General features: G+C 42.3%; 1 long non-coding RNA gene across 2 annotated transcripts; it reads right to left on the reverse strand.

Moving 5' to 3' along the window:
- Positions 1-1,943: 1,943 nt before the first annotated feature.
- On the reverse strand, positions 1,944-38,568 carry LOC129035121 (uncharacterized). Of its 2 annotated transcripts, XR_010126200.1 has the most exons (8): positions 38,466-38,513; positions 32,917-32,998; positions 30,284-30,479; positions 28,141-28,304; positions 26,965-27,080; positions 17,210-17,293; positions 5,079-5,263; positions 1,944-4,820 (listed from the first exon to the last, which is right to left on the reverse strand). It is a non-coding gene; the product is annotated as an uncharacterized LOC129035121 (long non-coding RNA). The 2 variants fall into 2 exon arrangements; XR_010126201.1 differs by lacking the exons at positions 1,944-4,820; positions 5,079-5,263 and adding an exon at positions 15,286-15,849 and having other exon boundaries at positions 38,466-38,568.
- Positions 38,569-65,877: the final 27,309 nt, after the last annotated feature.

Below are 65,877 nucleotides of genomic sequence, written 5' to 3' on the forward strand. Positions count from 1 at the left end.
CTCTGTTGCCCAGGCTGGAGTGCAGTGTCACGATCTCAGCTCACTGTAATCTCTGCCTATTGGGTTCAAGTGACCCTCCTGCCTCAGCCTCCCAAGCAGCTGGGATTATAGGCATGCACTACCGCACCCGTCTAATTTTTTGTATTTTTAGTAGAGACAGCCACCATGTTGGCCAGGCTGGTCTCGAGCTCCTGACCTCAAGTGATCCATCCGCCTCAGCCTCCCAAAGTGCTGAGGTTACAGGTGTGAGTCACTGTGCCTAGCAGCATATGCCAATTTCTAAAAGCAGGACTGAGAGGCCAAGTGGCTGAGCAGGAAGCTGGTTAAAAAGTGTCTCACAGAGCTAAGGCCAATTTTGGGGCCCAGCATCACCAAGCCTGGATAGCTCTGGTGAATCTCTTTGCATTTGGATGGGCCACTGAAGGACAGTACCCTAAAAACAATGATAAACCAAAAGAAGGTTCTAGAAACTCAATTTCACAGTACCTGGAATTGAATTAACATGATCCCATAATGCTAAGGCCCCAAGTACCTAGCAGAAGTAAATATAAATTCACTTTGGAGAATGACAACATCATTATAGAATTCTAATTATGTCTAAAAATAATGTTTTAAGTACAAATATCTGAATACAATAAAAGAAAAAAAAACAGAGAAACAGGATCACACAAATGAAAACCAAGAAATCACAGACATAGATCACAAAGGCTCAGAAATTAGAGTTTTTCAACTTAAAAAAAAAAGTGTATTGACCTTAAATAATACTATATTTAATTTGCTCAGAGACACAAAAGTCAACCTTGAGACTTTTGGCGGAGAACTGAAAACTATTTTTTTAAAAGAGCCAGTGAAAATGCTAGAATTAAAAAAAAACAATTAAAACACAATAGTTTTCACATTTAATTACAAATAGATGAAGAGAGAATTTGTAGTATGGAAGAAAATATCCATACTACAAAGCTAAAAGACAAAGCTAAAAAAAAAAAATTATAAGAAGGTTAAGGAAGCTAGTAAAGCACTTTCCAAACTTAAAAAAAATCCAAAATGTCATAAAATGATACTTTTGTAAAATGTAATTTAAATGAATTATTAGAACAATGAAATAATAAAAAGACACTGAATACATGCCCAAATTTTTATTGGATTTAAAGGACATAAAATTACTCTGCCAGTTGGTTTCAGAATATTTAATCTCAATTTTGTACTTCTCTTTTTCCAAATCATGACACTGATGTAAAAGATCCATGAAAAGTTCTGATATATATTTAACTGAACTACTAAATGAAGAGAGATAATGGAACAGAAACATCATTTACTAGTAATTAGCTGAACCATTTCTAAAACTAATTAAATACATCAATTGATGGATTCAGGAAATCAAAAACTAGTTAAATAAGGGAAAACCTACGTGCACTTTATAGTAAAACTGCTAAAAACAAAAAAATGAACAAAGAAAATATCTTCAACACAACCACAGAAAAAGATTGCCATCAATGGAACAATAATCAGACAAACAGCTTATTCCTCAACAGCAACATTCTGAGCCAAAAGACAATGGAACAATAGCCCCAAAGTGCTGAAAAAAAATTACTGCCAACCCTGAATTCTGCTCTCAAGATATAAATATATGTCAAGAATGAAAGTAAAAAGAGACATGTTCAGACAAACCAAAACTGGGAGAGTTTATCCCCAATAGACTTGAATGAATTTATTTATCTACATATATATAAATCTGTCTTCAGGCAAAAGGAAAAGGTTTCAGGTAGAAAGTCAGAAATGCAGAAAGGCATGATAACTACAAATGAATATTGACTATATAAAACCAAAAGTAAAATCTTGTGGAGAATTATATAGAAAATTATAATACACTGAAAAAGCATTAAATCAGTCAGGAGAGACAGAGTGATAGTGTTTTACAGTACATACATTCCCCAAAAGAGAAAAAATAACTAAATGATATTTTATTTTTATGTCAGATATACATATTGCAATATTTGGTGTAATCACCACAAGAATTTACAGGATTCAAATAACTTTTAAAAATTTTCAATCAATGCAAATGAAGGCAAGAAATGAAAAAAATGGAACATAGAACAAGCAGTACAAATTGAAAAGCTGAGCAAAATGGTTGATTTAAACCCCAAAATATCAGAAATTACATAACATATAAATATTTAAATTCAGTGATTAAAAGACAAAGGTTGTTATCTTGAATAACACTGAATTTGATATGTTACTTACAAAACACAAGACTAAAATATCAGAATTCTCAAAGATTTAACAATAATGTCAAACTAGGCACTAAGGTTAAAAGCATTCCTAAAGACAAAGAAAGTGACCTCATGATGATGAAAATTAGATTTGTCAAGAAGATATAACAATTCTAAATTTACATGTAACTAATAGCATAGATTCAAATTTTATTACTCTCTCTGAGATCTAATAGAATAATAAGACAAAAATCAGTTTACATTTATAGGAGTATACATTTGTAAACTTGACTTAATCGGTCTTTGTAGAATACTGCACCCAACATCTGCAGAATACACACTTAGTTCATACACCAAAATTACAAAATGCTGGGCCATTAAGCAAGTCTCAACAAATTTCAAGAACTGAAATCACAGAGTATGTTACCTTACCACAGGGGAATTGAGCTAGAAATCAATAACAAAACTATATTCACAAAGTAGCCACATGTTTGGAAGTTTCAAAACATACTTCTAACTAAACCTATAGATTCAGAGAGGAAATCACAATGGGAAGTTAGAAAACATTTTGAACAGAATAATCGACCATCTCTAATCTGAGAGACAATGTCTTCAAAAAACCTATGGAAAATATTATACTTATTATACTTATTTAAGTAGGTGCTCATTCTCATTAATAATCAGGTAAATGTAATTAATGCCTCAATGATATTTTATTACAAACTCACTAGAATGGCTAAAATTCAAAAGACTGACAATACCAAATGTTGAAGAGGATAATTACTGCCTATGCTGCTGGTGGAAATGTAAACTGGTGCAATCACTTTGGAAAATTGTTTGGTGATATCTACTAAGCAGAAATATACGTGTGTGTGTATATATATATATGTCTGTGTGTGCGCACACACGTACTTTTTCTATCAAAGGTCCTGCCCCTCATGTACCTCTAGGCTCACGAGGCAGAGATGTAAGTGCCTTGTGAGTCTCTAGGTGCACAGGGGGGACAGGACATTTGATAGAAAAAGTGAAGGGATTATAATACTACAAGGCAGTCTTTGTAGTGCTTTCTCTTTTCTCCCTGGAGACTTTGAATAGAAAAATGTTGTGACTGAGTGTTTTAGAGGTGATCATCTGAGAGCCTTTAAGGTTTCGGAAAATGTCTTAGTCCCTTCAGGTTACTATTAACAAAATATCTTAGACTCCGTCACTTGTAAACAACAGAAATTTATTTATTTCTGACAGTTCTAGAGGCTGAGAAGTCCAAGCTCAAGGTGCCAGCAGTGTCTGGTGAGGGCCACTTCCTCATAGACAGGGCTGTCTCACTGTGCCCTCACATGGCGAAAAGGAGCTAGCTAGCTCTCTGCAGTCTCTCCTATTTGACAGGGCACTAATCCCAATCATGGGGGCTGCACACTCATGACCCAATCGCATCTGAAAAGGTCCCACCTCCTAATAGTATCAACTTCGGGATTAGGATTTCAACACATGAATCTGGAGGGAACACATTCAGACCATAGCAGTCGGTGCTTTGAATACTGGGTCTAAAATCAGGTACTCTGAATATTGGGTCTCCATTCAATGTCCTGCTTTTTTCTTTTCTAGTTGTGTGAATTTGGACAAATTGCTTAACTTCCCTGGGGCTCATTTACAAAACGAAACAATGTGAGGCTGAAATTAGACCATCAAGGGGCCTAATTAGTGCATATATTAAGACATTTTCCCCTTCTCTCAAAGCAGGTATAAAGAAAAGGAGGTAGGATTTGCCTAAAAGAGGTTTAGGCAAGAGAGATTCAAGGGATCTTTGAGGGTGCAAGAGGTATAAAAATAGAAAAGATGTCTAGGGTACAAGAGGAGATGAGTCACAAAAGCAGAGTAAGAAACTAGGTATATGTGCTGAGGACAGAAGGGAAGGTTGACTGAGCAGTCGTCACAGCTGCCAAACAAAGATTCTTTACATTATCCCTGACCAGCCATTATGGTCAAGTGGCTCTAGAAATGAGCAATGGAAATGTGCGAGGACAGGAAACCAGACACGGCATTGCGTAACTCCTCCTGTGTGTGCACACACACCAGTAAGAGTGGGTTTTTCACTTCATCTGGCCTCCCATGGCCTCCCGTATATTCCTCTATTTCAGCACCTGTCAGTGTCAGGTAATCAATAGTCAATGGCATTTCTGTCCGCCTCCCACTACACTATGAATTTCTGAAAAACAAGGAAACAGCGTTTTATTCATCTTTGAGCCCTACCGCCTAGCACAGTGAGTAGCATAAGAGACTCTCAATAAATGTTGACTTAACAAATAGATGAATAAAAGAATGAATGACATCATTCTGCTTACAGAAATCAGAGCCCTGGACTGCACAGGCACTATGAAAAACCTGCCAAATGGAGCACCCTGAACCTCCCTCCCACAGTTCTCACCCACCTGACCCATAATGTCTCTTCCATTTGACTTGCTCCCACTTTGCCTTCTCCAAATTTCTTCCCTACCTTGCAGGGAGAAGCCCAGAGCCTGAGGGTACATGCCTTGGCTTCTCTTACTTCATCTAAAATATTCCATCAGTTGACTGATGTTAATTTGAATGTTGCTTCTGTTTTCTTCTTCAGATCTAGGTGGAACAAGATTTTTTTTTCTCAGACAGGGTCTTGCTGTGTCACCCAGGCTGGAGTGCAGTGGCGTGATCACAGCTCACTGCAGCCTTGACCTCCCAGGCCCAAGCAATCGTCCCATCTCAGCCTCCCGAGTAGCTGAGACCACAGACATGCACCAACACACTCTGCTAATTTTTGCATTTTTTTGTAGAAACGGGCTTTCACCACGTTGCCCAGGCTGCTCTTGAGCTCCTGGGCTCCAGTGATCCACCCACCTCGGTTCCCAAAGTGCAGGGATTACAGGCGTGAGCCACAGCGCCCAGCCTGCAACTACATTCTTGATGGTGACTGTGACGAAATGATGATGCCCTCCTCAAGCTCTGCCCCGGCCTTCATTCGTTGCTTCCAGACCAATAACTGGGGTTAGCTCTCAGGGTAGTCCAGGTAGAGAAATACAGACCTGGATGCAGAAGAAAACACCTTATGTTCAGAAAGAGTTGCAGGGCTTGGCTTGGTATCAGCATGAACTAGGGGGACACAGTGGGGACTGTTTGGAAGGATGATAAACAGGAGAGCGAGGGAACTACTGACTCAGGAACTGTCTTGGAGGTAGCATTGTTTCTGAATGGTTCCTTGAGGCTTGGACATGATAATGCCTTACAGTAAGTTACAGGAAGAGGCTGCAGTGCCTTGGCAGAAAATTGAGGAAGGGGTCAGAATGCTCAGGGAGATAGGATTGTTGGAACAAACTTATTATGTGACACCTGGACTTCCTGGGAGGGTTCAGGGACATTCCCTTCAAATATATCAGTGAGGGGCAAGAACATCTATCGGTGTAGGGCTGACAACAAATTTGGGAAGCTTAGTAATGATTGTCCACCGTAGGCCAGGGTAAGAATAGGTGATTCTGCCATTTAACTGGGCTCCCTAGTGTCAATGAAGATGCTAGGATTTCAAAATAACAAAGACCAGGTGTCTGCTCTTAACCATCAGAGTCAAGATGAATATAAACCATAACAGCCAGCAAGGCCAGAGTGCTTCAATCCACAGAGTTTTTGATGATGGCTAACAGAGCATGGTGTTCCTATGAGTGAGATAGACAAGCAGCCAATGAGGGTACTGCATGACTTGTATAACAATTTAAAAAATCAAGAGCTGTCAAGAAGGTTGATGGACCCACAGTTTCCAGATCCGAGCCAGTTCTCAGACCCCACAGGCTGCACCCTCTTGTGAAAGGATCCTGCAATGTCTCCCATACTAGTGAAGTGTTTAGGGGTTCAATGGTCTAAGGCATGTTGGGACATGCCCTGTAAGATAAAGAACAAGTTATTAGCCAGGCGCAGTGGCTCACGCCTGTAATCCCAGCACTTTGGGAGGCCGAGGCAGGCGGATCATGAGGTTAGGAGTTCGAGACCAGCCTGGCCAGCATGGTGAAACCCCATGTCTACTAAAAATACAAAAAAAAAAAAAAAAAAATTAGCCAGGCATGTTGGCGCGTGCCTATAGTCCCAGCTACTCAGGAGCCTGAGGCAGAAGAATCACTTGAACCCGGGAGGCAGAGGTTGCAGTGAGCTGAGATCGCACCACTGCACTCCAGCCTGGGCAACAGAGTGAGATTCCATCTCAAAATAAATAAATAAATAAAAATAAAACAAGTTATTACACCCTGTACTTACTAGGGCTGAGAAAGAGATACAGTACTTAGTGAGCCTCTTTGGATTTTGGAGAACTATAAGCTGTATTGGGGAATACTTCTTCTACCATTGTGTTGAGTGACTTAAGAGGCTGTCAGTTTTGTGTGGAGCCCAGAACAGAGAGCTCTGGAGCAGATCCAAGCTGCCACACAAGATGCCCTTAGCTCATACGATCTGCTGATCCAATGGCGCTAGAGGGATTTGTGACAGATAGGGATGCCGTGTAGACTGTTTGGCAAGCCCCATCATAGAGTCACAGGCAAGGCTCCTAGAGTTCTTCTTAGCTACCTGCTTCAAAATAGAACAACCCACTGTTTGAAAACCAGCTCCTGGCATTGCTATTGAGCCATTTTAGAGACTGGGCACTTCTTCTGCCAGCAAATGCCTCCATTTATTTCTTCCCTTTATATAAAATTCCTTAAAAGAATTTCCATATTCACTATCTCCACCTATTCTTTTTCCATTCTGTTTTGAAACTACTTCATCTTTCATCCTCACAATTCCACTAATACCGGTATTACAAACTCACCAATGTCTTCCATGTTGTAAATGCAGTGACCAATTTTAAGTCTTCTTCCTACTTGATCTGTCAGCAGCATCTGACCTAATTGGACACTCCCTCATTGCAACAGCTTCTTCCCATGTTCCCCAAAACATCATTCTCTCTCAGTCCTCTTCCTGTCTCACTGGTTATCCTCATCCCCTTGGCTGGTTTCCTCTAATACCACAAACCACTAAATGTTAGAGGACCCAAGGCCAGTCACTGATTTCTTTTTTGCTTTTTCTTTCTACCTGTACTCTCTTCTGAGGTGACCTTGTCCCATCCATAGCTTTAATTTTTCATGGACTGCCCGCTTCCAAGTTTATATCTATGGCCCCATCTTCCCTCCTGAACTCTAGATTCCTGTATCCAACAGCCCATTAGACATCTCCACTCTGTGAGGCATCTCAGGCTTAACAATTCCAAAACCAAATTTTGAATCCCCTACCTCCCAACCTGTTCCTCCACCAGCTTTCTCCATCTTAGTAAAGGACAGCTTCATCCCTCCGGCTGCTCAGATTGAAGATGTTGACTCATCTTTACTTCTTTCCTTCCAATTCCATCCATCAGAAAATCTTGCCAGCTCTTCCTTCAAAATATTTAGAATCTGGTAAACCCTTAGTCTAAGGCACCATCATCTCTTGCTTAGATTATTGTATCCTGTTTCCATACTTCCACCCTTGCCCTCTTCAATTTGTTTAAAACAGCAGCCAGAATAATCCTGTCTTGCTTCTGAAAACCCTCCACAGGCTTCCCATCTCATAAAGAGAAAAATTCAAGTCCTCAGAGTGACCCATGAGGCCTACAAGGTCTACACGGCCTCTGCCTCTGATTCCCCTCTGACCTCACCTTCTGCCACTTTCCCTCCACCCTTTCCGGAACATCCCCTCTGCTTTGGACAGCTTCCTTCAGCTGGCAGCAGGCTCGCTCCCTCACTTCGGCTCCAATTGCCCTTCCCCAGAGATACCACCCCTATCTCTTGTATCCTCTTCATTTTTATTTTATTTTTCTGGTAGCACGTCTTGCCATCTGACATATCATATGTTAATTTCATTGTTTGCCTCCCCATAGCCCAGTAGATTAAGTTCTGGAGACAGCAAGAGCTGATTTGTTCTGTACGTGTCTATGGCCCCAGGACTTAACACAGTGGCTGGAAGAAGATAAATACCCAGTCAATTTTTGCTGAGTGCATGCATGAATGTCAAATCCTTTGCTAAGCCGAAGGTAGGGGAGAGGAAATGCAGATCAAAAATGATCAAGACCTAGCCCCAACCTTTAGGACCTCCCAGCTTAGTATCCTTCCCCAGAGCACAGAGTGTGGTCTTCCATAGGCCACAACACACAGTTACAACCAGAAAAGTGTGATTAAGCATACCAAGTAACTGACTGATTTGCTTTTGCCCTCTCTCAACTTAGGATATTACTTTACTTCAGAGACTTGCCAGAGATCCGCTTGCTACAGCAAATTCAGATGTTAACACCCAAAACCACATATATTTTCTGCCCTCCTGTCAATGTAAGGATTTCATGTGGCTGACCTGGTCTTAAAGATAGACCAGGTCAAGAGTTTCCTAGGTGTCTAAGTGACACCACCCATGCCTCTCCCACCAACCCCCTCAAAAGTCTCCTGACCCTGCATAGGCAGATCCTGAAATTACACAATTTACAATTCATTGACCTCTGAAAGAGCAAGTCACGCTCCAAAGAGGGCTGCAGACAAAAGCGTTCCAAGCCAGATTCCTTGTTGACACTGGTCTCTGGTTACACCCTAGGCATAAAAAGGGAGGAAATTCTTCAAAGCCAGTGAGTGCTTCCCTACCTTTGTCTGTCCCCAGCAGAACCTCTTCCCCCACTCCACCCTCCACGGAGGGACTCACTGTTAAGTTCAACAGCGCAAGTGCTGCAAGGGGAGGCATTTTCAGGTTACACACTATATATAGCTAAAGTAACTTACAGGTCTTGTCTCACGTTATTCGCCTTGGCGAGGGTTGAAAGCCTTAATTCCTCCCAAGCATGCCCTGTTGTAAGTCCCCTTTCCTTTCCAAAACCCTTCCTTGGCCCAGACCCTGGGAGTCACCTTTCTTATTCCGGCCACTCCCCACTCATCCTCTTTCAGCCTCATCACAAAGCAGGGACTTTCCCATGAGTCTAGGTCTGCCCTGGAGTTGCAGGATCACACCACGGCCAAGCAAGGCCTCTGCTCGGACCCTTGGCAGTTTCCTGAACTGTAAGTGTCCTGTTTTTTTGAGGCTGGGGTCAGAGGGAACAAATGTAAGACCCGAATGAAGCATCTCCCCCACCACATGCCAACAGCCAGTTCCGCCCCTCCGCCCGGACACCTGCCCTGTTAGCCTTGCCATTCTTCTCAACACAACTTTCTGAAACAGGAAAAGTTCCCTTGTCCTCCTCAAAGGGTGTGCGATGGGGGTGTGGCTCACTTCTTCCGTGCCTGCTGCTCAGACCCCTAGTGGGAGCAGGCAGATGGGCAGGTCATGGGGAGCATGGGTTCCAACCCCACAGCAGCATCTAGGGTTGAGTCTTTACAGCTCCTGAAGCCCCAGTGGGCGTGTGTTACAGTGCACTCTTTCAGCTTTGCCATCTGCCGGCAGTTTGTGTTCATCACCTCAGTTAGACCCTCTGCCTTATCACAAGGACAGAGGGCTTTCTGTATCCCGGGTTCTTGCCCTAGTGCACCAGAAAAATCGAATCATGTGTGGGCTTAGACAATGAGTGCAAGGTTTTATTGAATGGTGGAGGTGGCTCTCAGCAGATAGATGGGGAGTCAGAAGGGGGATGGAGTGGGAAGGTGGTCTTCCCCTGGAGTCAGGCCGCTCAGCAGCCAGGCTCTCCTCTGACCACCCTCCGCGTCATTCTGCTGTTGATGGTCTGTCAGCGTCTATGTGTTCTTCTGCCAGTGTGTTCATGTTGATGTCCAACCACTTGTGTGTGCTTCTGCCGGTGTGTTCCTCTTGATGTCCAGCAGTTAGTGTATGTGCCCGCTAAGGTCTTGGGGTTTTTATAGGCACAGGATTGGGGGCATGACGGGCCAGGGTGGTCTTGGAAAATGCAACATTTGGGCGAGGAAACAGGAGTGCCTGTCCTCACCTAGGTCCATGGGCTCAGGCCCAAGGGTGGAGCCCTTGTCAGGGACGCTGCCTCTCTCTACCCATCCCTGTACCCCTCCCATATCACTTCCACACAGCCCTGGACCTGGGCTAAGATATAGCAGTATTTGCCATTCCTAATTGGTGCTGTGGGGTTCATCTAGGCCAACTTTATCATTTTCACAGAGGAGAAGACCAAAGCCCAGAAAGTGGAAGCCATGTGTTCAAGGTCAAAGAACCTGTTCAGGTCAGAGCTGGGGCAGGAATCCCTGACTTAGAGACCCCGGCCAGGGCTCCTCTGCAGCACCTACCTCTTCACTCATGTTCCTTGGAGTTTTTCCGTTCCTGGTTCTTGCTCTTCTTGTCCCACTTTTGAATCTTTCTTGGAGTTATTGCTTCCAGGATTTCCATCCAGGCCCAACCTACAGGAGCAGCTCAGTAGCTTCCCCCGTTAGGATTCAGCCCCCAACCCTGTTCCCTCCCGGCATTCTCAGCCCATGTGCTGGGTTCAGCCTCCTCCACTGCTCCCTGCTTGCTTTCCTATGCATCCTATTGTGAAGAACTTTTCGTCCTTACAGCACGTCTATGTATAGTACCTCACTGATGACTACAAAAAATCTCATGAAGTCATCCATGGAGGTGGATTATTTTCTTCATTTTTACAGATGCAGAGATTGAGATGCCAGGTGAGAGCGAATAAGTGGTTGGACCTGGGCTGGGATCTTCATGCCTATCATGATTTTCAAAGGTCTTCTACTCCCAGTGTCCTCTCCTTCCGTGGAGTGGTCCCCAGGACACCTGCATCACCTGACTTCTTCCTCTACACATTCATTTCCTAAAGTCCATTATCATATGTCAATTTTCAAGTTTCCAGTTGTATATAATACTTTTTCCCAGGCATCTCCATGCTCTCTTGGCACCTCAGGCATCTTAAGACCTCTCTGGGTATGCCTGCCTCCCTCACTAGGGCATGCGGTCAGAGTTTAAGGGTTAAGATTCTGAAATAAGGCCAGGCTCAGTGGCTCACACCTGTAATCCTAGCTATGTAGGGAGTCTGAGGCGGGTGGATCACTTGAGGTCAGGAGTTTGAGACTGGCCCAGCCAACATGGTAAGACTCCATCTCTACTAAAAATACAAAAATTGGCCAGGTGTGGTGGCTCGCATCTGTAATCCTAGCTACTCGGGAGGCTGCAGCAGGAGAATCTCTTGAACCTAGGAGGCAGAGGTTGCAGTGAGTCAAGATCGCACCACTACACTCCAGCCTGGGCAACAGAGCAAGACTGCATCTCAAAAAAAAAAAAAAAAAAAAAAAAAGATTCTGAAATCATACAGACCCATAACCTGGCTCTGCCTCTTACCAGCAGTGTGACCTTGGACAAGCTATTTCACCTCTGAGAACCTTAGTCTCTTCATTTGAAAGTTGAGAGTATGATTATCCATCTCTTCAGGCCATTGAGAGGATTAAATAAGAACAGAGTAGCACATAAGTTCCACTGTACATAAGTGCTTAATTATTCACTGTCATCATCAACATCATCAATATCTCTTGCCTTCTAACTTCTAACTGTGCCCCCGCCCCCAAGCATGCCCTCCCACACACACAACTAATTTCCCAGGCCACCTACAAGTTACCTTTCACATATACACATATGCCTAGAAGAAAAATTCAGGAAATTTTAGGAAAAATTTTACTCCCATACAGAGATAAGCAAAACAATTTTTTAAATCACTAAAGTTTCACTTACACCCTCCCATCCCTCATTGGCCACCCACTCCAAAAACCCCAGTTGCAAAATTCTGATCAGGCTTGTGATTAGGAAATATATCACTTCCCAGGTAAAAATCCAACAATCTCCCACCTAGGAAGCAGGCTAGGCTCTAAGTTTACCAAGCTCCTTAATAGGGCCCAAACAGAGCAGATCCTTTCTGTAAAAACAGGTTAAGAGACTGGACTCTGAGATTCAAATCCTGGTTCTACCACTTACTAGCTGTGCAACTGAGGGTAAGTAGCATAGCCTTGCTCTGCCTTGATTTTCTCTGGATTAAAATGGAGATGAAATTGGACCCAAAGTTTTTTTGTTGTGAGAATTTAATGAGATCATCCATGTAAAATAGTTAGCAGAGCAGCTGCCTGTAATAAACTCTCAAGAAGTGCTAGGCACTCTTATTATTATTAGTTTTCATATGCTTTTTCCCTTTGCCAAAACTAGTTCCACAGGATCTGGTCACCACCACTTCCTCCTCACTTCCTGTTTATCTAGTTATTTGCAAAACACCTCCTCAATGAAGCCTTTTTGGATTGGCTGCCCTGAGTGTGGCAGGTACACACCCCTTCTACAGCCCTTTCCACTCCGGGCTATCTGCATTTGTTTGTTTGGAGTCCGCCTTTACTCTCACACAAGCATCACGAAGAAGACATATCTCAAACCATTGCAAAGGAGAAGAGGGATCGAAAAGAAATTCTGATGCCCGTGCTGAAAACTCCCTAGACCTTAACTCAAGCCTCAGTGTGATCAAGAAGCATCAGATTGACCCATCCATCCTCAGTACTATCTTTCTAATAATTATTTTAGAATATTTAAGAACCCCTACTGACGTATTATATCTGCCTCCAGCTCCATCCCTCAATCAACAATCTGTTTAAGGGTGGGTGCTGTTTTGGCCACATGTTTTTCTGACATTCTCTTTTGAAATGGTTTTTTAAAGAAATTAAATTGCGGCTGGGTGCAGTGGCTCATGCCTGTAATCCCAGAACTTTGGGAAGCTGAGGCCAGAGGATCACTTGAACTCAGGAGTTTGAGACCAGCCTGGGCAACATAGGGAGATGCAGATTCTACAAAAAATTTTAAAACTTAGCTAGGTGTGGTGATGCGCACCTGTAGTCCCAACTACTCGGGGGGCTGAGTGTGGGGTCCTGAGGTGTAAGGATTGCTTGAGCCCAGAGGTCAAGGCTGCACTGAGCCGTGCTCGTGCCACTGTACTCCCACCTCCGCAACAGAACAAGGCCCCATCTCAAAAAAAAATAAAAATTAAAAAAATAAATTATTGACTCCTATGAATTTGTTTATCTGCTCTATTCTGCTTTAGCCTGGTCTCTCAATGAGCCACAGTTGCCTTGGAAGAGCATACTGTACAGGCGGAAGAACCACAAAAGCTAAGGCTAATGACAGCCGTAAAAGCATAAGCCTGCATCTAACAGTGACAGGCTTATAAAGCACACTCACACAACACAAATCTTGGCCCCAAAGACCAGGAAATTTTATTTGCCATTAACCGTGCTCTTTCCAGGAATTGGATCCTCATGGCAAAAGAGAGAGTTGTTTTCCCACACCACCTCCTCCTCCCGACTCCCCCACCCCCCCCAACCCCCGTCATTCCCACCAAATTCATACTTTCTCCCTGTCTCCTACAAACCGGGCCATAGTTCACATAAACAACTCAAGGCAAAGATGAGGGAAATGCAACGTCTCCTGGAATTGATACTTCTGCATTTTACCAAACAATAAATACATGTCATATCCTCTTTTGTTTGTCATGGCACTAAAAAGGGAGGAAAATCTCAATTCTGCTAGTTTCAATCTGGAATACAAACGACAGGCGCCAGGCTTCCCATCTCACAATGAGTGCCTTGGAGAGATGGTGGTGTGCCAGGGGTGGGGGAAGAGCTGTTTTTAAAGAACCCAAACAAAAATTGCAGAAACTGCAAAACCCAAATGTTTGCAGTATCTAAACTGGTGGAGAAACTGTGGGGTAGAAACTTACAGTCTGCACTAACAAGTACCTGAGTGGCCCGGAAGTACAGAGCTCTCCCAGCTGAATCCTGTGAACTGCAGGTGCAGGTTACAGATGGGAGGTTCGGCTGTGGGAATGTGCCAAAGACGTAACAACACTCAGTTGAAGGGAACCAAGTTTACCATCACAGCCCGAACTTAAATACAGGAGGTGGCAAATTCCATAGGATTTAGGCATAAAAGAAGAATTGCCATGTTTTTCCATATGCATCCATTCAAATACACATAATACCATGTATGGAAAGGTGGCATGATGTTTGCTTTTCACTGAGTGCATTTTCATGATAGAGTTAACTCTCCAGAGACAAAATTCTGTGTATAATTTAGTTCTCCAAACATTATATCAGAATCAGTCCGATCTTCTTCAAAATAAAAACAGATCTGTTTTAAGAATGTTTACAAAAACTTGTATATTTAAAATACAAGTATAAAATGAAGCAGTCAGAAATAAACCACCACTCAAACAACCCCATCCTAACGTAGATCACAGTTTTGCCTATTTTAATCTCTAGATTGACTTGTAGTGGTGGAATGAATCGAGGAAGTTGAGAAAGGAACGAATATATTCATAAGCCTTTACAGTATGTAGGCACCACTGAGATACTTTACAAACACCCACAGCAGCCCCATGAGCTAGGTATTATTTTTTATTTATTTATTTATTTACATTTATTTATTTATTTATTTATTTATTTGAGGTGGAGTCTCACTCTATTGCCCAGGCTGGAGTGCAGTGGTGAGATCTCAGCTCACTGCAACCTCCGCCTCCCAGGTTCAAGCGATTCTCCTGCCTCAGCCTCCTGAGTAGCTGGGATTACAGGCGCCTGCCACCATGCCTATTTTTTTTTTTTTAAGGAGAGACGGGATTTCACCATCTTGGCCAGGCTGGTCTCAAACTCCTGACCTAGTAGTGATCTACCCACCTCGGCCTCCCAAAGTGCTGGGATTACAGGCGTGAGCCACCACGCCCGCCTCTGAGCTAGGTATTATTATTCCTGTTTTACAGATGACACTGAAGCTCAGAGAAGCCAGGTAACTTACCCAAGATCACACAGCTAGTGAATGGCAAAGACAAGATTCAAATCCTTATATTTGGAATTTTTCCTCCCCATGTTTAGAGAGAACCTTTGTACATCACTGGGTATTCCAGAGCATATGATGAGAATCTTGGTACTATTTAAACCCTTGTTAAAATGACATGGTTTGTAGTCAGCTTTTACTATGCATTAGATAATAATTTCTGGGGAGATATTTATATATTGTATTTTTTATGTGTCCAATTTTAACCTTAGAATTTATCACTGAATTTGCAATACTTTTAAAATATCTGCTCTAATATAAAGACATTTTTACATTTTCCTTTTTTATTTTTTTATGGCATAGTTCTAGAATTGAAAGTGAAAAATTCTATTTCAGCATGTTCTCTGCACCTCCAAATTTTCTTGGCTATTACCAGTAGTTCCTTATACTCAAACATATGAGAAATCTCTGAAGAGCAAATTCAGTTTCGAAAAACAGCTAATGATATCAAAGAAAAGCAGGCACTGAGGGATACTTTCTAGAAGACAGTATTAATATAGCAATACTTTAGGAATAATGATGAATCTGTTTAAAGGCAAAAGATCATTAACCTAATCAGATCACTTAGAGGAATAAGTGATTTTCTCTGTCTTATCCTGAGATCATATTGCCATTTAACCTATCTTTAAACAAACAAAAATTTTTTAACATTTTCTATCCTTTAAGAAAATCTTCTTTGCTTGGCTAAATGACAATGTTCGAGAAATGCCTGCCACAGAAGCATAAAAAATCCTTGGCAACATTCCAGAAGAAATTCACCCTGCATAATGTGTTCCAGCAAACGCTCAATAGCTTTCTGGTGAACCTGCTGGCTTAGTGTACACTTGAACAGGATCTAGAGAGAACAAAAGAAAAACTGATAGACATTTTCCTTTTTGTCAGTCTGGTGAAGTAGCCCTCAGCTCATTTTAGCAAACTTCCCCAGCTTGGAAAAATGAGCATGTATATGGCTAACTTACGAACCCTGCCCTGGAGTCTGGTGCACACGCTGTTGTACTACTTTTGATTCCCTGAAATTCAAGTATAATTATGTTGTTTGTCTTTTCATCCAATAAAATGTGCATTAGCATTTGGTTCACTTTGGAGTGTATTTGTTGAGATGAATCTATTCTTTCAAATGACAAGTTAGTGCTTTCATAATGAGAACACTTTATATAAAACTCTTAATATTAAAAAGAGGTAGACTGGAGGGACAGACTTCTTTAAAACATCTCAAAAGTGTGTTCATAATTTGCTGAAGCTATTAATTCTCTAGATATTTATGCAAAAATGTCGCCAAGTACAGACATAAAGACTTTAAAACAAGATCCATTTCCCTTCTATAAAGTGAAATAGATGCATATTTTTAATATTTATGTCTCTTTGCAACTTTTTCTCAGGATGAACATTTCCTACTCCAAAAATAAAATGGTTGGACATTTTACAGGTCTGTTAAACTGTAGTGATACATTTGGCCCAAATTCTCTCCTTGGGCATGGTGGGAGGGAGAGTTGGGTGGAGTGGGCAGTGTGTGTATTAAAAGCCTGTTTGACCTTAAATGCCCTGAATTGAGGGCGGGGAGGATGGTTAGGAAGGTAAAAATTTTTTCCATTCATTGTTGTAGAACAGCACATAGTTCTGAAATAAACCCATTTTGCAGGAGAGAAGCTCTAGATCCAACTGTCAGGCCTAGGAGAGAATTTACACCCTGGGGAAAGAGCTGAAGGCACTAGGACATGCCTCTACCACCCTCCCATCACCAGTCAGCCAGCTTGTTTTATACAAGGCCTTTTTCTGATTCCTTGGGGCCAGCAGCAGGGCCACTTGGAGGAGTGAGCGGGCAGACCATTGGCTCAAGGTTTAAAATGTAGTCTTTGGATGGTCTCATAGAGACATGCCAACAAGAGTCAAGGGGAGGGATTCATCACACAACTTTAACAGCTAAATATAAACATTAAAAATATACTGTGCCTGTGCTGGCTGTAATATTCTTTTGGCTTTCATTTTTTACTATGCTGGAAACCTCAAAAAATGGAAAGACCCAGCTCTCTGGACTTCTGACTACCAGGAAGTCATGTGGTCTATTAGAAGAAGGCAGGATATTTACAAAATCCTCAACTGCTTTCTGCAGAAGAAAACTGGGCTTTCAGACTCCCAGTCACCAGAGTAAAACATCAAATACAAAACCAACACAAAACATGTCAAACTAAGGATACCTTTGACTGGCTCCTTCATCCTGGTCTCCTCTCTCTCTCCAAAGGTTAACCATGATCATGAATTCAATGTGTTTTCTTCCAGAGCTTTAAAAGGAAACACACACACACATATTAAAAATAATATTATGTGTGGGTTTATAAAACATATTTTGTATAATAGTGTACGTATCCTAAAAGTTGCTTTAGTCACTAAATAATTTTTGAGACCTATCCATGTAACTACACATAGATTTACTTGATTACTTCTGAATGCTGAATAATATTCCACCATTTGAAACCACCACTTTCATCTAGCCATTCCTCCTATGCATGGACATTGGATATTTGTCTGTTGATGATCTGATGTATTCTTCTGACTTCCCCTTCTCTGATTGTACCGGATTACTCCTTAGTTGTTTCATGTATGTGAGGTCTGTCTCCCAGATCAGAAGGTAAACTTCCAGACCTCCATGTCCAACATGCATTACAGAATAATTTTTTGAATGAATGAACTTTGTGTTTTTGACTGCCTCATAGACTAATAGTAGCTTTGGATTCAACAGAGGCTCAGCAAATTCTATTTATTTATTTATCTTTTTCTCTTTTTAAAAGAGAAGTTTTGACTAGGCGTGGTGGCTCATGCCTGTAATCTCAACACTTTGGGAGGCCAAGGCAGGCAGATCACCTGAGGTCGGGAGTTCGAGACCAGCCTGACCAACATGGAGAAACCTCATCTCTACTAAAAATATAAAACTAGCTGGGCGTGGTGGCACATGCCTGTAATCCCAGCTAGTTGGGAGGCTGAGGCAGGAGAATCGCTTGAATCCGGGAGGTGGAGGTTGCAGTGAGCCAAGATCACGCCATTGCACTCCAGTCTGGGCAACAAGAGTGAACCTCCGTCTCAAAAAAAAAAAAAAAAGAGAGAAGTTTTGTATTTTCAAATCAGGTTCATCTAAATTCCACTTCCTTTCCCAGTCTAGATTTATGGCAGTCAACATCCTTAAGATGTTCCACATCCTGACACTAGGGATATAATAAAGGTTGTGCCTTTTATTATTATTTTTTTTTTATTTGAGACAGCATCTCACTCTGTCACCCAGGCTGGAGTGCAGTGGCACAATCTCAGCTCACTGCAACCTCCACTTTTGGGTTCAAGCGATTCTCCTGCCTCAGCCTCCCAAGTTGCTGGGACTTCAGGTGTGTGTAATTTTTGTATTTTTAGTAGAGACGGGGTTCCACCATGTTGATCAGGCTGCTCTTGAACTCCTGACCTCAAGTGATCCACCTGTCTTGGTCTCCCAAAGTGCTGGGATTACAGGCATGAGCTATTGCACCCAGCCCTGGTTGTGCCTTTTAAAGATGAGTGTGTATGTGTGTGTGTGTTTTTGTGTGTGTGTGCATGAGAGAGAGAGGAGGAGGAGGAGGAGGAAAAAGGAGCAGGAAGAGAGTGAATGGAGCCAAAACCACCTTAGGGTGTGTCCCTGGGGCCCCTGCTGGCCTTTAGGCAAAGCCAGACACAAACGACTTATTCTCTTTGCAAATGAAACCTGGAAAACAAGAACTTTTCCTTCTTTTTTTTTTTTAAATCTCTTCCTCCCACTTTTACTTTACACTTTTAGGTTGTTGGTGTCAAAATCAATTTTCTTCCTTTTTTCTTTTTCGAGATGGAGTCTCTCTTTGTTATCAGGCTGGAGTGCAGTGGAGCAATCTCAGCTCACTGCAACCTCTGCCTCCCAGGTTCAAGCAATTATCCTGCCTCAGCCTCCTGAGTAGCTGGGACTACAGGCACATGCCACCATGCCTGGCTAATTTTTGTGTTTTTTAGGAGAGACGGAGTTTCACCATGTTGGCCAGGATGGTCTCGATCTCTTGACCTTGTGATCCACCCATCTTGGCCTGCCAAAGTGCTGGGATTACAGACGTGACCACTGCGCCCGGCCAATCAATTTTCATTTATTTCCCTAGAAACCTTATTCTCTGACACTTTAGGCTTCCTGTAAAACAGCAAAAGTGCCCTTTCTAGGGACAAAGGGAAACACGCAAATTCTCCACATCCACTCACCAGTGATCCTCCAGACCATTCAACCAGACCCTGGGTTATGTCATAAAGAGCTATCTGAAACCATGAAAACCTTGCCAAAGAGACTTAACCATTACATTGTGTGTTAGAGGGAGCAGAATATGTGGAAGTTGTATGAAAGCTGCAGAAGTAGATAGGTACTTAGGGACCTCTCTGTGCCTGTGTTATGCCATCTTTCCATCTTGTGACATCATTTTTATTCTTCTCTAGTCTGGGACACTCTCAGCAGCAATTCTTGGCTTTTTTGTGTGTTGTTGTTGTTGTTGTTTTGAGTCTGATCCCTTTTCTCTGGCCGACATTCTTCCAAAATACAAATATGCTCATATACAAGCAATTCTGCAAAGAATTTTGAGGACATGAAACATCTCCTAGGAGAGAGCCCAGGTAAAGAAGATCTAAACTAAGGCAGGAGTCCAGATGTTTGCAGAAACAATAAACTTGACGGGTGTAATAAACATTGATAGTAGCTGCAAAATAAAGCCAAACTTCATATTCGGGTATTGGAAAAAAGAACTGCTTATCTTGGGTTGGTCTTTTCAGATACATTCATCTCTACATGGATAACAAAAGTAACCATATGTGATATCGTTTGGACATTTGTTCCCTTCAAATCTCATGTTGAAATCTGATCCCCAGTGTTTGGAAGTGGGGCCTGGTGGGAGGTGTTTGGGTCATGGGGCCCAAACATGAATCTTGGCTTGGTGCCTTTCTCTTGGTAATGAATGACTTCTCCCTCTATTAGTTCCCTCCAGATCTGATTGTTAAAAAACAGTCTGGCAACTCCCTTCTCTCTCTCTTGCTCCTCCTCTTGCCATGTGATCTGCGCACTCCAGCTCCTCTTCACCTTCTTCCATGAGTGGAAGCTTCCTAAAGCCCTCATGAGAGCAGATACAGGTGCCACGCTTCTGATACAGCCTACAGAACCACGAGCCAAATAAACCTCTCTCTTTCTCTCTCTGTCTCTGTCTCTCTCTCTCTCTCTCTATATATATATATATATACACACACATTACCCAGCCTCAGATATTGAGTAGCAATGCAAAATGGACTGAGACAATATGTCATCAATATACATCTTTTTTCAAAAACAAAAAACAAAAAAAACAGAGTCTCACTGTCACCCAGGCTGGAGTGCAGTGGCACAATCATAGCTCATTGCAGCTTCAAACTTCTAGGCTCAAGTGATCCTCTTGCCTCTGCCTCCTGAGGAGCTGAGAGGATACATGTGCATGCACATCAGCTAATTTTTTTTTTTTTTTGAGACAGGGGTCTCGCTATGTTGCCCAACTTGGTCTCCAACTCCCGGGCTCTAGCGGTCCACCCATCTCAGCCTCCTAAAGTGCTGGGATTACAGGCATGAGCCACCATGCCTGGCCTATCACCATCACTGAATACAAAAAATGACTGTGTCCAGGAGATAAATCATGGACAAGGCACGAAACTGATAATGAGATTTTCTCATCAAAATATTGACACTGTTACAAGTGTATACATGGGTAATAAATGAATAAATTATCTTGCCCATCAGAGCCCCTCATCTGAATTTTTTTTTTTTTTTTTTTTTTTGAGACAGAGTCTCGCTCTGTCACCCACGTTGGATCGCAATGGCACAATCTTGGCTCACTGCAACCTCTGCCTCCCAGGTTCAAGTGATTCTCCTGCCTCAGTCTCCCAAGTAGCTGGGATTACAGGCACCTGCCATCATGCCTGACTAATTTTTGTATTTTTACAGAGATGGGGTTTCACCATGTTGGCCAGGCTGATCTCGAACTCCTGACCTCAGGTGATCCAGCCACCTTGGCCTCCCAAAGTGCTAGGATTATAGGCATGAACCACCACGCTCAGACCCTCATCTGAATTTTTAAAATCACATCCTTTGCATCATTTATTTCAGTAGCTGCTGTAGCCTCAAAGTCATTCTCAGCCTTTCTTTAACTTCAAAGAATTCTGCATATGTCATCTTCCTTAGATCAAATCTATTTCAAACCCTTAGCTAGTCCAAAAACCATGTAGTCACAAGTAATCATAAGATTACTGCCATCCTAGTAACTTTTGCCATTTTCAGAATGACTGCTCTATGTGCCAGCTAGGCTTGTGGCACCTCAAATGTACTATGAACGTGTACTAAATCTTTACAACAGTGCTGCTCTGTAGACAGCAGTATTTCCATTTTAAAGAGAGAATCCCAGCCAAGTGCCGTGTCTCATAACTATAATCCCAGCACTCTGGGAGGCCGAAGAGGACGGACCACTTGAGGTCAGGACTTCAATACCAGCCTGGCCAACATGGCAAAAACCCATCTCTACTAAAAATACAAAAAAGTAGCCGGGCATGGTGGCACGTGCCTGAAATCTCAGCTACTGGGGAGGCTGAAACGTGAGAGTCACTTCAACCCAGGAGGCAGAGGTTGCAGTGAGCCCAGATCGCACCACTGCACTCCAGCCTGGGCAACAAAGCGAGACTCTGTCTCAAAAATAAATAAATAAATAAAAAAGAGACAGAGAATCCCAAGGCTCAGACAGAAGTAATTTTCTAGGGGTTATGGAGCAAGGAACTGGCAGAACTGGGTTCAACCTTAATTTCATTAGACTGCAAACTCTCCATCTTAGTCCTGATGGCTAGTGCCAGGGTGCCATTTTTCCAGATGAATCTTAAAATTACAGAATTCTCAATTTATATGTGTTCTTAACCTTCTTTGGCTCAATGAATATTCGAGCAGAAAAGGATCTTGGAGGCAATTTTGCCTGACTCTCACACTTTACAGATGAGGAATCTGAGACTCGGCTGCGGTAGGTTACTGCTCCAGTTATGGCCTTCCCTTTTCTGGTTCTGAAGAGGCAGGACCCACTTCCTTTGGGAGGTGATTTCACGCTTCTGCTAGCATAGCTTTAAGTGCACCAAAAGTCTTTATGCAGACCTTTGAGGACCTTCCAAAAGGAGCATAAAAAGTCCAGAACACGTGAATGACCCAAGCAAAGGAGACCCATACTCAGATGGTATCTACTGCAAAGGGAATAGAGCAAGTTTGTTCAACCCACAGCCCTCAGCCTGCATGTGGCCCAGGACAGCTTTGAATGTGGCCCAATACAACTTCATCAACTTTCTTAAAACATTATGAGATATTTTTGCGATTTTTTTTTTTTTAGCTCATCAGCTATTTTAGTGATAGTGTATTTTATGTGTAGCCCAAGACAATTCTTCTTCCAATGTGGCCCAGGGAAGCCAAAAGGTTGGACATTCCTGGAATAGAGCAATCCAAGATGTGTCCCACCCCACTCCCCACAGGGCAAGCCAAGGATGTTGGCTGATCCACAAAGCTGGTACAACAACAAAACAAGACATGCAAAATTCCAGCGAAGGAGATCCAAGAAACCAGCACCTGCATCCCGGAGCAACTTCTAAGGACAGCAATGACATGCAGCCCAATTAAGCAGGAAATTTCAAAGCCCTCCACTTTAGTTCCATAGTAGCTAGAATGAGGAAGAAAAGGACAAATCAGTGCTCAATAGCTTGCCCTTAGATTTGTTATCGAGCTAGAATAACAAGCAATTGTCATATTTCAAGTGTGTCTTAAAAGTCCTGAATCAGATAACTATCATGCCTTGCATTGTTCTTGAAAATGCAAAAATAGAAAAAGGAAGAAATTATCTAAGAGCAATAAACCAAGGCAACAGAGACCAGGCAAGGGTGGGGCTGCAGATCATCACTACTGATGCTTATGAACATTTACTACATGACAATAGTTACCACATGACAGAGTTAGACACAGTTCCAATCTCTCTGTCCAAGAGAAAGAAAGAATAAGAGAATAAAAAATGTAGCTATTTAAAAGAATGTAACGAATTAATAATAATAGAATAAGAGAATAATGTAACTAATGAAAGAATGTCACATTTGTATTTTCTAAAGAAGGCAGTTTAGGGTGACCCTAATTTTTTCAACGTTAATTTTTTTACTTTATTATGTTGTTAAGGAACATCAAAAACACAAAGTACTGTACTAAATATATCACGTCATAAAGACAGTACACATTGGGTGGGTCAATGACTGAGGCTTGCCCGAATTAGCTTTAATTGACTCACTTAACATCTCCAAGCTTTTCCGGGCTGTTTTGTAAGTAAGTATGATTATATACAAGGTGATACATAAATATTTAACATAAGCATATGTATATATCTATACATACACATGCATATGTATATATCTATACATACACATACATATCTATATACACACACGTGTATGTATGTATATGTATGTGTGTGTATGTTTTTATATGTAATATATTGAGACCATTTGACATACCCAGGTACTGAGCCTACCATCCCACTGAATAAGTTAATTTACTGGGCTCTCAAAGTATGAATCCTTAGCCTTCTCAGAGCACATGCACTGTTTGCTCAATCTGAAAACACGTAATTATTTAACTTGCCTTCTAAAGTAACACCACACCCTGGATATGATGCAAGACTCAGCATTACAAGATAAGCTCTGTCTCAAGTTTCTGCTCGTTATAGTGCCTGAAGTATTTGCTCATATGCTCAGGGACTGAAGCAGAAGTAAACAGTCAGGCCAGTATTATAGGGACACCTGTGTTACAAAATCGACTTTCTTATATTGCGAAAGCAATGAATGAAGTTCAGCAGGCCTCCTGTAAGGATGCCGATTCAGCCCACATCACCTTGGTCAAACAGGACTTCAGCCTTATTGCTGCCCTCCTTAACGCACACAGGTCAGTCTACTTTCCTCAGGTATCTGATCCAAGCTACAAGTCATGGGTCTCCGCTGCAGCACCTCCCCTCCTGTTTATCTTCTGTTTGCACCCGTCTTCGGGGAAGTTAACCTTGCTTTCTCTCAATGTGTGCTACCCCTGGATCTCCAAAGAGGTTTCTGCATGGTGTGTTTAACAGGCCTGGACTCTATCTTTACAATTCTACAAAATCAGGCCAGGCGCAGTGACTCATGACTGTAAACACCTAACACTTTGAGAGGCCAAGTCAGGTGGATCACCTGAGGTCAGAAGTTTGAGACCAGCCTGGCCAACATGGTGAAACCCCGTCTCTACTTAAAAATATAAAAATTAGCCAGTTGCAGTGGCGGGCACCTATAGTCCCAGCTACTCAGGAGGCTAAGGCAGGAGAATCGCTCGAACCCAGGAGGTGGAGGTTGCAGTGAGCCGAGATCATGCCACTGGACTCCACCCTGGGTGACAGAGCAAGACTCCATCTCAAAAAAAAAAAAAAAAAAATTCTACAAAATCACTTCGTTTATGACTCCCTCTCTAATTAAACAGAACATGGTGTCCTGGAAAAGAGACTCAGGTACAAGATTACATTTCTATTAGGCTTGATGCCTCATATCTTCCCCACAACAGGAGTACTGAGATTTGATATAGCTGAGTGATTAAGAGCAAGAACTTGGAGAACTAGTTAGCCAGGGTTTGAATCCTGGACCACCACACACTAACTGTGCCTCACTTTCCTTACCTTTATTTTTATTTATTTATTTATTGAGACAGAGTCTTACTCTATCACCCAGGCTGGAGTGCAGTGGCGCAATCTTGGCTCACTGCAACCTCCACCTCCTGAGAATTGAAGCAATTCTCCTACCTCAGCCTCCCAAGTAGCTGGAACCACAGGCACGTGCCATCATGCCCGGCTAATTTTTCTATTTTTAGTAGACATGGGGTTTCACCATGTTGGTCAGGCTGGTCTCAAACTCCTGACCTCAGGTGATCCATCCAGCTTGGCCTCCCAAAGTGCTGGGATTACAGGCATGAGTCACCGCACCCAGCCTATTTATTTTTTCTTTGAAACAAGTTCTTGCTCTGTTGGCCAGGCTGGTGTGCAGTGGCCTCCTCACAGCTCACTGCAGCCTTGATCTCCTAGGCTCAAGTGATCCTCCCACTTCAGCCTCTCAAGTAACTGGGATTACAGGCATGTACCACCACACCTGGCTAATTTTTTGTGGTTTTTGTAAAGACACAGTTTTGCCATGTTGGCCAGGCTGCTGGAACTCCTGAACTCAAACAATCCACCCTCCTGGCCTTCCAAAGTGCTGGGATTAAGGTGTGAGCTACCACACCCAGCCTTCCTTACCTTTAAGATAGATAGACAGGTAGGTAGCTAGGTGGATGGATGGATGGATAGATAGACAGATAGACAGACAGATAGATACATACATAGACAGATAGACAGACAGATAGACGGATGGATGGTAGTTAACCAAAGTGCTCAGACTAGTGCCTGGTATGCAATAAATGCTACCTAAGTGCAAGCATAACAAATGTGATGATAATGGCGCTTCCTATCTGCCTTGGTGTTTGGGAGAGGATGAGGAGGGACGGGGCCACCCCCATGGTAAGCAAGCGGGGGCATGCCTGAAGTGGCTGCAGCTGTGCTGCACTGTTCCGTTGTCTCCATGGAGGGCGTGACTTGGTGTGACCAGCTCTGCACATTTTCAAGAGAAAGCAAAATCCAAATTTCAGGATTTTAAATTGTTGGTTTACATTTTTAAAAATTAGTGTTTGAGCCAAAGAAAGCATGTCTAGAAGCAGATTTTTCCCTTAAGTCACCATTTTGTGACCTCAGACACATATGAATCTATAATGTGTGGGTTTCCATTTTTCTTTGCTTATCATCCATACTTCTTTCTCAGCTGAACACCCCAGGGGCAAGAGAAAGCACACAGAAGGCACCCAATGAAACCCAGCTGAACAATGACCTGGTTTGTTAATAAACAAACACCAGTGGGCTTTTCTGCAAGAAAACAATGAGTAACAGTGTCAGCTACATTTAGGAACTTTTTTTGTTGTTGTTGTTGGAGTCTGAGTCTCACTCTGTCACCAGGCTGGAGTGCAGTGGCTCAATCCCAGCTCACTGCAACCTCCAACTCCTGGGTTCAAGCGATTCTCCTGCCTCAGCCTCCCGAGTAGCTGGGATTACAGGCATGCAACACCACGCCCAGCTAATTTTGTGTATTTAGTAGAGACTGGGTTTCACCGTGTTAGCCAGGCTGATCTCAAACTCCCGGCCTCTGGTGATCCGCCCACCTCGGCCTCTCAAAGTGCTGGGATTACAGGCATGAGCCACTGCGCCCGGCCTAGGAACTTCTCTTAAAGTGCATCTTTAGGTCAAAAAACCAGGCCCCAGGAGCACACATCTGAACAAGATGCAGCCCCTGATTCTGAGGAACTTTCAGACTTGTGGGGGACACAAAAGTGCAGACAACTGGCTGGGCGCGGTGGCTCATGCCTGTAATCCCAGTGCTTTGGGAGGCCGAGGAGGGCAGATCACGGGGTCAGGAGTTCGAGACCAGCCTGACCAACATGGTGAAACCCCGTCCCTACTAAAAATACAGAAATTAGCTGGGCGTGGTGGCGTACACCTGTAATCCCAGCTACTCGGGAGGCTGAGGCAGGAGAATCACTTGAACCCAGGAGGTAGAGGTTGCAGTGAGCTAAGATCGTGCCGCTGCACTCCAGCCTGGGCGACAAAGTGAGACTCCATCTCAAAAAAAAAAAAAAAAAAAAGTGCAGACAATTGCAATGTTTACAAAACACACTGGCATATGTTATGTCATTTCACATCATGAGAACCTGCTGCAGTAGGTACCACATGTGATTTTATACCCAATAGAAGAGAAACTGAGGCACAGAGAGGCTAAGTAACTTGTCCAAGGAGGCTAAGTAACTTACCCCACTAGTAAGAGGAGTTGTAACAAGAACCAGTTCTGCATACTCCAAGCCCAGGGCTCTTTCTGTTGCATTCTAATGCTCCAGCATAATGTGCATATTTTCCGGTGCCTGTGATACTAGAAACATCAGACTCATTAACAGGGCCAATATCCTGTGAGCTGAAAGAAGGCATTGATAGCATCATGGAATGCAGCCCTTAAACACACCTGAGAATAGTTAGAAAAATTTTTTTCCTCTCATGAATTACAATTTCCCTTCTACCAAAAAGAATTTGAGGCCACTTTCAACAAAATGTAATGCTGTTTTTAAACAGTTAAAAGAACAGGTGATGAGGGAAAACGGAGATGAAATCGCTGCTTCAGGAAATCAAAGTTAAGAATAGGCAGCACGAGTGGGCACAGATCGTAGCTCTGAGCCTCCTGAATGACAAGACAAACTGGGAAGTGACAAAGTTCTTGTTGTCTATAAAAGGAGGCATACTAATTTTAAGTTTAGCATATATTATCACCATTTGTTCTCTAATTTCTAAAGCACATAGCAAAAATCCCTATTATGGAAAACATTGATTAAAAAAGTAGAGCATTTGGCCAGGCCCAGTGGCTCATGCCTGTAATCCCAGCACTTTGGGAGGCCGAGGCAGTGGATCACTTGAGGTCAGGAGTTCAAGACCAGCCTGGCCAACATGGTGAAACTCCGTCTCTACTAAAAATACAAAATCAGCAGGGCAAGGTGGAGTATGCCTGTAATCCCTGTTACTCTGGAGGCTGAGGCAGGAAAATCGCTTGAATCCAGGAGGTAGAGGTTGCAGTGAGCCAAGATTGTGCCACTGCACTCCAGCCTGGGCAACAGAGTGAGACTCCGTCTAAAAAAAAAAAAAAAAAGCAAATATATATATATATATATATATACACACACACGCATATATATATACACATATATAGAGAGAGAGAGTATTTTATTAAAAATTGATTTGTTATATTTTTAAAGTCTGTAGTTGATCGGAAGATTTTGTAAATTTATCAAGAACATACTCCCTAGCCCTAGCCCATGGTCACCAACATTAATAGTCTGGTACATCTTGAAAAGGAAAATGGGACAATTGTCATCCAATTTAGAAGGACTGTATAGGAAAATCTTAGAACTGTAATTTTGGGGAAAGGATAAGCAAAGTGTCACCTTTGTGCACACACTTCTTCAAATTCTTAACAGGACGAATGATAGCTGCAAGAGCACTTCAAACACAGGATGACACACAGCAGCTCTGAGCACATTTCCTCCTTCACGCACTCATTCGGCCAGTAGATTCTGAGGGCTCACAGAGCAGGCATTCACACACGGTCCTTAAGGGTGGAAACAGCAGTGAACAAAAACCTCTGCCTTCACCATGCTCTCCCATGATAAAACACAGTACATTGCACAAATTAAAGATGGTTGTTCTCATCCAAATCAGTTTTCCTAAAAAGGCAACTGTGTTTAGGACAGCCCTGTGTTACTGCAGACGTTAAGACAGATCCTTGGCTTTTGCCACAGCACTACCTAGAGCATAGGAACAGCTAGAAAAAAAAGGAGGAGCAAATCTCAATCCATAAACAAGGCTGAGGCCTAAATCCCGCCCTTCTGAGATCACTACGGATGGAGGGTGGGCCCACCTTCTGCTGCAGAAGCAGCCAAGTACCTCTTTCAGTCTGATGGTGTAGTTCTCTTCTAGAAATGGCTTTAAGAAGTAGCAAGAAGAAGAAGAAAGAAAGCTACAACAGCCATAGAAGCTGTTAGCCAGGTTAAAGAAAAAAAAAGGAAGAGGGGAAAGACAGGTTTTTAAAACCCCTACACGCATTAGTTCAACAAATATTTATGAAATCTTCAATGTATATACAAAAGGCCCTGGGGAAATAGTGGGAGAGAGGGAAAGACATGGTTCTGCCCTAGTGTCTCTTCCAATCTAGAGAATCAGATGTAGAACAAGTAATCAATTCTTTTTTTTTTTTTTTTTGAAATGGAGTCTCACTCTGCCGCCCAGGCCGAAGCACAGTGGTGCAATCTCGGCTTACCGCAACCTTCGCCTCCCGGGTTCAAGTGATTCTCCCACCTCAGTCTCTCAAGTAGCTGGGATTACAGGCGCCCGCCACCATGCCTGGCTAATTTTTGTATTCTTAGTAGAGATGGGGTTTTGCCATGTTGGCCAGGCTGGTCTCGAATTCCTGACCTCAGGTGATCCACCCACCTTGGCCTCCCAAAGTGCTGGGATTACAGGCACGAGCCACCGTGCCCAGCCTAGTTCTTTATTTAAAAGTAGGATAGCTACTAGTGAGCTATCCTCACTCTGAGGTGCCTCAGAGCCCTCACTCGCTCTCGGCGCCTCCTCTGCCTGGGCTCCCACTTTGGCGGCACTTGAGGAGCCCTTCAGCCCACCGCTGCACTGTGGGAGCCCCTTTCTGGGCTGGCCAAGGCGAGAGCCGGCTCCCTCAGCTTGCGGGGAGGTGTGGAGGGAGAGGCGCGAGCGGGAACCGGGGCTGCGAGCGCCGCTTGCGGGCCAGCTGGAGTTCCGGGTGGGCGTGGGCTTGGCGGGCCCGGCATTCAGAGCAGCCGGCCGGCGCTGCCGGGCCGGGCAATGAGGGCTTAGTACCCGGGCCAGCGGCTGCGGAGGGTGTACTGGGTCCCACAGCTGTGCCGGCCCACTGGCGCTGCGCTGGATTTCTCGCCGGGCCTTAGCTGCCTTCCCGCGGGGCAGGGCTCGGGACTGCAGCCCGCCATGCCTGAGCCTCCCACCCCCTCCGTGGGCTCCTGTGCCACCGGAGCCTCCCCGGCGAGCGCCGCCCCCTGCTCCACGGCGCCTAGTCCCATGGACCACCCAAGGGCTGAGGAGTGCGGGCGCAGGGCGCGGGACTGGCAGGTAGCTCCACCTGCAGCGGCGGTGCGGGATCTGCTGGGTGAAGCCAGCTGGGCGCCTGAGTCTGGTGGGGAGGTGGAGAACCTTTGGGTCTAGCTCAGGGATTGTAAAGGCACCAATCAGCCCCTGGTCAAAACAGATCACTGGGCTCTACCAATCAGCAGGATGTGGGTGGAGCTAAATAAGAATAAAAAAAGGCTGCCTGAGCCAGCAGTGGCAACCTGCTCAAGTCCCCTTCCACACTGTGGAAGCTTTGTTCTTTCGCTCTTTGCAATAAATCTTGCTACTGCTCACTCTTTGGGGCCACACTGCCTTTATGAGCTGTAACACCGCGAAGGTCTGCAGCTTCACTCCTGAAGCCAGTGAGACCACGAGCCCACCGGGAGAAACGAACAACCCCAGACGACCCGCCTTAAGAGCTGTAACACTCACCGCAAAGGTCTGCAGCGTCACTCCTGAGCCAGCGAGACCAGGAACCCACCAGAAGGAAGAAGCGCCGAACACATCTGAACATCAGTAGGAACAAACTGTGGACACACTGCCTTTAAGAACTGTAACACTCACTGTGAGGGTCCGCGGCTTCATTCTTGAAGTCAGTGAGACCAAGAACCCACCAATTCCGGACACACTAGGAAGAACGATTGGAGATTGTGAGCTATAAAAAGGCAAACTAACCTAGTGCCAAAGATACCAGAAACCCCTTTACCCATTCCAACTCTCCTTCCCTCCCTCTCTGGCACACACACAAGTGGGCACATACACAGGCATACACAGTGACGATATAATCAAGCTCCTACTATCTTCCTTTTTCAAGAAGACTACTTTGGGGCTGGAAATACTAAAGATGCTATTCTTTCTAGATTTTAGGCCAACAGGCTGCAAGCCTAGAAAATCCCATGGCCAATATTCCCACTCTGAGCTAAGATGCAGTTGGGTCTAGAGAAAAAAAGAAATATTGGCTGGGCGTGGTGTCTCACGCCTGGAATCCCAGCACTTTGGGAAGCCAACACGGGCAGATCACCTGAAGTCAGGAGTTCGAAACCAGCCTGGCCTACATAATGAAACCCCGTCTCTACTAAAAATACAAAAATTAGCTAGGCGTAGTGGCGTGCACCTGTAATCCCAGCTACTTGGGAGGCTGAGACAGGAGAATCACTCGAACCCACGAGGCGGAAGTTGCAGTGAGCCGAGATCACACCACTGCACTCTAGCCTGGGAGACAGAGTGAGACTCTATCTCAAAAAAAAAAGAAAGAAAGAAATATTTAGACAATTGCTTCTTCAAATGTCTTCTAGATCTTTGAGTTTATGGTGCTTGACCCTATTGATACTTAATTAGAACCTCCAATAAGAACTTGCATGAGAGCACAATGCTGAAAGTGAAAATGACAGCTTCCCGTTGGACTATGTGCTGATTTACAGCAGTTCAGTCTCAGGAATGAAAAACTACATAAAAATAGAAGATGTAAAAGGTGAAATCAAAAAATTAAAACTTAGAATCTGCGTATACTGAACTTTGATTGGCTGTCAAATTATATTAATCAACAATGTCAAGTTGAAAAAAAGCAAATGAAAAACAAATAAGGAACATTATTTGTACAAAGCATTGAGCTAGTCAAATTTTATCACTTTTTAGTTATATAAGTACAATATAATTATGGTAAATAAAATTAGAAAATTTAGACAAGAACATAAAAAATAAAAATGCAGTTGACCCTTGAACAGCACAGGGATTCGGGCTACCTATCCCACACAAATCCCGCAGTCTGAATTCTGTAGATAACTTTCAATTTCCCAAAAACTTAATTACTACCAGCCTACTGCTGACCAGTAGCCTTACCAATAACATAAACCATCAATTAATACATATTTTGTATGTTATATGTATTACATGCTGTATTCTTAACAATAAAGTAAGCTAGGGAAAAGAAAATGTTACTAAGAAAATCATAAAGAAGAGAATATATATTTACTATTCATTAAGTGGCAATGGATCAACATAAAAGTCTTCATCTTTGGCCAAGTGCGGTGGCCCACGCCTGTAATCCCAGCACTTTGGGAGGCCAAGGTGGGTGGATCACGAGGTCAGGAGTTTGAGACCAGCCTGGCCAACATGGTGAAACCGCATCTCTACTAAAAATACAAAAATTAGCTAGGTGTGGTGGCACACGCCTGTAGTCCCAGCTACTCGGGAGGCTGAGGCAGGAGAATCATTTGTATCCGGGAGGCAGAGGTTGCAGTGAGCCAAGACCACGTCATTACACTCCAGCCTAGGAGATAGAGCAAGACTCCGCTCAAAAAATAAAATAAAAAAAAACTCTTCATCTTCATAGTCTTGACGTTGAACAGGCTGAGGAAAAGGAAGAGGTGGGGTTGGTCTTGCTGCCTCAAGGGCAACAGAGGAGGAAGAAAATCCATGCATAAGTGGGCCTGCAGAGTTCAAACCCATGTTGTTCAAGGGTCCACTGTACAGCCATTTTAATAACCAAAGTACTTTTCATTAAATGACTGTAACAAAATGTATTTAACCAATTTCCTGTTATTGGACATTTAAGATATTTCTGAGGTTTAACACAAATGCTTTAATGAACAGCTTTATACATACATCTCTGCATAATGTATCTCTCATTATTTTCTTATGATAAGCTCTTAGAAGTGGAATTTCTCAGTTGAACAGTATTCAGATGTTAAAAAGCAGAATTACAGCAATAGCCAAATTCAGTCATTTAAATTCTTTTTTAAGGTGCTTACAGCATCTTCAAACTTAGTAAGCATTCAAAAATTGAAAGAGAACAGTCTTTATTTTCATATCAAAGTCAATAATAACATTACATATATTTAATATATAACTTCAGAACTCTGACATTTCTTAAAACCTCACCAAATACTGACAGACAGTAATACCATATGGTTACAGACGCTTCTGAAAGAGCAAGACTGTTTCCAATTGCAATACAACAAATATGTTAACTGACTGGTTCATTTCTGAATTTAAAATGCTGAACAGAAAACCAATCACACCAAATATAGACAATATTTTTTAAAGTACACAACTGTACTACATACCATAGCAGAAGGACACAGGACTGAAACATGTATTTCTTTGTTTGGTCTATGGGCAAAGTCATCATCTCTCTGGATCTCAGTTCTGAGGGTAAAGACACAAGAGCTAAGGTTTCCAGACTTTTAGATTTAATAGACCAATTAAACTAAAAAAAAAAAAAAAAAATCAAGAAGGAACTAACAACTAATGCAGGGTTACCAAGGAAATAAAAACACAACACCACCACATACTAGCATATCATCCATAAATAACCTTAAAATGAGAGGAGGGCAACATACTCTCTGAATAAGAAACCATCATTAAACGTAATGCATTTATCCTGATTTTTATTTTTTTGTCTGCTCCATTGCTCATGTTTTTCTCATTTTGCCCTGGAGTGTGAAAACCGTGCCTCAGACTTGTACTAGTCCACCAACTCTTGATTGAAAACAACCTCCCTAGATAACTTCTAAATCCTTTCCAGATTATAAAATGCTGTGTTTTGTGATTCCAAATTTTAATTTAGGCTCTATGTAAAGAAGTCGTTTGCAAGGCCTTTTTTTTTTTTTTTTTTTTTTTTTTTTGAGATGGAGTCTTGCTCTGTCGCCCAGGCTGGAGTGCAGTGGCACGATCTCGGCTCACTGCAACCTCCGCCTCCCAGGTTCAAGCCATTCTCCTGCCTCAGCCTCCCGAGTAGCTGGGACTACAGGCGCCTGCAACCACCCTCGGCTAATTTTTTGTATTTTTAGTACAGACAGGGTTTCACCATGTTAGCCAGGATGATCTCGATCTCCTGACCCCGTGACCGGCCTGCCTTGGCCTCCCAAAGTGCTGGGATTACAGGCATGAGCCACCATGCCCAGCCTTTGCAAGGACTTTTAAAATTCAGTCTCTCTTACTTCTTTGGGGCTGCCAATGAGTGGATCCCATGAAGTGGGGATCGGGGATGGATGCTTTCTGAGGGAGGGCCTCCTGGGGCCAGGCAGTGAGCCATGCATGCAATAAGGACACAGAGACACAAAGCACAGCCTCTGCCTTCAGGGTGCTGTCACCTAGGGAGCAACAGGAGACTAATACCCAGGAGGACACAAGTGATAGAACACACAAGGTACGCCTGGGGTACCTGGGAACATTTAGGAGCAGCACTGTACCCAAACAGGTAGAGAAGGTGAGTGGGCCAGATCTTCTGGATAAGGTGACACTTACACTGAGGCTTGGCAGCTGAGGATGCCACTACAGGCCACGAGCATCCTTTGTAAAGCTAAAGAGTGTCAGAAGTCCTGGAGAATCCTGGCCGGGCGCGGTGGCTCACGCCTGTAATCCCAGCACTTTGGGAGGCCGGGGCAGGCGGATCACTTAAGGCTAGGAGTTTGAGACCAGCCTGACCAACATGGCAATACTCCGTCTCTACTAAAAAACTAGCTGGGTCTGGTGGTGCACACCTGTCGTCCCAGCTACTCGGGAGGCTGAGGCACAAGAATCACTTGAACCCGGGAGGAGGAGGTTGCAGTCAGCCGAGATCGCGCCACTGCACTCCAGCCTAGGCGACAGATCACCTGGGGAACCCCACATCCTAGTGAGTTCCAGTGAGAACAGAGTCTATGGGGTTGGAGGGTTGCAGAAGATACTGAAGCGGCAGACACACTGCCAGATCAAGAAAACCTGCAGTGCCACATTCAGGAGTTTGGACTTGATCCCCAAAACACTGGGATGTCACTGAACTATTTTAATCAGGGGAGGAGACTGAGGCATATCTCACAGTTTGCCTCTTCCCCCAGCTCAAATTTTAAAATAGAGCTTTATAGCAGAAAAGAATCTCAAGGTCAGAAACTCCTATGTTATCTTTGTTTGTTAAGGAAAAAAGGTTATGCAGTAAAGCCTGTTAAAATAAGTTCAAACTGTATAGAAGTGCATAAAATTAAAAGGAGAATATTTCGATCCCCTCAACCAAATCCTACTCCCCAGAGTTAATCCTCATTATGAGTTTCAGGGAAATCCATGTATATTTTATCTAAGCATATACAAATATATACAAAAGCATTTATGGGCCGGGCGTGGTGGCTCACGCCTGTAATCCCAGCACTTTGGGAGACCGAGGCAGGTGGATCACGAAGTCGGGAGATTGAGACCATCCTGGCTAACGCGGTGAAACCCCGTCTCTACTAAAAATACAAAAAATTAGCCAGGCATGGTGGCAGGCACCTGTAGTCCCAGCTACTCGGGAGGCTGAGGCAGGAGAATGCTGTGAACCCAGGAGGCGGAGATTGCAGTGAGCCGAGGTTGCGCCACTGCACTCCAGCCTGGGCGACAGAGCGAGACTCCGTCTGAAAAATAAATAAATAAATAAAATAAAAAGCATTTATGTCCAACACAAATAATGTTTTGTGAGTTCTCTAATAGAGAATGTATTGTGCCACATATGTTGGTCTGCAACTTGCCTTTTTCACTTTATTATCAGTACAGATAGATCTCATTCTTTTTGACTACACAGCATTCCACTGTATGGATGGGTATGTTTAAAAATTAATTGAACCATTTCTTTGTTGGTGGTCATTCAAGCAGTTCCTAATTTTCTAGTTGTTGCTGCAATGAACATCCTTGACTATTTGGATATCTATGTTTGTTTTCCTAAAGGATAGTTTCTTAGACTTTGGATTAGTAGGTTAAAGAACCTATGCATTAAAAATTTTGAAAACTACTGCCTAATTGCTCTCTAAAAAGTTGTTTCATTTTATGTTTGCCCAGGGTTATACAAGAGTGCTCATCTCTGCCCACAAAGGCCAAAGGTGGGGATTATCAAGCCTTTGAAACTTTGCCAATCTGAGAGATGAAAAATGCTATCTCATGATTGGTTCTGTTGGCTTTTTGTTGTTGTTGTTAACGCACTTGACCAGGTTTTCACATATTTATTGACTAAATGTATTTCTGTCTATGAATTACTTTTTTCTAAACTCTGCTGTCCCGAGATTCTCAATCTGTGGTCCCAAGGCCCCTGACATGTAATATAAAATGTTCTGTGCTTATTGGTTGTGCATTATTCTCAGGATAGGGGACAAGGAACATTAAGAACCACTGATTTTTGACTTCCTGCTGGCAAGGATAAAAAATAAATAAATAAATAAATAAATAAATAAATAAAGAACCACTGATTTTTGACTTCCTGCTGGCAAGGATAAATAAATAAATAAATAAATAAATAAATAAATAAATAAATAAAAAATAAAGAACCACTGATTTTAACGGGTATACGCTGAAAAGTATATGTGGAAAGAAAGAAGCAGGCCCAGAAGAAAGGGTGTAAAAGAGGTGAGGCAGGGTTCTATGATTCCAAACCAGAGTGTGCACACACACACACCCTTTTATTATCTCTCCCTCAATTACACTAGGACTTCCCAATAGTATTTTCTCATTTTCCTTCCTAGAAGGCCCACCAGCCAGAGGCAGGCTCCTCGATCTACTGCAGATTGGGCTTATTTCTTTACCAATATGTTTGTACATATCACAGAGAATAAGGACAAACAAGTCAAGATGCTGCTTTATTTACATTTTGGTTTATAGACACATTCAAAACTTTATACGGACAAGCTGTCACCTATTTTTTTTGGAATCAGGACAGCCATTAACTTCAATTCTAACTCCTAAATATTTCTCTAATCTGCCCGTTTCTCTTCATTTCCACTCCAGCTATCACATCTTGCTTTGACCATGGCAGCACTCTCCTACCTGGCTTCCCTATATCCTCCCTGCCATACTCTCCAATCCACTGTCCATGCTTTAGCCAAAACTATCCCTTCACTCACCAGCTCTCAACCTGCCCATGGCTCCTCTTTGCTCTCTGGCTAAAGGGCCAACCTCTTGGTGCATGTGCCCAACTGTTCAGTCTGCCCCACCTACCTCTTCTATGATGCTGAGCCCCTCTTCCCTCACCCTGCCTCCCACCACACCTGGGACACTCAGCCATTCTCTCTCCCACACCGTAACCTTTGTCATTCTATTTCTTCTGCCTGAATGCTCCCTCTCCCACTCCTTTCTTTCACTGAGTTGACTTCTACTCAGCTTAAAAATAACTTCCCTGACTTCCCAGGCCAAGTCATGTGCTGCTAGTTCATGCTTTCATAACAAAAGCATAAAATACTCTACTTGTTTTCTTTAGCAGTTATCCCAAATTTTCAATAATATAGTTCATTAACATCTGCTTCCACTCTGGCAGGAGACGTCCATGAAAATAGGATGGGATCTGTTTTGCTCTTCTTGAAATCCCAGAGCAGGGCTAACCCAGAGCAGATGACCAATAAGTACTGTTGAAATGGGGAGAGGAAAAGGATGCTTTTAGAAATGATCCTTTGTAGGCCTTTATTTTTCTTTACACTTTCCTTCCAACCTAAGAGGACAGTAACTATGTCCTGGATATGGAAATTTGCTAACCCTTTCAAGGCATTCCCAGCATTTATCAGGAACCTACTATGTACGTACTAGACACCTTTCCAGGAACCGGGAGACACCACAGTAAAAAAAAAAAAAAAAAAAAAAATCCAGACCAATCTTCTCCTTACATTCTAGGAAGAAACAGATAGTCAACATCACAGTTAAGTCAATTACATAGTAACTTAGAAGATGAAAAGTGCTGTGAAGAAAAAGAGAGCTGGGTAAGTTGGGTGAAAGAAGAAAGAAGAGGGAACTCACACCCATTCGTTGTTATGTTAAAAAATCAGGTTGGGGAGGCCGGGTGCAGTGGCTCACGCCTGTAATCCCAGCACTTTGGGAGGCTGAGGTGGGCAGATCACGAGGTCAGGAGTTCGAGACCAGCCTGGCCAACATAGTGAAACCGCATCTCTACTAAAAATACAAAAATTAGCTGAGCAAGGTGATGGGCGCCTGTAATCCCAGCTGCTCGGGAGGCTGAAGCAGGAGAATCGTTTGAACCTGGGAGGTGGTTGCAGTAAGCTGAGATCACGCCATTGCACTCCAGACTGGGCAACAAGAGTGAAACTCTGTCTCAAAAAAAAAAAAAAAACCAACTAGGTTGGGGAGATAGACATAGAGGGGGTGTCATGAAGTGACATAAGCTCATGAAGTTTAAACTAAGTTTGAGAAAAACAACAGAAATAGATACACATACATACTAACTCTCGTAGTAAAATATCGTGTACACTGGCTTGTGAGCTGCATTGAGCAGCGTGCTGGCCGGTTTGAGTAGCTCCTATCACTCCCCGAGTCCATCCACATCTTGCTCAAGAACTTCATCAATTTCAATGTTGACTCTATTCCTCAGAACCCATTCCTTCTCCCTGGCACAGCTGGTGGATCTTTCTTCCATGTTCCTAAGGCCTTTTGTTCACCTTTAAGGTGTCACTCATCTCCCTGTCCTGTGATTACTTTTGTGTCAGCCCCACTAGAACACAGGAACTCCTCAAGGGCAGAAACCATGTCCCAGCACCCAGTGTCTGACAGCTCCCAGCATTTGGTAATACAGAATGTGCTCAAAGCATTTGACAAATCAGTGAATGAAAGAATGGGTAGAGAATGAATGAAGGGAGTTAGAATGAGTGTAGCTCTGGCAATTGGAATGCACCTTGTTCTGAGCAGCTGAATTCTCCAGAAATTCTCCGTACGTGTGTGTGCTCATCTTCAGCACTTCTGCATCCAAGAATACTGGTAATCAGACAAGTTATTCTCTAGAGGTAATCAGAAATGCTTGGTTTAGACTCATTAGTAGGTTACAAAATTAATGTAATAGGTCCTGAAAAGCATTTTTTAAATTAGCTAGAATACAAGAAAACAGAATGCATCCAAATACATAAGGTCAAGTGATTTGGGGACATGTGGCCCAATTTGCCCAGAACACCCTGCTTTATTCTTATTGGCCCAGCATGGTTACTACCTTCAAAATAATAACTTTCCCAGTGTGTACTGTAAATTGGGTGATCACGTTCATTATACATACATTTGTGTATAATGTATATACTGGTTTATGAAGTAAAGCATATTTCTTACAGTGGACAATGGTCAAAACAACTTTGAAATTATGTAAGATAAGGTGAATATAGAAAATAAGAATTAAAAAATTAAAAGTTTGATAAACATTTTTCTTGAGAGACTCAAACTTCTGAGACTCCGGGGAAGCAGCATCAAGGAGAAAAAGCCAGGGAAAAGCAGAGGAAAGAAAAGAAAATTGAAGTGTGCCTGGATAGCTTTCTAACCCTCACACTATCCTGTGTGGAAGGCAGAACTGTTCCATCTTACAAATGCGGAATGAAGCTCACCGGGCTTAAATAAGTTGCCCAGGTCTGGTCTATATGCCATCAAGCCACAGTGCCAGCATTGAAATCTACACACAGTGAAAAGTAAAAGCATTTTGTTCTACACATAGCAGGGGAAAGGATTTTTTTCCACTTCTTGGACACCACAATATTTGTAACCACATCAAAATTGAGGAGGGGATAATGGAACATATCTCCCAGTGTCCTATTATGACTTTTGTAATTTAAGAAACATACTTTTATTTTGGAAATATTCTGCATTTGAAAGTAGTTAGCATTTTGATTCAGAGATCAGTTCTTAATTATGGACCAAAAAAGTGGGTAAGTGTTTCAGATTGATGAAATAAGCCTTGCTAGGCAAAAGCAAAGAAAATGAGCAGTTCTGTGCAAAGTGTCACATTAATAAAGAGTGCAGGGTCTGAAGTCAGACAAGCATCGGTCCAAATCTTAACAGCCAGGGGACTGCAGACAGGTTCTCAAATTTCTCTGGGCCTTAGTTTACTCATCTATAAAATGCCCACTACAACAGTACCTACCTCATGGGGTTCTAATAAAGACTAAACAAAAGAATCCACATAAAGCTCTGAACATGTTTCCTGGAATGTGGTAAATACTTGGTAATGTTGACCACAGTCAAAATAGAAATCAAGACGATTGGAGCCAAAGGTGCTCTCTTCTTACTTTTATTTGTTCTTCCCATTGTCATACACCCCCACCTTTGATGGTCTTCCTCTAGTTGCTCATACATTCCTGCAATAACCCCCACTTGGCCATGACACATTATTTCTTTAAGAGAGTGTTGCACACAATTTGCTAATATTTTGCTAAGGACTTTTACATCTGTGTTTGTGAAGTTTTTTTCCCCTTGTAATATCTATCAGATTTCATATCAAGATGACGCTAGCCTCATAAGATGAACTGGGCAGTATTTCATCCTCCTAGTTTCTAAGAGTTTGTAAAACATTGGTATATTTCTTTCTTAAATGTTTGATAGAATTCACAACCGAAGCCATCTGGGCCTCAAGGTTTTTTTTGTGGGAGGTTTTTAAACTACATATTTAATTTCTTTACTAAATATAGGGTTATTCTACTTCTTCAGTCACACACGGTATGTTGTATTTTCTAAGGAACTGTCCATTCATCTAGGTTGTTGACTTATTGACATAAAGTTATTCATAATATTCATGTATTTTCCTTGTGGTGTTTGTAGCGTCTGTCCTCCTCTCATTTCTAGTATGATATTTTGTGTCTTCTCCCTTTTTTTCTTAACAAATCTGGCTACAAGTTTATAAACTTTGTTGAAATTTTCCAAGAACCAGCTTTAGGTTTCATTGATTTTCTGTATTATTTTTGTTTTATATTTTTTGATTTCTGCTTTTGTCTTTGTTATTTTCTCCCTTCTGTTTTCTTTGGGTTTGTCTTCTGTGTCTTGATTTTTTAAGGCAGTATCTTAGATTGCTAATTTTACACCTTTCTTATTTTCTAATATAAACATTTAATATTTTACATTTCCCTTGAGACACTGCTGTAGCTACATCTACATCCCACACTTTTAATATGTGTTTTCCTTTTTATTCAGTTCAAAATATTTTTTAAGTTCTCTTGTGATTTCTTCTCTGACCCACGTGTTATTTAGTCGTTTATTGCTTAATTCCTAAATATTTGGAGATTTCTCAAATAGCTGTTATTGATTTCTAATTTTATTTCATTATAGGTGGAGGACATACTCTATGATTTCAGTACTTTTAAACTTGTTGGAACTTGTTTATGATTAACATATAGTCTCTTTTTGTTAATGTTCCATGTGAACTTGAAAAGAATGTATTCTGCTGTCATTGGACAGAGTCCAGTTAGGTCCAGTTGACTGGTGCTGTCTTCTATATCCTTGCTGATTTTCTGTCTTACTTCTTTATTGATTGCTAAGTGAAGAGTATTGAAATCTGTAACTGTAATTGTGGGGTTTTTAAAATTTTTCCTTTCAGTTCTGTCAGGTTTTGCTACATGTATTTTGAAGCTCTAGTACATTTAGGATTGTCATATCATCCTGATGAATTGACACCTTTATCATTATGAAAAGTTCCTCCTTATTCCTAGTAATATTCCTTTTTATATTGTCTGCTCTAACATAACCAGTCTAGCTTTCTTGTAATTCATGTCTGCATAGTATATCTTTTTCCATCCTTTTAATTCTAACTTTCTGTTCTATAAAGTGGTTTTCTTGTACACAGCACATAATAGGATCTTACTTTTCGTAACCAGTCTGACAATCTCTGACTTTTAATTGGAGTGTTTAGACCACTTACATTTAACATAATTATCAGTATGGCTGAATTTAAATCTACTATTTGCTATTGGTTTTCTATTAGACTCAACTCTCCTTGTTATTGTTTGTTTCTTTTTTTCTTCTTTTGATTTAATTCGTGCTTTTTAATATTTAATTTTATCTCTATTGCTGGATATATATATGTATATACACAAACACACATATATGTTTAAGTACATCTACAAAACTTATTTTATTTTTCATAATTTTCCTACTTTTTATAATACGCATTTCTAACTCATTATACATATTCAACTAATATTATGCTACTTAATATGTAATGTAAAACTCTTATAGCTACAGGCTTACGATGGTTTGACTTTATGATGGTGGGAAAGCAATACACATTCAGTAGAAATCATACTTTGGATTTTAAATTTTGATCTTTTCCTTGGCTAGCAATATGCAGTGTGATAGTCTCTTGCAATGCTGGGCAGTAGCAGTAAGCCACAGTTGCCAGACAGCCATGCAGTCACGAAGGTAAAAAACAGATACTCTACAGTGTACTGTGCTGCCAGTGTTTTTTGATACTGTGTTTTATGGTTTTGCATCCCATGGTGTCCCTAAAATGCCAGTTTTGACTTATGATATTTTCTACTTACGATGGGTTTATCAGGATGTAACCCCATCATAAATTAAGGGGCATCTATAGAGACTTCCCTTTCTCCCTATCCTGTCCTTAAAGCTGTCATCAAATATTTTACTTCTATTAATACACATTTGATATATCTCAAAAATACATTGTTACTATTTTTGCTTCATGCAGTCAATTAGCTTTTCAAGAAATTTAAAAATAAGGACACAAAGTCTTCTATTTGCCCACATATTTACTACTTCTGAAATAGTGTCTTTCAAGTTTCCATCTGGTATCATTTTGCTTTGGCCTGAATAATTTCCTTTAAACATTTCTTGTTGTATATATCTGCCGACAACAAATTCCCTCAAGTTATGTCTGATAAACTTTATTTCATGTTTGTTTTTGAAGATGTTTTCATTAAATATAGAATTCAAGGCTGCGTTTTTCTTTGAGCACTCTAAAGATGTTATTTCATTGTCTTCAGGCTTGCAAAGTTGGAGATGAAATGAAGTCTGTGATCCTTCCATTGTCTGTTTTGTATATAACGTATATTCTTCTCTGATTGCCTTTAAGATTTTCTGTGCAACACTGGTCTTCGGCAACTTAATTATGTGCCTTTGTTTCTTTATTCATTTTATTTTTGGAGATGGGATCTTGTTATGTTGCCCCAGCTGGTCTCAAACCCTAGGCTCAAACAATATTCCCACCTCAGCCTCTCTAGTACCTGAGACTACAAAAGTACATGCCACCATACCTAGACCTTAAATTTTTTTGATGAAATTATTTCAGCTCCTGGTTTATTAAGCTTCTTAGATTTATGAAATAGAGTTTTCATCAAATTTTGAAATATTTCAGCTATTATTTCTTCAAATACTTTTTCTGTCCCTTATCCTTTTCTCCATGCATGCATGGAGCCTGCTTGATATTATCCCACAGATCACTGGGTCTGTGTTCACTAATTTTTTTTTTCAGTTTTTTATTTCTCTCAGTGATTCCTCTTGCATAGGTAACGTTGCTGTATTTGTAGGTTCACTAATCTTTTCTTCTGCATTGCCTAATCTATTAATCCCATCTAGTGAAATTTTCATTTCAGATGCTGTATTTTTTTCATCATGGTTCTTTTTTATCTTTCTTTTTTTTTGATTATTTTTGTGTTTTCATTTATTTTTATTTTATTTTATTTTATTTAGAGACAGGGTCTCACTCTGTCACTCAGGCCGGAGTGCAGTGGCACAATCACAGCTCACTACAACCTCAACCTCATGATCCTCCCACCTTAGCCTCCCAAGTAGCTGGGACCACAGGCATGCACCACCACACCCAACTAATTTTTAAATTATCTTTGGTAGAGATGGAGTATCACTTTGTTGCCCAGACTGGTCTTGAACTTCTGAGCTCATGCAATCCTCCCACTCTAACTTCCCAAATTGCTGGGATTATCCGCATGAGCCACCATACCCAACTGTTTTTGTGTTTTCCTTTAAATATTGATACACACTAATAAAATTTGTTGTAACATCCTTGTCTGCTAATTCCATTACCTTGTCACTTCCAGGTCTGTTTCTCTTAACTGATTCTTCTTCTTGTTACAGGTATTTTTTTCTGCTTTTTAGCATATCTAGTGATTTTGTTTGATGCTGGCATTGTTATCATTACATTGTTAAGTGTCTGCATTATGTTGTCTTCCTTTAAATAGTATTGGGCTTTCTTTTGCTAGGCAGTGAAGTTAAGTGCTAATCTTCAAGATCTGTTTTTAAGCTTTACTAGAGAGAGGCTAGGGCTGTGCTGTCCAATAAGGTAGTCACTAGCTACATGTGGCTACTGAAATGCGGCTAATCTGAATTGAGATGTGATAAAGGCATAAAATACACACTGGATTTGGAAGACCTAGTATGAGAATAAGAATGCAAAGTATCTCATTAATAATTTTATATTGATTACATATTGATGACACTTTGGATATACTGTGTTAAGTAAAATATATTACTAAAATTAATTTTATCTATTTCTTTTTACTATATATGTGGCATGCATTGTATTTCTACTAGACAGCACTGTTCTAGAACAGAGGTCTGCAAACTACAGCCTACAGGTTAGCCACCTATTTTTGTTAATAAAGTTTTATGGGAACTCAGCCATACCTATTCACTTATCTATTGTCTATGGCTGCCTTTACACTAAAATGGATTAGTTGTGACAGAGAATATATGACCCACAAGCCTAAAATGTTTGCTATCTGAAAATTTAACAAAAAATGTCCACCCCTGGTCCAGAGTACCCTTCACTCCAAGGATAGTTCAGTCCTATTTTCTAACTTGTGATGCCTCCAAGGTCTCCACTGAATGCTTCAGGGCTGAATGAGGACTCCTCTCTGGCTAGTCAGACAAAAAACACTTTCCCATATCATGTGTGCTCTGGGTTTATTCAGCTTACAACTAAAAAGTCTTTTCTTGCCCAGACTTGTAGAGCATCATTCTATATATTTGTATCCTAATACTCAGAAAAATTCAAGAGATTCCTATGCATATTTCTGGAGCTCTTTTTCTGCATAGCTTTCTCCTTCTCAGAACTCTGCCCCAGTACCTCTCACCACCTCAGCCTCCCCAAACTCTGATCTTCATCTCATCAATTCAGCGAGGCTACTAGGATCTGTTCATATCCCTCCTTCCTGGATCTATGGTCTAGAAATTGCTTTCAGACAGAAAACCAGGGCAGTCATTGAATTCACTTTGTTTCTCTTCTCTTAGGGATCACAGTCATATATAGACTGTTGCTCAATGTCCAAAAGCAGTTATTAATTACAATAATTTATAATGGGCAGTTAGGTCAGGCTATTATTATTCCATCATGACTATAAGGTGATGTCCCCTCTACTTATCATTTGATAGGTAGAACTTACTATGTAGTATACTCTGGGTCTTCAGACTTTCAAAAGATTTGGTAAATTTGACTGACTTTTATGGAGCTAGAGAACAAAGTGTAGAACTTTTCCTGCAGTTTGCCTAAATAGTTGATATGCTATATAATCATTGACCACAATTTCTCATGTTCAGGTTATGACAGAGAAGACAAAGAGAACTTGATAGAAGAAGCTGAAAGAAGGGTAGCTTGGAGCTATGCATTTCTGAATCTATTTGTATGTTTATATCAGAGGTAGAACAAGCATATTAGCAGGCCTAGAAAAGACGACAGAGCAATGGCGTGATCTTGGCTCACTGCAACCTCTGCCTCCCAGGTTCAAGTGATTCTCCTGCCTCAGCCTCCCGAGTAGCTGGGAATACAGGCATGTGCCACCATGCCCGGCTAATTTTGTATTTTCAGTAAAGACGGGGTTTCTCCATGTTGGTCAGGCTGGTCTCAAACTCCCGACCTCAGGTGATCCGCCAACCTCGGCCTCTCAAAGTGCTGAGATTACAGGCGTGAGCCACCGTGCCCGGCCATGATGTACCTCTTTTTAAAGCATGTGAAAAGTTTAGGAAGCAATTATCATTAGCTCCAGATGCTATATTATGTGAAACAAATAGAGCTGTATACCTCCAGGTATTTATAGTGAAAAAAAAAGAACTGATCCAAAATACAGATAAATGATAGAGACAGAGAGATGGATATCCTCCAAAAAGTTTGTTTCATATTAGTGGCATTTCTTTATTAAGAGATAGAAAGTACAATCAGCCGACAAAACCAAAAAGGAAATTAAAAGTAAAAACAAACAAGTATCTATTTTCTCGCACCTGATTAGAAAAATATTTATTTCATAAAAATGTGAAGAACCCATTTGTTGAAAATAGAATGAGTAGTTATACTTTTAGTCAAGGTGGAGGAAATGGAAGAGAACTGGGAAGAGAATAACATCAAAGATGGGTGTCAAAAATAGAAGATTCAAGAATCATATAAAGGGGTAGATTAAAAAAAAAAGGAGTCAAAAAGAAAAAAGGAGAAGAGAGAGGAAAAAATAAAGAACTTGGGGTGCAACAGTGCCAGGCTTATGTTAGGTGCTCAAGGAAAGTTTATTAGATAGATAATGGATGGATGGATGGATGGATGGATGGACAGACAGTAGGAACAATATAATAGAAGAGAATAAACGTGATACCTGAAAGTGAGCATTTGATCTTGTAGAACAGAGAAGAAATCTAATGGAGATAGACAGAATTGTCATGAAGGGTTTTGTAGGATGGTAATTTGTAACTATTTTAAGTGCAAATAAGTTTTCCCCCAGTTAATTCACGATTGAAACTTCATCTCAAAGGTCAACTTTCTGAAAGAGACCTTGAGCATCAGTCTAGATTAATTCACCTGTTTTATTCGTCTTCTGGTACCATGTATTTTTCCTTTATAACTCTTATTACAGTTTTGAAAAATGTTTTGGTAACTATTTGTTGAATATCTGTTCTCCCACTAGAATGTAGGCTCCATGAGGGAATGAGCTATGCCTTCATTGCTACCCCCTTGTCATCAGGGTCTGGAATAAAGTCTGGCCCAAATTTACCTCCCAATAAATATTTGTTGAGTAAAGTGTAAGTAAGTGCATGAATTCATGAATGAAGGAGGGTGGTACTTGTGGAAGTGCAGAGCTGTGAGACCTACCCAGCCCCATGAGGACTGAGCCTGTTCATCCAAGGAGTGGCTTTAGTGCAATAGAAAATGCCCTGGAATTAGAGCCAGGAAGCTTCACATCTGCCTCTGCTATTTACTTACTGTATTAACTAAGACAAGATAATTTATCTCAGCTTCTGTTTTCTGATCTCTTAAATGAGGATTATACACCTCACATGGTTATTATGAAACTTGGATGAATAAAGTGTTCAAACCGGGTGTGGTGGCGCATGCCTGTAGTCCCAGCTACTCGAGAGGCTGAGACAGGGGTATCACTTGAGCCCAGGAGGTCAAGGCTGCAGTGAGCTATGATTGCACCATTGCACTCCAGCCTGAACAACAGAGTAAGAACCCATCTCTAAAAAAATAAATAAATAAAAAATAAAAATAAAAAAGTGCTTAGAACTTCTCCAGTGTTTTCTCCCAAGAACCCTTCTGGAAAAAGTGGGCATTCACATCTGTGTTGAACTCAAGGTACACTAAAAACAAAAGCAACTTCTTTGAAACAGATTTTCGCTAAAAAGTTCATGCAAATGTTTCATTTTATACCATAATATATATCTACATTGTCTCAATGTTGAAATTATGTTTTAAATTATTCATCAGTTAATTTAGATTTTATTTCATAAAATAATGGAATAAAATGGATGTTTATGGTACACGCACCATGTTATCCTCTGCTTTTCCATATTTTTGAGAAACATGGATTGTAAAATGACCTGCTACATGGTGGGCAGGACCTCTGTAAGTGTTTGCTGAATCCAAATCTGCCCACCAGAGTTGCTGCAGGGTTGAATCAAAAGCAAAGTTGATGATGCAAAGAGGATTTCTCCCACAGGAGGAGTGACCAGGCAGGCTGCTAATCTGGAGATAAATCAAAAGATACAGGTCAAAAATGACCTATAAACTTATTTGAATCTAGATAATCAAAAGGAAATGATCAGTACTATATAAAATGTAGGCTATATGTAAAATGATTATATATTTATCATAAATTATTTAGAATTATCATTATAAATTTGTATAATAATGTTTTATTATATATAAAAATGTTATTATATAATATACTGGACTGTCTACAGAGAAAAAAAGATGCTTAATTGTAAAGACTACTCCTGGCCAGGTATGTGGCTCATGCCTGTAATCCCAGCACTTTGGGAGGCCAAGGCGGGCAGATCACTTGAAGTCAAGAGTTGAAGACCAGCCTGGTCAACATGGCAAAACCCCGTCTCTACTAAAAATACAAAAATAAATTAGCCAGACATGGTAGTGTGCACCTGTAATTCCAGCTACTTGGGAGGCTGAGGCAGGAGAATCACTTGAACCTGGGAGGTGGCGGTTGCAGTGAGCTGAGATTGTGCCACTGCACTCCAGCCTGGACGACAGAGTGAGACTCTGTCTCAAAACAAAAACAAAAACAACAAGAACAAAAAACTCCTATCTTTGGTTTTATTCTTAGAACCTAATGTAAAACAAACAAACAAACCTTCCCCACCCCCAGCTCTATTTTAACATCCAGACTTTGGTCTGCTCTGAATCTGAATTCGCCATGAATTCAGCTACACATTTAGCTGTAGCTCAATTTCTATTTCCAAGGCTTTGACTCAATGAAAGCATTAAACATACTATCACAAAAGCAAACCTCCCTATGAACAAACGTGGTCTGCCCTCAGTTTCCTCACTGTAAAGTGGAGATAACAACACCTATCTCACAGGTTGGTTACAAGCATTCAATGAAATGACGCACACGAACGTGCCTGGTACAGTGCCTGCCACATTGCAAACAACCACCCAACTTCTAGGGGTTTATTCACTGCTCTATCACCAATTTCCACTTGTTACAGGCAGAACTGTGTCCCTAGCCACAATTCATGTTGAAGTCCTAACCCTTCATATCCAAGAATATGACTGCATTTGGGTTGTGTTTGTTTGCTTGTTTTTTGAGACAAGGTCTCACTCCATCACCCAGGCTGGAGTGCAGTGGTGTGATCACAGCTCACTGCAGCCTCGACTTTCCAGTCTCAGATGATCCTTCCACCTCAGCCTCCTGGGTAGCTGGGACTACAGGCACATGCCACCACACTTGCCTAGTTTTTTGTAGAGATGGAGTTTCGCCACATTGCCCAAGCTGGTCTCAACCTCCCAGGCTCAAGCAATCCTCCCACCTCAGCCTCCCAAGAAGCTGGGACTACAGGCACACACCACCATGCTTGGCTAATTTTTGTATTTTTTGTAGAGACAAGGTCTTGCCATGTTGCCCAGGCTGGTCTCAAACTCCCAGGCTCAAGTGATCCACCCATCTAAGCCTCTCAAAGTGCTGGGATTACAGGTGTGAGACACCATGCCCAGCCCAATGTGACCGTATTTGGAGATAGGGTCTTTACAGAAGTAATTAAGTTCAAATGAGGTCATTAGAGTAGGTCCTAATGTAATATGACCGATGTTCTTTAAGAGAAAATCTGGATGCAGACAGAGGGAAGACAATGTGAAGACAAAGGGAGAAGAGGGCCATCTACAAGTCAACAAGAAGTCTGGAGCAGATCCTTCCCGCACAGCTGCCCTGAAGAAACCAGCCCTGCCAACACTACCTTGATCATAAACTTCCAGCCTACAGAACTGTAGGAAAATAAACATCTGTTGTTTAAGCCACCCAGCTATGGCAGCCCTAGCAAACTAACATACCACTAGAATAAAAGCTCCATGAGGGCAAGTGTTTTTCTTTTTGCTCTATACTGTACCCTAAGTACCTAGAATACAGCCTGGCCCACAGTAAGCACCTAATAAATAATTGTTGACCTATTCCATAAATGTCCAATCCTGAGCCTGGCACAGATATTTAGCAAATATTTGAAGACTGGATCAATGATTCTATTTCTAAATACCAAATTAGAACACAGTCTGAAAAAAATATATATTACTGATTTTTAAATATATATATATAAGCTTTGTTAAACTTTAAATATTGTCACACTTAAATCACCTTAATTGGAAAGGACAAAATGTCACGAAATCCATGCTGGTCTTGGAAAATCCAATTTTGGTAGAGTACGTCCTTAATTGTTTAACATCCAAACTCCTTGGCCTAAATTTAAGCACTGCATAGCTCTCTCTCTCTTGCCAATCCAACCTCATTTCCCCAAGTCCCCCACAGGATCCATCTGCTGAAACCACACTGGTCTCTGCATCACTTCCAGAAATACCATCCTGCTAGGCTCAGCTCAAACCCCTCTTCTCACATGAAGCCTTTTTCACCCTCTGAAGCCAAAGTAATAAAGTAATACCACTTTCTTTAGGGACTTTTTTTTTTTTTTTAATGTATCACTTACTTCCTCATACCATTAGTTATCTTTGTGTGAGTTTATCTGGTTTCCATTCTAGGTTAAAAACTCTTTGAGGACAGGAACTTTTAAAAACACTTAATTCTACCCTATCTAGGTTGGAATCCAGCAAATATTATAAAGAGATTTTAATTAAATCACTGGAAAACACACAGTCAGCATTTACACCTAACCCCAGCATTGAAAGCACAGAGAGCCAGAGAAGGCACTGGCAAATCCAAGTCTCTTAACATTAACAACTTGAGCACAAGTTCTACTCAAAGTGGGAAATAGAGAAGAACTGCAACAACATAGTTCAAAGTGATGCTGTTGCTTCTGAAAGGTATCGCTTTACTGTTAACACCAGTATAATAAATATCCATCATGCCCTACGTTTGAATAATATCTATTTGATTAATGCTGGGCATTTCCTTCCCAAGGCTTCATACTATTCCTCTTGCTACTTGTTCTTTTTCTTGTTTTTGAGACTGGTTCTTACTCTCTTGCCCAGGCTGGAATGCAGTGGCACAGTCATGGTTCACTGCAGCCTCAACCTCTCAGGCTCAAGGGATCCTCCCACTTCGGCCTCCTGAGTAGCTAGGACTACAGGCACGCACCACCACACCCGGCTAATTTTTCTATTTTTTGTAGAGACAGAGTTTCACTATGTTGCCCAGGCTGGTCTTGAACACCTGGGCTCAAGCGATTCTCCCGCCTCTGCTTCCCAAAGTGCTGGTATTACAGGCGTGAGCCAACTTGCCTGGCCCCCCTCTTGCTGTTTTTTTGATTGAGTAGGCATTTGCCTCAGATAACCAGATCAGCAGCAGGACCAAGAAATACATTTCAGCTGTTTTGTGGGCTTTGGCAAACAGTTAATGTGTGTTTGTGCAATCACAGGTAGAAGAAATACCATAAAGAATTAATTACTTTTTTAAAAAATATCTGATTCTTCTGATTCACTTGATATGAAACATGAGCCAATGTCAAACAAATTCTTTTCTCTTGGCCAGGCACAGTGGCTCACGCCTGTAATCCCAGCACTTTGGGAGGCCGAGGCAGCTCAAGAGTTTGGAGACCAGCCTGGGCACCACGGTGAAAATACAAAAAATTAGCCAGTCATGGTGGCGCGTGCCTGTAGTCCCAACTACCTGGAAGGCTGAGGTGGGAAGATCACTTGAGCCTGGGTGGTCAAGGCTGCAGTGAGCTGAGATTGTGCCACTGTACTCCAGCCTGGGTGACAGAGGGAGACCCTGTCTCCAAAAAAAAAAAAAAAAATTCTTTTCTCTAATTTAATGGGAAAAAGGAGTGTAATATTCCTCAAGTGGCTTTCTAGCTGCTTGATCCCATCTTCATATGACCTTTAAAAATCTTGTTGCTATATTTCTTTTCATATAATTGCATCCAAGCAATATGATAAATAAAGGTAGTTAGGGTGAGGCAGGAGAGTGGTTCCTAACCTCACACATAAGCACGAATGTCAGTCCTTGGCTATTTCAGTAAGCATTCCTCATTTAACCCCCAGTCTAATATTTTTATGTGATATAACAGTGATACTAGAGGAGGGCAGGGAAGCGTAGGGAAGGGAAGGGTGTGGTCTCCCTGGCTAGAGCTCCACCGTGAGCCTGTGCCCACGGACCTATGTGAGGACAGGCATTTCTGTTTTCCTGCCTAAATGTTGCATTTCCCAAGACCACTCCGGCCTGCCATGCCCCCATCCTGTGCCTATAAAAACCCTGAGACCCTAGCAGGCAGAGACACAGGCGGGTGGACGTTAAGAGGAACACATCAGCGGAAGAACACAAGCAGAGGAACGCACTGGCATAAGAGTACACCGACAGACACTGGCAGGCCATCAACCGGAGGAACGACACAGTTTGGCCAGAGTGGTCGGAGGAGGGCCCAGGCTGCTGAGTGGCTGGACTCCAGGGGAAAACCACCTTCTCACTCTATCCCCCTTCTGGCTCCCCTACCTGCCGAGAGCTATTTTAACTCAATAAAATCTTGCACTCAGGCCGGGCGTGGTGGCTCACACCTGTAATCTCAGCACTTTGGGAGGCTGAGGCAGGTAGATCACTTGAGATCAGGAGTTCGAGACCAGCCTGGCCAACCTGGTAAAACTCATCTCTACCAAAAATACAAAAATTAGCTGGGTGTGGTGGCACATGCCTGTAGTCCCAACTATTTGGGAGGCTGAGGCAGGAGAATCACTTAAACCCAGGAGGCAGAGGTTGCAGTGAGCCAAGATGGTGCCACTGCACTCCAGCCTGGGCAACAGAGTGAGACTCTGTCTCAAAACAAAAAACAAAAAACCTTGCACTCATTCTCCAAGCCCATGTGTGATCCAATTTTTCTAGTACACCAAGACAAGAAATCCCAAGATGCAGAAAGTCCTCTGTCCTTGCAATAAAGCAGGGGGTCTCATTGAGCTGACTGACACAAGCCACCTACGGATGGCTAAACTAAAAGAGCACATGGTAACACACGATCACTGGGGCTTCAGGAGTGGTAAACATTCACCCCTAGACACTGCCATGGGGTTGGAGTCCACACTCCCCATGACCTGCCCATCTGCCTGTTCCCCCTAGGGTTTTTTTTTGTTTGTTTTTTCTTGAGACAGTCTTGCTTTGTTGCCAAGGCTGCAGTGCAGTGGTGTGATCTCAGCTCACTGCAACCTCCGCCTCCCAGGTTCAGGCAATTCTCCTGCCTCAGCTTCCTGAGTAGCTGGGATACAGGCGTGTGCCACCACGCCCAGCTAGTTTTGGTATTTATAGTAGAGACAGGGTTTCACCATCTTGGCCAGGCTGGTCTCAAGCTCCTGACCTCAAGCGTTCTGCCCAGCTCAGCCTCCCAAAGTGCTGGGATTACAGGCATGAGCTACCGCGCCCAGCCACCCCTAGGGGTTTTGAGCAGCAGGGCACCGAAGAAGAGAGTCCAAGCCATACCCCATCGCATGCCCTGCAAAGGGGACAAGAGAATTTTTCTCGTTTCAAAAGGACATCCATTTTTATGTGATATAACAGGACATTTTATATGAAACTCTTAATTATAATACTTTAAATATAATGTAATTATTAAATATTATAATAAAATTTAATTATATTTAATATTTTCCTTGAGAAATGGCTTTAAATTATACTATTTTCAGTAAAGTTTATACTTTCAAGAATATAACAGAGGTACTAAAGCAAGTGATAAGCCATAAGGTATAAGATATAAAAATACAAATCAATACTAAATAAATAATAGTATAAGCATCCTATTTATGGAGAAATAAATTCAAATTTTAAAAGTCATATATATGTCCGGGCACAGTGGCTCACGCCTATAATCCCAGCACTTTGGGAGGCCAAGGCAGGTGGATCATGAGGTCAGGAGTTCGAGATCAGCCTGGCCAACATGGTGAAACCCCGTCTCTACTAAAAATACAAAAATTAGCCAGACGCGACGGCAGGCACCTGTAATCCCAGCTACTTGGGAGGCTGAGGCAGGAGAATCGCTTGAACCCAGGCAGCAGAGGTTACAGTGAGCCGAGATTGTGCCACTTCACTCCAGCCTGGGTGACAGTGAGACTCTGTCTCAAAAAAAAAAAAAAAGAAAAGAATAAGAAAAGTTATTTTTAAGGCCAAGGAAATTAGTTGTTAGAATAATATAGAACTGTCTGTTAAGTATAAAAATTGTAACAGAAACTATAAACAAGACAAAGCCCTTGCTCTAAGTAGCTTATAAACAACTACAAGAGTTCAAGCAAACTAGAAATGTATTTGGGTTTGTTTTTGTTTTTGTTTTTGAAACAGTCTTGCTCTGTCACCTAGGCTGGAGTGCAGTGGCGCGATCTCAGCTCACTGCAACAATGATTCTCCTGCCTCAGCCTCCTGAGTAGCTGGGAACACAGGCATGTGTCACTGCACCTGGCTAATTTTTGTATTTTTACTAGAGACAGGGTTTCACCATGTTGGCCAGAGTAGTCTCGAACTGCTGACCTTAAGTGATCCGCCCCCTGCTCGGCTTCCCAAAGTGCTGGGATCACAGGTGTGTGCCACTGCACCCAGCTAATTTTTGTATTTTTAGTAGAGACAGGATTTCGCCATGTTGGCCAGGCTGGTCTCCACCTCCTGGCCTCCAATGATCCACCTGCCTCAGCCTCCCAAAGTGCTGGCATTATAGGCGTGGCCACCTCGCCCAGCTGCTAACTAGAAATGTGAACTGCACAGAGTGGTGGCAGTGGTCATAATTCTAGAGTATAAAAACAATTTAAAAATTTTTTTGGAGAATTTGTTTTTCAGATTTGAAAAGAAAAGGTGAATGATACACATATCTGTTTAAAACAATGATACAAGAAAGGTTTTCTTTAAAATAGGCTAAAAACTTTTGCCTTCCTTTACTAATTTCTAAAGATGATGGAACAGAAAGACCGTTATCTGGGCCAGGCGCGGTGGCTCATGCCTGTAATCCCAGCACTTTGGGAGACCGAGGTGGGCAGATCACTTGAGGTCAGGAGTTTGAGACCAGCGTGGCCAACATGGTAAAATCACCATCTCTACTAAAAATACAAAAATCAGCTGGGCATGGTGGCGTACACTTATAATCCCAGCTACTTGGGAGGCTTAGGCAGGAGAATAGCTTGAACTCGGGAGGCAGAAGTTGCAGTGAGCCTAGATCACACCACTGTACTCCAGCCTGGGAGACAGAGCAAGACTCCGTATGAAAGAAAGAGAGAAAGAGAAAAAAAGAGAGAGAGAGACAGAAATTAAGACTGTTATCTGGAATTGAAATAATAACATAATCAACAGTGTTGGCAGGGTGTAGTGGCTCACACCTGTAATCCCAACACTTTAGGAGGCCAAGGCAGGTGGATCACGAGGTGAGGGGTTCGAGACCAGACTGGCCAACATGCGAAACCCTGTCTCTACTAAAAATACAAAAATTAGCCGGGTGTGGTGGTGGACCCCTGTAATCCCATCTACTCGGGAGGCTGAGGCAGGAGAATTGCCTGAACCTGGGAGGTGGAGGTTGCAGTGAGCCAAGATCTTAGACACAGCAATTGCTGTGTCTGAATTATACAATGCATCTTTGTCAGTCATCTGTACCAAATGGTTTAGATTAAATTAACTGGGTTTTTTTTTTGGGGGGGCGTTGTTGTTTGTTTGTTTGTTTGTATCTAAGGGTACTTCTGCAGGTACAGAAGAAAGTTAAAGGAAATACATTAATAAATGTGACTAATTTTGTCATTATACAAACTACACTACTCATTTGATAACTACCACCTAATGAAAATTGAAAAGTCCTGAGGACTGGACTTTAGACAGGTACTTTCAAATGCCTCACAATTGGGAACACCTTGAGATACGCGGTTTGAGAAAGTAAGCTGATATCCTACCAAGAGTATCCCTCCTGGGAGGCGGTGATAAATGCTCCTCAAGACTTCTCCTATTTCCTCCTGAATCTTGGGAATTCCTTTAAGATGCCTTCATCTTCATAGTACCAAATGAAAGAAAATCAGTTGCATTTGAAACAATTTGCCACATAAGAAAATAAACAAACATGGAAAAGGAGACACATTCGTGTGAATCTGAGGGGAAATCTTATTTTTCAGATATTGATGAAATAGCAAAAGAAACAAGATATTCATATGAGTTTAGAATGCCGTCATCCATTTCTGCTTCTTTTGAATCCATTTCCCTTATCTTTAGTGCAGAAAAGGAAACTGATTAGATCTATTACTGTGTAGCAAAAGTTGTACTCAAATTTTGAAAGTGTTTCCCTCCTTTTTAAAAAACTAAATGTTTCTCTTTTTTAGAAAGTGAATTTTCTCTATTGTGAAGATACCATGACTACTAGGCAGAATTACATATTTAGTTGTGCTAGAGCACTGATGACTTCTTTTATGATGATATTTTTTAAAATGTTTAAATATTTCTCATAAACCTGCGAAACTTAAGTGCTAAACTCTATAATGTTTCATAGTTAATAGACCCATTTGCAACAGCAATGAGAAAAATTTTAATGTAAGTCCAGACACTTCACATAAAATTATTGACTGGCTGGGCTGTGCACAGTGGCTCACGCCTGTAATCCCAGCACTTTAGGAGGCCGAGGCAGGCAGATCACGAGGTCAGGAGATCAAGACCATCCTAGCTACACGGTGAAAACCCATCTCTATTAAAAATACAAAAAAATAGCCAGGCGTGATGGCACGCGCCTACAGCCCCAGCTACTAGGGAGGCCGAAGCAAGAGAATCTGTTGAACCCAGGAGGCGGAGGTTGCAGTGAGCCAACATCGTACCACTACACTCAGCCTGGGTGTCAGAGCAAGACTCTGTCTCAAAAAACAAACAAAAATTATTGACTGGCTAAAATATTCTGGAAAATCTAATAAACTAAACATCATATTGATGTGAGCATGAACACACTATATATTGTAGATTTCTTGTTCCTATCATAAGCAAGTAACTTTAAGGGCAAAGCACACCAAAAAAAAAAAAGCCTTTTACATAATTCAAAGTTGTCCATACTTTCTTTTATCCTCTTCCGTTCTTTTTTTTAATTTTTTATTTTTTTAAAATTTTTATTTATTTATTTTTTGTTATACTTTAAGTTCTAGGGTACATGTGCACAACGTGCAGGTTTGTTACATATGTATACATGTGCCACGTTGGTGTGCTGCACCCATTAACTCGTCATTTACATTAGGTATATAACAGTATCTTCAAGACAAGGGGAGGAAGGGAAGACACACTGCAATATATAGCTAGACATATTTTAAAGATATTCACGATAGAAGAAAGCACAAATTAATGAATAAACAATTGGATAGATGACGTGCCTTGTTTGATGTGAGAACACTTAATAAAAGGTTAAAATTAATGAGCTAAGGGAAGAAAACATGGCTAAAAGGGCTGGTAGCTCTGTAAGGGTGGGGACAGGGCGGGGAACAGAGTCAGGGAGACAAACAGGATGCTGGGAGGTGAGAAATAAGGGTGGGGAGTAGTGGGCAATCTCAAGAGGAACTAACAAGGCCGTTGCTTATAGTTACCCAGAAAAGCTTATGAACAATAACAGACAAGCAGATGCAGCTCAGAAAGAAACAGAGGAGCAGCTAGAAGCCCCTCCTGCTGAGACAACGCACCAGACACGTTAATGGTGTTTGGGGGCTGCAGGTCATCTCTCACATACTCACATCCACAACTGCTGACACCTCTGTTTCCCGTCAAATCAACAGATCCTGGCAAAAGACCCCCAGAGAGGATGAATGGACCTTGATCCAGGAGTTTTAATATATTCCTATCTCTTCAGAAATAGGAACTTCGACTCTACTCATTCTAGTTTGCTGGCTTTTCTATTTTTGGTTTTGTTTTTGTTTTGTTTTGTTTTTTGTGTTTGTTTTTAGCTTTTCCTCTTTGGAAAGGTTTGCCAATTAAATACTGTACGTGTTATTTTGAGGAAGAAATTCCAGTTCCAAGAACCAGCACAGGTCCAACTATCCAAGCAATCTTTAAAAAGCCAAAGAGTCAGCCGAGTGCAGTGGCTCATGCCTGCAATCCCAGAACTTTGGGAGGCCGAGGCAGGCGGATCACAAGGTCAGGAGTTGGAGACCAGCCTGGTTAACATAGTGAAACCCTGTCTCTACTAAAAATACAAAAACTAGCTGGGTGTGGTGGGACATGCCCGTAATCCCAGCTATTCGGGAGGCTGAGGCAGGAGAATCACTTGAAGCCAGGAGGCGGAGGTTGCAGTGAGCCGAGATCATGCCACTGCACTCCAGCCTGGGCAACAGAGCTAGACCTCGTCTCAAAAAAAAAAAAAAAAAAAAGCCACAGTCAATAAAAGACGTTTGCCTTCTCTCACTGCCCTTGATTCCTAGAGCCTCCCTCTTCACAGCCTCCTGCCCCCCTAGACTCAGCCCCCTTCAAAACCCCAAGCAAAGGACTGCACCTCTGGCTCTGAGGTGCTTTCAAAGGGCCAACTTGCAAAACTGTCCTTCAGATCCGACACTTAATCACACACAACTTGCCCGTTTCTTTCTTTCTTAGAGTTTTTTTTTTTTTTTTTTTTTGAGACAGAGTGACTCTGTCACCCAGGCTGGTGTGCAGTGGCACAATCTCAGCTCACTGCAAAGTCGCCTCCCAGGTTCAAGCGATTCTTCTCCCTCAGCCTCCAGAGTAGCTGGGATTACAGACACGTGCCACGACGCCCAGCTAAATATTTGTGTTTTTAGTAGAGACAGGGTTTCCCCATGTTAGCCAGGCTGGTCTCGAATTCCTGACCTCAAGCGATCCACCACCTCAGCCTCCCAAAATGCTGGGATTACAGGCGTGAGCCACCATGCCTGGCATTTTAGCTATTTTTTTAAAACACACTTGTTTCTTATTACAAACGGAATACACGCTCATTAAGAAAAAAACACAGAATATTGAAAGGCAAAGAAAAAATATCCCCCCTACTCCTATCAACTGGATATGAGTATTAATATCATTTTAATGTTTTTGTGTAATAGCAAATCTTTTTTAATTGCCAGGGTGATGAAGAACTCTCCACTGTTCATGTGGGAGAACCATGTGTTTAATTTTTTCTAGGACAGATCAGCAAAACTTTCAAAGCATTTGTGAATGCAGAATGGCTTGCTGGGTTGGGAGACCAAGGAATAAAAGGCTGAAGTCCTCTTCCCAGCCAAGTACCAGGGAAGCCTGTGCAACTCAGCTTTTACACGGAGGGAAATGCTTCAAACTTCAGGGTTTTGGAAGTGTGGGCATGCAATGCACTTGGAATGAGCAGAAAAGAAAAGGTGGCAAGACCACTTCCCTAGAGCACAGTGTACACACTGCCTCTTTGCTGGCTTAGTCACTAAGGTAGAAAAATGCTCACACGTGCACATGTACATGTGCATGTGTGTACAGGGTGATAGAGTGAGAGATGACATGTGTATATATACATGAATAGATGTATGCACCCTTTGCTTGCTGCCTTCTGCTCTGCACTGTTGGAGCTTTACATTGACATTAAACTTCATGTCATTTTTATATGCTATCATGCCACTCACCTGCTTAAAAACCTTCTGTGGTTTCCCGATGTCAAATTCCAATTTTCTCCACAACATGGCCTTGGCTGACCTCTCCTGCCTTATCTCACTCCACTCCTAAGTGACCCAGGTTCCTGTTGGACCCTTTGCCTCCATGCCCTTTCCAGATCCTAAAATGTGATTGCTAGCCCCTTCTGCAGCCATGAGTTCTAACACAGATATCACCTCCTCCATGAAGATTTTGAGGATTTCCTGACCAGATATGATTTCTTTTGCAAGACTGTAAGCTCCTTGAAGACAACCAAACCACACATTACTACTCATATTTTGGACAAATAAATTTACCTTTTTGTCCATTTTACTCTCATATCATTGCCCTTTTCTAGATTTTATTCATTATATTCTTGGCCAGGCACAGTGGCTCACACCTGTAATCCCAGCACTTTGGGAGGCCAAGACAGGAGCATCACTTGAGATCAGGAGTTCAAGACCAGCCTGGCCAACATGGTGAAACCCCGTCTCTACTAAAAATACAGAAATTAGCTGAGGGTGGCACACACCTATAATCCCAGCTACTTGGGAGGCTGAGGCAGGAGAATCGCTGGAACCCAGGAGGCAGAGGTTGTTGCAGTGAGTTGAGATTACGCCACTGCACTCCAGCCTGGGTAACAGAATGAGACTCTGTCTCAAAAATAAAATTAAATTAAATTAAATAAATTTTATTCATTATATTATTATTTCTGCATTGTGTAATAATTAAGCAGAATAATACATATATTCTAATTCCTTGAATGCAGGGATTATGTCATACATATTTCTTGCACTATCACCCCCACCGAGACCTACGGTAAATGCTCAAGCAATACTAACTGAAGTTGATTAAATTCAAGATTTAAATGCCAATAATTATTCCTTAATATAGGGGAGAGGGCTGGAAAAATAAATAGTCCACCTTACTCCAAAATAGTTGAAAAACAGCCTCATTCCAAAACAAGGGAGGTAGTTTTTCTTACTTTGTGGGTCTCCCATTCTTTACTTACTCTGACTACCAGCACAGGAAAAATCTAGGTAGTCTCCAACTCAGCAAGAAGTTGCAGTCTCTTTGTATGTGTAGGACATTGATTTGGAAATTATAAATCATTTCCCTTTGAAGTCATAGTATAAATAATGTTTTAAGGTCTCTGACAGGTCTCCAAAAGTTGATTGAAACTCTCAATAAAGCAGAAATAATATATTTTCAATAAAAAGTAGAAAATAAAACTACTGACATATTTTACTTGCAAAATAACCAATAAACAATGAAATACATTGTTTTGTTTTGTTTTTTTTTCTTTTTGAGATGGAGTCTTGCTCTGTCGCCCCGGCTGGAGTGCAGTGACACGATCTCGGCTCACTGCAAGCTCCACCTCCCGGGTTCAAGCGATTCTTCTGCCTCAGCCTCCAGAGTAGCTGGGATTACAGGCGCATGCCACAGCGCCCGGCTAATGCTTGTATTTTTAGTAGAGACGGGGTTTCATCATGTTGGCCAGGCTGGTCTCAAACTCCTGACCTCAGATGATCTGTCTGCCTCAGCCTCCCAAAGTGCTGGGACTACAGGCGTGAGCCACCGCACCCAGCCCAAGTGATTATTTTTAATCTGAATAATCATGATTCAAGGAAAGCAGATTTAACTATAGAAAAAGGAGGATATCTTCTAACCATTCTCTCCTGGTGGCTATCATCCATGTTTCTCGGACGCTCTTTTTTTTTTTTTTTTTGTGGAATTAAGACATGACTTGAGGCCCTAAGTCTTACTCTGGCCATAGCTCTGAGTAATTTCAGGATCCACAAGGAACCATGTTTAACACCCCAGTCATTCTTTTTCCTCGTCTCTTCATCTTCAGGAATCTTCTCCACTCCTTTCTAGTTCTCCCACTTCCATAGGCACTCCCTGGACCACACCATCCCCTAGGACTGCTTCACCTCTAAATACTAAACTTACAGGTAGGTCCCCATTCTCTGACAACTCACCTCCTAACCTTCCAGGTCACTCACTCCATTATTCCCAAGACACACACTCTTCAACCTATTTGGAATGTCCAGTTCACCAATTCCTTGGCTATTTCTCTACAGCCTTACTCTGTTTTACCTCTCTGACTTCGATCCCAAGAACCAACATTTCCACTGTGTCACTGTCCACGGATTGCACTGTCCTGCCAAACACAATCCAAGACAACTGTCCACCTGCACTAGAAATGCTGAGAGCTTCTGGAGGTGGGAGTGGATCATACATCCAGTCTGATCTTCACCAGAACTCATGGTCACCTAACTCAGCCTCAATATTTCCTGGCAATTCTAAATTACATGGATGGATAGATAATAAAGGTGGAAACTTGCAGAGATCATGCAGAGAATCTCCAGACCTTTTGTAATGTTTTAGAGATACATAATCCTTAGACTAGCATTTCTAATTTTACTTCAAGTCATATAGCTTTGTTTTCCTTTAAGGTAAATGTATCTGTGCTGCTCGTAAATTCACAAGCACATGACACTTTTCTGCCTTGGTAGCTTTGTCTGTCATCATACGAGGAGGAGAAATTCCCTGGGAAGAAATAGAAAAGCTCTAAAGTAGACTGGAGAAGAAATAAGGAATCTCAAGAAAATGTATTTGTGTAGCAGGAAGAGACTGCCTGAGATGGGATATATTGTGATGTAAGTCACAAAAGAGAAAGTGGAGGTTTGCAGTGGCTTGTGTCCACTAGCCCCTGAATACATTTCAACATGGTGTTATTGTCCTGGGGTAGCTTAGCTGTCATACATTAATCCACAAATACTTATGGAACACCTTCTACTTCTATTTGTCAGACACTGTTCTAGAAGCTTGGGAAAAAGTGAATAAAACAATGTCCCTGCTCTCACAGAGCTCACATCCTAATAAGAAAAAAAGGCAGCAAATAAACAAAAAAAGAAAGGGGGATTTTCAGTTAATGATATACAAAAAAAGAAAAGAAAATAGGACAATGACTAAACAATGAATGGGCATATTAGTCCATTTCGTGTTGCTGTAAAGGAAACACCTGAGGCTGGGTAACTCATAGAGAAAAAACATTTATTTGGCTCACAGTTCTGCTGGTTGGAAGGCTCCTTCCATGCATGGCAGAAGGTGAAGGGGAGCCAGTGTATGCAGAGATCACAGGGCAAGAGAGGAAACAGGAGAGCCAGGAGGGAAGTGCGAGGCTCGTTTTTTTTTTTTTTTTTTTTTTTTTTGAGACGGAGTTTTGCCCTTGTTGCCCAGGCAGAAGTGCAACAGTGCAGTCTCAGCTCACTGCAACCTCCGCCTCCCAGGTTCAAGCGATTCTTCTGCCTCAGCCTCCCACGTAGCTGGGATTACAGGCGCCCGCCACCACGCCTGGCTTGTATCTTTTTTTGTATTTGTAGTAGAGATGGGGTTTCACCACGTTGGCCAGGCTGGTCTCGAACTCCTAACCTCAGGTGATCTGCCCACCTCAGCCTCCCAAAGTACTGGGATTACAGGCGTGAGCCACCACGCCTAGCCCAGGCTCCTTTTAAGAATCAGCTTTCTCCGAAACTAACATAGGAAGTGCTCATTTATTCCCCATCCTCAGGGAGAGATCCATGAAGGATCCACTCCCATGACCCGAACACCTCCCATCAGGCCCCGTCTCCAACACTTAGGATCAAATTTCAACACGAGATTTGGAAAGGACAAATATCTGAACCATAGCAAAGAGGAAGGGGGGTATGTTTCAAATTGTGTGGTCAAGGAAGTCATTCCTGAGGAGGTAACATTTGAGCTGAAAACGGAATGACTTGGAAAAAAAAAAAAAAAAACTATCCACATGGAAATTGAAACGTTGGCTTTCTCTCACGAATACAAGATGGCTACCACAGCTTCAAGCATCACATCCTCACCTAACAACTTCCAAAGCAGGTCTGGGGATTTCCTTTTATCAGGAAGAAACCCCCAGCACACTTCCCTTCATGTCCCACTTGCTAGAACTAGGTTGCATACCTACCCTCTAACCAGTCACTGGCGAAGGAGACTGGGATTGGCTGGGAGTAACCAGGGTTCCTCTGCTGGGACCAGGCATTGGCATCCTCCACTGAGGATAGGCTTCCCACACCTAAACCAGACTGGCCTGCTGTCAGCAAGGAAAAAGGGCAAAGTAGCTACCACAAAGATCACACTTCAGATTGTCATGTAGGATTTACTGAACACCTGACCATGTTCCAGGCACTGTGCTAGTGTTAGGAATTTTAAAAAGACCCAGGCATCACTTTTACTATCTCACTCTGTTGCTTAAAAGCACTCAGTGGGGGTAACTCCCTCTTCCCTCCTCTCCAACATTTCAAAGCCCCTGGACTGATGGAGGTATAGTTCACTGCCACTTGCCTCCCTATAGCCTCCGCTTACCTCTTCAGCTCAGAACGACTCCTCCTTCCTCTCAACTCATAAACCACATTTATTCCTTTGACAAATACTCATTGAACATCTGGGCCCTGGGAATACATTTTTGCTGAAAAGACAAGGTCCCTGCCCTCATAGAGTTTCCAGTCTAGTGCCACAGAGAGATCATTAAACAGCCAATTACAAGAATAAAAAGTGTTACAAGAGCGGAAATAGGAGGATCCACTCCGATGACCCAAACATCTCCCATCAGGCTCCACTAAATGTTACCAGAGCACCTCAACTTGCCCAAAGGTGCAGTGAGAGAATACATATTTGGAGAAAATGTCATTTAAGTCAAGACTGAAACGATGATAGAATTTAGGGAAATGGGAGTACAGATCAGGTTGAGAAGACAAGGCTTTTCTACCTAGAAAAATGAGCATGTGCAAAGGGCCAGAGGCGGGGAGAGAGAGTTGGAAGAAAGGAATGGAAAGAAGTTCAGCGTTGCCGGAAAAGAGTAGGAAGAGAGAAGAGGGAGAAGTGTCTGTAATGACAGGCAGAGGCCAGGCCAGCAGGGGTAGAAAGCTTAGGACTTCATCCTCTGGGAAGCCATTGAAGGGACTGACATGATCAGGCTTGCATTTTGGAAAGGGCACTCTTACTCCCGTGCTCTAATGCCTTTTTCACGCTTCAGCCCATACTACAAACAGGATGACAGGATGACCAACAAGACATGGTGGCAACAGGCTGGGCCAGCATAGTGGCCGGAGAGTGGGTAGTGACGAAGGAGGTCCAGGACTCAGTGAAACATGGGCTATGCCCTGCTAGCGAGAAGAAGGGCTTAGGTGCTTCTGTTGGTTTTTTGTTTTTTGTTTTTTGACAGTCTCACCCTGTTCAGTGACATGATCTCAGCTCACTACAACCTCCACCTCCTGAATTCAAGCAATTACCCCGCCTCAGCCTCCCTACATAGCTAGGATTACAGGCGTGCGCCGCCATGCCTGACTAATTTTTGTAATTTCCGTAGAGACGATGTTTCGCCAACTTGGCCAGGCTGGTCTTGAACTCCTGGCCTCAAGTGATCCACCCAACTCGGCCTCCCAAATTGCTGGCATTACAGGTGTGAGCGACCACGCCCCACCCTGTTGGGCACTTTGAAGAATGATGCTGTCGTTCACTGAGCTACCCAGCACTAGATAGATTCATTTCTGACAAGTTGCATTTGAGCAGCTTCCCACGGGGCACCGAACACACTGTGTTGACTAATTAACTTTTTAAAATGGCTTTTCTTCTCCTTTGCCGCCTGCCCCTTCCATATCAAAACCACTCCTTTCTTATCTTGGGTCACACTTTTCTCCGACAGGCCTGTTTCGCTCTTCCCCTTTGCGTCCACACCCACATGTAAAAAACATGGTTTATGTGCTTCAAGTTTTCGTCACTGTGTCCCTGGAGAAAAAAACGTACTTTTTTGAGCACCTACTATGAGCCAGTTCCACCAGCCATTCCTAACACGGTGTTCCGCTAATGCAAACCTTAAGGCAGCCAATCAGACATTTAATGATGTCAGTGATCAATAAATGGCAATTAGTAATTGACACGAATCCAACTTTTTTTTTTTCTGGAATGTCTTTTATTCATTATGAAGAAAAAAAAACTCACACCCTTTACATTTTAAAGATGAAGCTTATGGGACAGCACGACGTCCCAAGAGCCGGTGTCGGTTCTGGGTATCCTCCACGTGGCCTTTCCCGGACTTGCGTTATTTACAATATGCGATTTCACTACTTGAGGTTACCGAGTACTAATTTTACAATACTGTGTAGCTACATGAAGCAGCTCGGAATATACTATTATCACTCCGTTTTAAGCAGTACGATGTCTGGATGAAGCATCGAAGCGAGATGGGTCAACTTAAAGGGCCTTTAAAACATCTTGAAGCAATAATATGCCATACACTGAAGCAGGGGCGGTTTTAAACATTACACAGAACTTAAACAATCGAACCAATTTGTCCTTTGTTCTTTTTATTACATTCATTATTACATTAATACTGTTTAAAAAGAAACTCAAAAGGTATTAAACTTAGTTACCAATCTACACAAAGTCTTCGAAGGGGCCTGGCTTGGACCGAACGCGCGTTTGTGCCGCCCCGCTCGCTCGCAGCGCCCTGAAGGCCACTGAGCTTACGGCGCTCGGTCCCTAGAAGCGACTTGAAATGAGGGGGTCGCCAGGCCATGCCCTCGCTCTGCAGGGGAGGATCCGACCAAAGTTTGCCAAGTTTCCAGGCAAGCCCAGCAAATGCCGCTTTTTAGCTCCAGCGGCAGGCCTGGCCCGTGGGAGGTTTGCCCCGGGGGTCTCCAGGCCTTCAAAGAAAAGTCCCACGAGGCGGGGGGCGCCGCCTGGGCCGCCGGCCAGGGGGACCCGTCGCCCCGGGGCACAAAGAAAGAGCGCGCCCACAGGGTGTCCCCTGACCCCGGCGACTCGGGACCAGGGAGGCTCGGCGCG

The sequence above is a fragment of the Pongo pygmaeus genome, chromosome 3 (assembly GCF_028885625.2).
Source record: "Pongo pygmaeus isolate AG05252 chromosome 3, NHGRI_mPonPyg2-v2.0_pri, whole genome shotgun sequence".
In the NCBI taxonomy this organism is placed as follows: domain Eukaryota; kingdom Metazoa; phylum Chordata; class Mammalia; order Primates; family Hominidae; genus Pongo; species Pongo pygmaeus.